We start from the raw sequence: 71,738 nt of genomic DNA, 5'->3' as shown, positions 1-71,738 counted from the left end.
CACAATAGCAGGAAACCGGAAAGCACTTCCTGCTTGGCCAGGTTGTCGTGGAAACAGATAAGGAAGTGCGGCGGAAACTGGGCTTGAAAGATTGAGTCGAAACCTGTAGAGGGAACTGGAGAGAAAGAGAAAAAAAAAGATTTGATGTAGCATTGCTTAGCTGTAGTTTTTAGTTGTGGTTTGGAGTGTGACTGACAATGAAACCACTCTGCTGCACAATGAAAATGCCATGTTGCATTGCAACAGGAGCAGATACTGATTTGTTTCTTTTGTTTTCATACTAGATGAAAACTGTGAGACTCTGCTGGCCCCCTGCAACTCCAGACCCTGTAAGAAAAGAGGAGTTTGTAAGGAGTCTGAAGACTACCAAAGCTTCTCCTGCATTTGCCCCGAAGGATGGCAAGGTATCCATTCATCCATCCCACCATCCATAAATCTTTTCAGCCATCCATTCATCCTCCCGTTCTTCAATCTGCACAGTTATTTAAAGGCTAATGTAACTCACTGTACTTCCCTTATATCTGTCTCTACCTTAAGGTCAGACATGCGAGATAGATATCAACGAATGTGTGAAGAGCCCGTGCCTTAATGGTGCCACTTGCAATAACACTGTGGGCAGCTACCAGTGCAAGTGCCAGCCAGGCTACACAGGCCAGAAGTGTGAGACAAACGTCGATGACTGCAAGCCAAGTAAGGGGAAGATCTGCGTTCATTTCTTTTACTGACTTTGTTTAACTTTGATTCACTGTCTACATGAATGTATCTCCCTTCCTTTTTGTGTTTCAGACCCTTGCAGTAATGGCGGTCTGTGCCGGGATGGCGTCGACAGTTTTGTGTGTACTTGCCTGCCGGGTTTCCGTGGGGTCAGGTGTGAGCAAGACATCAACGAGTGTGAGAGTAACCCCTGTAAGAATGGGGCAAACTGCACCGACTGTGTTAACAGTTACACTTGCACGTGTACGCCGGGTTTCGGTGGCATCAACTGTGAGATCAACACCAACGATTGCACAGAGAGGTAATGATGCCTGTCAGGGCAGTGGTTAATGTAGAATATAGTGAGGCAGATAAATATTGATAATATTGTTACTGATCTTGTTATTGATATAATATTGTTATTGATATTGTTTTATTGTTTTGAATTAATAAATGGTTTGTGTCTCCTCAGCTCTTGCTTCAATGGAGGCACATGTGTGGATGGTATCAATGCCTTCACCTGCCTGTGCCTGCCTGGTTTCACTGGCAGCTACTGCCAGCATGATATCAACGAGTGTGACTCCAAACCATGCTTCAATGGAGGCACCTGCCTGGACAGCTACGGGACCTACAAGTGTACCTGTCCTCATGGCTACACAGGAGTAAACTGCCAGGTAATTATTTTTATTGCCAATAGTGGTCTAGTTACACAATGTGGCTTGCTGGCCACAATATTGATATTTGTCCACAATAAGAAAGTTTCATTCTCTGGAGTTTTATGAAACTTGTTGTTGTGTCAAAGAAGGGTGAATCAGTTCATCTGGATACAACGTTTATTGACAGATATGTTTCATCACTCAACTAATGGACATCTTCAGTCTAAACTGACTGCAGGTATTCCACCCCTTATAAACACTTCAGTTGCATAAAGACCGAAACCAACAACCAGTTCATATGCAAATACACTTGTGACCCATCAACTTGAGTTTCGATGGCCATGTGTACTATTCACAGAGGATTTGGGAAAATATGCATTCACAGCCTTGTACAATGGTGACAGATGCATAGCGACCGAAACCAACGACCAGTTTCATGTGCAAATATGGGTTTTGACCATTAACTAGGTCACAGTTTTAATGATCACACCCATATTTGCACATGAAACTGGTCGTTGGTTTCGGCCATTATACGTCTATCACTATCTTACAATGCTGTGATTGCAACCATTCCCAAATCCTATGTGACTACTTCACATGGCCATTGAAACTCTAGTTAATGGTCACACCCATATTTGCATATGAAACTGGCTGTTGGTTTTGGTCGTTATGCCGCTGTATTGTTTATAAGGGTGGGGATACCTGAAGTCAGTTTAGACTGAAGATGTCCCTTAGTTGACTGATGAAACATATCTGTCAATAAATGTTGTATTCAGATGAACTGATTCAGCCTTTTCTCAGCTGGATTATTGAGCATGCATCAAGAAGTCTGTTGTTGTGTCTTGCATGAGTTTAATTGGACAGCTCAGAAAATGTTTTCTTTGTAAACCACTGCAGAACCTCGTTCGTTGGTGTGACTCATCTCCATGTAAGAATGGAGGATCATGCTGGCAGCAGGGGGCGTCCTATACCTGCCAGTGTCAGACTGGTTGGACAGGCCTTTACTGTGACATCCCCAGTGTGTCCTGTGAGGTGGCAGCCAAACAGCAAGGTACAACACAACCAATGCACATTTTGATCTGAATGTTCTTTATTTTGAAAAAGGAGAACTTTTTTTTCCATTGTGTTTTACAAAATGTATCATCTCTCCATCAACTCTTAACTTAAATCTTTTTTTCTCAGGTGTGGAGGTTTCTCACCTGTGCAGGAATTCAGGACAGTGCCTGGATGCAGGAAACACACATTATTGCCGCTGCCAGGCTGGATATACAGGGAGTTACTGCCAAGAACAAGTGGATGAGTGCTCTCCTAATCCCTGCCAGAATGGAGCCACCTGTACTGACTATCTGGGAGGCTACACTTGTGAGGTATTGGCATTTAAATTTGATTTCATAGGGGCATCTGGGTAGTGTAGCGGTCTAGTCCGTTGCCTACCAACACGGGGATCGGCGGTTTGAATCCCCATGTTACCTATGGCTTGGTTGGGTGTCCATACAGACACAATTGGCTATGTCTGTCGGTGGGAAGCCGGCCGTGGGTATGTGTCTTGGTCACTGCACTAGCGCCTACTCTGGTCAGTCGAGGCACCTGTTCAGGGGGGAGGGGGAACTGGGGGGGGGGTAGCATGATCCTCCCACACGCTACGTCCCCCTGGCAAAACTCCTCACTGTCAGATAAAAAGAAATGACTGGCAACTCCACATGTCTCGGAGGAACCATGTGGTAGTGTGCAGCCCTCCCCAGCTCGGCAGAGGGGCTGGAGCAGCGACCGGGATGGCTCATAAGAGTGGAGTAATTTGCTGGATACAATTGAGAAAAAGAGGGGAAATTCCAATCAATCAATCAATCAATCAATCAACCAATAAATAAAAATTTTGGTTTCATTTCCGAGCAAATCTATTTAAGTCACTTGGCACGTTCTAAACATATATGGATAAATGGGCTTTACAGAGCCATAATTTTGGAAGGTGCTTCCAAAATAATGAGATTGTTCATTTGCTAAGAATGGCAAAGACAGTATGATTGGCTGATATTGGCATAGTGTTTAGTTTGAAGAATTTGTCTTTGTTGTCTGCTATTTTCGGGATAATATATTCATTGATAATCTTAAAAAAAACAAACACTAATACACCGATGGACAATGAATGCACTCTGGACTAACACTGTTCTCTTTACCAGTGTGTCCCAGGCTACCATGGGGTGAACTGCTCTAAAGAGATCAATGAATGTCAGTCTCAGCCCTGCCAGAATGGGGGTACCTGCATTGACCTTATCAACACCTACAAATGCTCCTGCCCCAGAGGAACACAAGGTCTGTGCATGTGCCAAAAGTGCACACAAAAGATCACATGTACAAAAACATGGGATTAAAAATGCAAAAATCAGATCAACACCAAACCCCTCCTCATTTTGTGACTTTCAATCTCTTTTTTGTTACTCAGGGGTTCACTGTGAGATCAACCTCGATGACTGCAACCCTTCCACTGACCCACTGACCAATGAGCCCAAGTGCTTCAACAATGGCAAATGTTTGGACCGCATCGGAGGCTACCAATGCATGTGTCCTCCAGGTTATGTCGGGGAACGGTGTGAGGGTGACGTCAATGAGTGTCTGTCAGATCCTTGTGATCCCCGAGGGTCCTACAACTGTATTCAGCTCACCAACAGCTACCGCTGCGAGTGCCGTACTGGATATACAGGTACTGGATACACCAGAGCAACATAATGTGTCTGCAAGCTTATTATGAGAAATATAATACCATGTATTATTGCTCCCCAGGTCAGCGTTGTGACAAGGTGTTTGATGGCTGTAAAGGCAGGCCATGTCAAAATGGAGGAACGTGTGCTGTTGCCAGTAACACGCCTCATGGTTTCATCTGTAAATGCCCACCAGTAAGTAGAATATTAACTGTATGAAGAGTTCAAACCCTTGACCTTTTATGAAAGCATTTCATGGTGACATGAATAATAGCTGGAGTGCTTGACCGTAACCACTGTTTTCGTTTCTTTATCCAGGGATTCACCGGCTCTTCTTGCGAATATGACTCGCGCTCCTGTGGCAATCTGAACTGTAGGAACGGTGGTACCTGTGTGTCAGGACACTTAAGCCCGCGCTGCCTTTGTCCTGCAGACTTCACTGGACCTGACTGCCAGACCCCCACCGACAGCCCCTGCAACTCCAACCCCTGTTACAATGGGGGCACCTGTCAAATCATCCCAGATGCCCCTTTCTTCCACTGCAGTTGTCCCAGCAATTTCAATGGCCTTCTCTGCCATATCTTGGACTACTCCTTTCCTGGGGGGTTTGGCCGTGACATCACACCTCCTCCAGAAGTGGAGGTGAGCTGCGAGATTCCTCAGTGTGACGAGTGGGCAGGGAATCACATCTGTGACTCATTATGCAACAACCATGCCTGTGGCTGGGATGGGAGAGACTGCTCCCTCAATTTTGATGACCCATGGCAAAACTGCTCTGCAGCTTTGCAGTGCTGGCGATACTTCAATGACGGGAAATGTGATGAGCAGTGTAACAGCCCAGGGTGTCTCTATGATGGCTTTGACTGCCAGGGACAAGAGGGGCAGTGCAAGTAAGTTTTTGAAATACTTCTCAAAATGCAAATGAAAAAGTACAGCACAATTGTAATATGTGTATTGGCTGAGATGTTATTAATAATATTGATTAAAAAAAAACCTCCTTGCTTTGTCTCCCCAGCCCCCTGTATGACCAGTATTGTAAGGACCACTATGCAGATGGCCATTGTGACCAGGGCTGTAACAATGCAGAATGTGAGTGGGACGGTCTGGACTGTGCTAACAATATGCCCGAGAAGCTGGCAGAAGGACACCTAGTTCTGGTAGTCCACATACCACCAGAACAGCTTAAAAATGGTTCTTCGGCCTTCCTGCGAGAACTCAGCAGTGTTCTCCATACAAATGTGGTGTTTCGCCGCGATGCCAAAGGGGAACCCATGATCTTTCCATACTATGGCAGTGAACAGGAACTGGCCAAACACAATGTGAAGCGTTCTGCAGATGGCTGGCCCGAGTGGGCCGGCCAGGTGAAAGAGAGTGTGTCTGCCATGATCAGCCCACGAAGACGAAGAGAGTTGGACCCCCTGCAGATTAAAGGGTAGGTTCCACTTTGGATGCACCTGTGAAATGCCTTAATTTTCCCCATTTATGTTTCAAGTCAAGTCAGTTTTTACTGGCCAAGTATGCTCACATACAAGCAATTTGACTTGGTACGTTGCTCTCGATTACACGTGGCATATATAGTACATGTATATATGCCATGTGTAGTACATGTATATATGCGAGATAAGTGTAGATGATATTTAGTACATGTATATATATGCAAGATAAGTGTAGATGATATTTAAAGTTAGACATTAAAAGCTGAATATAATTATAAAACATAAATGTAGTCAGTTCAGAAGTAAAAATATAAGTATAAAAGTTGAAATATAAATATCAAAGTATGAGTGTAGATCCAAGTATGAGCAATATCAGAAGTGTGACAAAATAGGGGTGTGCTATTATTTAGGCTATGATAAGACCAGTTGTTTTTAGGCATGAAGCATGTTCTGTAGTTTTGCCCAGTAGTAAATAATATTGTGTTGGTCCTGTAAATAAAATTGCACAGATCATGTTTGTTACATAGATTATTTTTTTTACAAAGAAACATGGCTGTATAGCCCAGATATCCTAGAATCAGTTCATCTGGACACAAGGTTCAGTGGGAGAAACGTTTCATCACTCATCTAAGTGACTTCATCAGCCTCAGCTGTCTACAGGTACCCCCAACCTTATTAACATTACGGTTGCATAACGACTGAAACCGGCAATCGGTTTCATATCCACATGCCGTGACCATTAAGTAGAATTACGATGACCATGTATACTATTCACAGAGGATTGGGGAATAGCTGCAATCACAGCATTGTAAAATGGTGAAACATTGCTCCCACTACACTTTGTGTCCAGATGAACTGTTTCAACTTCCTAAGATTTCCTTACCCCGAATTATTGAGCATGCATCAAGACATGACTGTATAGCCAACTTTAAAATGAAGTCAACCTGTATTTGGAGTGCAGAGGTCTGAATTGAGGACTGACGTTTCCTCCCATCTTGGGCTTGCAGGTCTGTTGTGTATCTGGAGATTGACAACCGGCAGTGTTACCAGCAGTCCACCGAATGCTTTCAGAGTGCCACAGATGTAGCTGCATTTCTGGGAGCTCTGGCATCCAGTGGAAACCTCAATGTTCCCTATATAGAAGCAGTCACCTGTAAGTAACCTAGCTTCATCCCTGTCAATCATGTATTCTACCTGTAATATATCAACTGATTAATCAGCACAGCATGTTTGGCGTGGCGGCCAACTTATGCGACTCTATTGCTACTGTGACATATGAGTACAAAATGCATCTGATAAATAGTGGTACAGACTCTGGTGTCTGCTAAATGAGTGAGTAAATGTCCTGTGTAACCCATTCTGATTTTTCCCCATCTCCCCAGGTGTGAAACCCCCTCCCAACCCTCCAGACCTTTATCCCATGTATGTGGTGTTCCTGGGCTTGGCTGCTTTGGGCTTTGTCTGCCTCGGTGTCCTGGTGTCACGTAAACGGCGCCGTGAGCATGGCCAGCTCTGGTTTCCTGAGGGGTTCAAAGTGTCTGAGCCCAGCAAAAAGAAACGCAGAGAGCCTGTTGGAGAAGACTCTGTAGGACTGAAGTAAGTGTCAGATATTCTGGTTTATTTATATGTAAGCTGTCAGAGAATGAGTATAGCTACAAAGTTTTCCCCCATAAGAATTATGATTGTGTTTACACTAGTCTTGTGTGCAACCGATAGGAGGTATCTTAGTTATCCAAGTGTGTTATTTCTTGTTTTACCGGGACTTTGGTGTCTGATCCAACTTGTGTCGTGATTCATCAGGCCTATGAAAAACTCGGACATCAATCTTATGGATGACAATCAGAATGAATGGGGTGAGGAAGACCCAGACTCCAGACGCTTTAGGGTAAGACAAACTTTACGAGTTTCCTCTTTGCTGAATATCCTGTGCTTTACACAAGCAGCGATCCTTAACACATGCTTATGCTGGTGTTGAGTTTGGTATACAGAGGATGAAATAGGATATAATTTTGTTTTTATTTTTCAGTTTGAGGAGCAGGCTATGTTGGACTTGAGTGACCATACTGACCACAGGAAGTGGACACAGCAGCACCTGGATGCAGCTGACCTACGTATACCCTCCATTGCCCCTACCCCTCCTCAGGGGGAGATCGAGAATGACTGCATGGATGTCAATGTTAGAGGACCTGGTGTGTAAAACTCAATCTTTTCAATCACACATTTGCAGAAGAAAAGCTGTTGTTCTCTCCTGAAAGCAGCCTTCTCTCACTTGTATACATCCACTTTTGAAATATTGATCATGCATTAAAAGCCACAGCAGTGCAAAAAAATAAAAAAAATAAAAACAAAAACAAACAAACAGCTGTTCTTTTATGGTCGGACTAAATATTACAGAATTTTTCTAAATTAAATGTCAAGTATAAAATAAATAGTTTTAAAATTCACAGGTATCAGGGCATCAGAGTATAATCAATTACTACAGGAACCCACGAAAATTTTCCACCACTTTTGAAATTTGGACTTGAGGGGTGTCCGGGTGGCGTGGTGGTCTATTCTGTTGCTTACCAACACGGGGATCGCTGGTTCAAATCCCCATGTTACCTCCGGCTTGGTCGAGCATCCCTACAGATATTGGGTGGGGAGCCGGATGTGGGTATGTGTCCTGGTCGCTGAACTAGCGCCTCCTCTGTTTGGTCGAGGTGCCTGTTCGGAGGGGAGGGGGAACTGGGGGAATAGCGTGATCCTCCCACATGCTACGTCCCCCTGGCGAAACCCCTCACTGTCAGGTGAAAAGAAGCGGCTGGCGACTCCGCATGTATCGGAGGAGGCATGTGGTAGTCTGCAGCCCTCCCCGGATCGGCAGAGGGGGTGGAGCAGTGACCGGGACGGCTCGGAAGAGTAGGGTAATTGGCCAAGTACAATTGGGGAGAAAAAGGGGGGGACCCCCCCCCCTTGGACCCCCCCCTTGGAGTTGAACAGGCAATATCTTTCCCCTTCCTTTACGTTCAGTCAACTGTCAAATATGCTGTGGTGAACTCACGTGTGTGAACAATCAGTAGTTTGTGTTAAACATTAAATGCTGAATTAGTATAATGAGTATTTTTTTCAAGCAACTATGTTGCTACTGAGAAGAGGGTAAAGGTCATTTCACCATCTGAGTCATTCCTGTTATCACCCCCAGAATAAATTAACAAATCTATGTCACAGATTTCAAACAATGAAATGTTATCACTGTGTTTCATCAACACCGCCTGTATGGAGTTTGTCTTTATCAGTCATGACCCAGTGAACAACAGCCAACACACGAGTAGAAAGTCAGAGTGGTCTGACTTCTCTCTGTTTCTTTCAGATGGTTTTACTCCCTTGATGATTGCCTCCTGCAGTGGTGGAGGACTGGACACTGGCAACAGCGAAGAGGAGGAGGATCCCTCAGCAGAGATCATTTCCGACTTTATTTACCAGGGGGCCAACCTCCACAACCAGACAGACCGCACAGGCGAGACTGCCCTCCACCTGGCCGCCCGCTATGCTCGCTCCGATGCTGCCAAACGCCTTCTAGAGTCTAGCGCAGATGCTAATGTTCAGGACAACATGGGCCGTACCCCGCTTCATGCTGCCGTGGCTGCTGATGCACAGGGAGTGTTCCAGGTAATTACTAAAGGGATTTACTGCTACAGTCAACATCTGGAAAAATCTTTTAAAGGTAGTATTGAATCCACTTAGACATCACTGGTGTGTTGTATGTGAACCAAGGAACAAACGTCTGAGCTACCAACCTGTCAAATCTGTGATCTTGCAGATTTTGATTCGAAACCGTGCAACTGATCTTGATGCCCGCATGCATGATGGAACAACACCTCTTATTCTGGCTGCCAGACTGGCTGTCGAGGGCATGGTAGAAGAGCTTATCAACTGCCATGCTGATGCCAATGCTGTCGATGATTCTGGTAGGTTGGAGTTTTGACTTAACTTTGTCCGACCATATCATTCCCACAGACCATGCAAATTTTTTGCACGTAGAAATACCTCAAGCTCAAGAATGCGTTTGATGCAAATATTAACCCACCCCTCCTCACACTACTTTTCTCAATCTCCAGGTAAATCTGCTCTTCACTGGGCAGCAGCTGTCAACAATGTGGAGGCTGCTTTAGTGTTGTTGAAGAATGGTGCAAACAAAGACATGCAAAACAACAAGGTGCATAGAACGGTTGTCATACGAGTGCTGCTAGATCAGTATTTTCATCTTTTGATTCACATTAGTATGTTTAGCATAATAATAATTGCAAATTGTTTCAATTGGTTCTTTAGGAAGAGACGCCACTGTTCCTGGCAGCCCGAGAAGGAAGCTATGAGACAGCCAAAGTGCTGTTGGAGCATTTTGCCAACCGTGAGATCACCGACCATCTAGACCAGTTGCCCAGAGACATAGCCCAGGAGCGCATGCACCATGACATTGTACGCCTGCTGGATGAATACAATCTGGTGAGGAGTCCAGGGCTCCACAGTGCCCCCCTGAGCACCACCAGTCTCTCCCCTCCTCTCTGCTCCCCAAATGGCTATCTGGGCAGCCTGAAGCCTATGCTGTCTGTAAAGAAGGTTCGCAAACTCAGCTCGGGTGGAAAAGGGGGGAAGGATGGCAGCAAAGAGATAAGAGTGAAGAAGAAAAAGTCTCTCGATGGGAAGGGGAACCTGCTGGACACCTCAGCTGTCCTCTCCCCCGTTGATTCCCTGGAGTCGCCCCATGGCTACCTGTCTGATGTGTCCTCTCCTCCCATGACCTCACCTTTCCAACAGTCCCCACCCATGTCTCTCAATCACCTGCAGGGCAAGGGAGACTCTCATATGGGCCAGATTATGAATAAGGGCCAGGATATGGTCTGTATGTCTTTTGACCTTAATCCACCTCGTCTCTCCCACTTACCTGTGTCCAGCTCCAGCAGTCAAGGCACAACATCCATAGGTGGAACCGTGGCCCGGGGAGGCCAGTGTGATTGGGTGTCTAGGATGCACTCGGGTGTTGGACAGCAGGGAAGCTTCAGCCAGGGCCCGCCTATATCCCATAACATGATGGGCACTCTACATGGCGTCCCCACTGCAACCCTGTCCCAGATCATGGGCTACCAGAGTTTGCAGACCAGCCACCTTGGCACATCTCCACACATGATGCAGCAGCAAGGTCACACCCGGCAGCTCCAGCACCAGAACTCCAGCTCCACCACAGCCGGACAGCCTCTCAACCAGAGTCTCCTTAGCATGGAGTTGAGTGGGTCAGATATGCAGCAAAACAACGGCTCTGGTCGCACAATGACCATTCACACCATCATGCCCCAGGAGACGCAGATCCTTGGTGGCCAGTTTCTTACCCCTCCCTCGCAGCACAGCTATTCTGGCCCTATGGACAACACACCCAATCACCAGCTGCAGGTGCCTGACCACCCATTTCTTACTCCTTCCCCCGGCTCCCCTGACCAATGGTCTAGCTCGTCCCCACATTCCAACATGTCTGATTGGTCAGAGGGTATCTCCAGCCCACCCACAAGTATTCATTCTCAGATGAATCTCATCCCAGAGCAGTTTAAGTAAAGACACATGGATGGACCTACAGAAAAAAGATATACAAACTTTTCTACAAGACAAAGAGTAGCAAATGTGACTGAAGACTGAAGATAATCCTTTTTTTTAAGAGCAGTTTTTATACTAACGACAAGAACAGTTTTAGTTATTATGTATTTATTTATGTGCTTTTTGACATGGAATATAAAGAAGATGCTTTTATATTTATGGTTTTTATCTTTTTTGTGTATGGGGGAAGATTAGAAGCTGATCAACAGGGGTGTATATTAAAATGAGCCTCTTAGATGTGTAAACACTGGCTATTTATTTGTCTTTTGTTGCTGTATTCGTTGTAATTTCTATTTTTCAGAGGGGTTGCACCAGTCTTCATAAGTTTGAATATGGGAATACTTTATTTGTATTATGTTTGTACAAAGATTTTTTTTTCATCTTTTATAGATCGTTGTTAAAGTTTCAGTATTCATGGATTAGATTTGAACTTCCTTGGCCTTTTTCAATTGAAGCAGGTTGTGTTACTGATCTTCAACAAGTCTTATCACAAAGTCTATATATGAGGATGGATGATGAACTAGACGTTTGAAAGTATAGTGCATTCCCAGTGTTTTATATTCACAAAAATATTTGATGCCCCTTCCTCTCATTTGAATGGAAATGGGGCAAAGGAACAGAGGCTGAATTGGTTTTAGGTATTCACCACAGAGTTGGGACCAGATCACACACTCTTTCAATAAAGAGAATAAGACAAAATAAATAAAACCACAAAACAAACGTCCTGAGACACAATATGGCTTGATTTACAACTGCATTTACATTTAAGTGTCGCAGTGGTCAAGAAGTTGAAATTGTTACATATTCCAGAGTTTACAGTCATGCCTGCGTAATTTTGTTCTTCCTAAGACTAAAGCTGTAATTGAGATTTTCTGTAAAAGTGTCCTCTCGGTGGAGAAATCTGTTTTTGTGGGTCACATGGAGAAATCATTTAGTTTGATAAATGATATCACCTGCACTTGTGAGGGCTGCAGCAGGAGTCTATATGTCACGTTTTTCAACTAATCTACAGATTAAGAAAATGTGTTAAAACAAATGATGTAATTTAAAATTGATGTTCATACAAAGTTGTAGTTTGTAAAAGCATTTCTTGTTTTAAAATGCTTTGTAAAAAGTCCTCTTGATTCAATAAAAGGCAGTGTTAAACCTTTAGCCATTGGTTTCTGATACATTCGATATGTCTTCATTTTACTCCTGAGGGTTTTGCCCGTGCACCTGCTGCAGTTACGTCAAAGGCAAACGCAAAGTGGAAGGCGACACCTGGCGGTCGTTTCCCGGAAGTGATAAAAATGGGAACTTGTCTTTGTATCCCATTAATTTAAAATGAAATTATGTAATCTTAAACTGTTCACTGAGTGGCTCCTTATAGAGGCAAGCTGGATCACAGTGGAAGTTAAGTGGATGTTTTGATAAAGAAATCAGAATGGTGTCCATTCAGATCAGGCTCACCTACAATAGAAAGGTTAAGAGTGGAGATGATTTTGCTCATTTGACTGAAGACGACACAGTCAGCTAAAGTTTACGTAAAGATAGACAGATGGATATATTGTTTTATCAGCCACACGACCAAGGCCGGTGGAATTTGTTTTTGGTACACTTTAAACTGCAGCACAATACATACATGGACAACAACACACACTCCACATACTATCACGGACGATACAGTTACACGATCACAGAAATACACATATCAGGCATAACAGGTGAATGGTGGTATTTATGCCAATGGTGTGTGAGGAGGGGACTATATATTTCCCCCCCCCCTAGCTATTCAGAGTCCTGATAGCTAGGGGGAAAAACTGTTTGCGAAGCGTTTAAGTCTTAGTGCACAGTAACCTGTAGCGCCTCCCTGAGGGAACGAGCTGGAAGAGGTGATGAGCAGGATGTGAGGGGTCGGAGATGATCCTCTTTGCTCGCTTTACAGTCCGGTTAGTATGTAGAGATTCAACTGAGGGGAATGGGTTGCCTATAATTTTGTATGCCTTGTTGACAATCCGCTGCAGCTTTTCTGTGTACTCGGTCATGGCTGAGTAAAATAGAACGAGCAGTTGATGTTTGATCTGGTATTTTTTAAGCTGCCTAAGAAAGTAAAGTCTTTGTTGAGCTTTTGCAGTGATATGTTCAGTGATAATTTTCCATTTCAGGTTATTGCTGATGTATGTTCCAAGGAATTTAAAAGAGTCGGTGGTGGTGATGGGGTCTCCGTTCATTTGTATGGTTGTTTTAGGATTCGTCATGCATCGGAAGTCAATAAAGAGTTCTTGGGTTTTGGCTGTATTAAGCAGAAGATTGTTGTTTGTGCACCAAGTGACAGCTTGGTCTACTTCAGTACGGTACTGGGTTTCATCATTGTTGGCGATGAGGCCTACAATGGTTGTGTCGTCTGCGTATTTTATTATTTTCACAGCGCTATCCATGGATGTAAAGTGGGTGGCGTAAAGTGAGAAGAACCGGGGGAGAGAACACAGCACTGACGAGCACCTGTACTGAGGGTAAGAGGTGTGAGGTGTGAGGTTAGGTTATTAACCTTCACCCTCTGTGGCCTGTTCCACAGGAAGCTCCGAATCCAGTGGCATATGGCTGAGGGAGCTTGGTCTGCTGTGTCCATTGGGCCCAAGGACCACGGCCCTGACCGGATCTCCGCCGGAAGAGGAAACACTGAGGGCCATCTGACAGGATGCCGAAGAGGGGTAGGCTAAGCTAACTGCTAGCCCATGCAGACTGGCAGTTCAGACAGTCATCCTGGCTAGCGTTCGTTGTCCTGGACAATAATTTGATTTTTTTTTAGTTAGTTATGTGTTAGTTTGGATATATGTGTTCTTGTAGTTTTTGTCTTTGTGTTGCACTGCTGTGGGCAGGGAAAAACGATGTTTTGTTTCATCTCATGTACGCAAGTGCATGAAATGAAATGACAAAGGGTTTCTGATTTCTAAAATGTTTCGAGGGTGTCTCCCCGCCTGCCGCCCAATGACTGCTGGGATAGGCTCCAGCATCCCCGCGACCCTGGATAAGGATAAACGGTTTGGATAATGGATGGATGGATGGATGGATGGACTGCCCATACATTAAGATCAGTGAAGGCACATATACGCTAAGGAAATCTCATCCGTACTTTCGGCAGATCCAGGGTCAGCTGTTAATTTCTGGCTTTGAATGGTGTGATTTTGTTGTCTACACACAGGAAGACATGTTCATTCAGAGGATTCCCAGAGACAAAGAAATCGCAGCCACAATCAACGAAAAAAAAAAAGACTATGTCCTTTTTTATTTTTACCTCTATGCTTCCCTGCAATAGAGAACTGCTCTGCACGCTGCCTTACTCGGCTCAGTTTGTTACAGGGATAGTCAGTGGTAGTGTGTATAATGTAATACTGTGTGTTTAAATGTGTATCTGTAATTTTCTGTAGTGCACTAATATTTGTGGTTAAAGTGTACTGAAACGGCAGATCATAAGTTTGAATTAAAAAAAGTTATAAATGCAGTTGCAAGAGCAATACTTTCCTCATATTTTCAGATGTCTGATTAGAAAGACAACTATTTTAACTTTAATTATAACTATTCTAATTATCTGTTAACTCCCTCTGCTTCTTCATCTGTTTTGTTCTGTGGGTGTCTCGTTTTTCTCTCTGTATTGAGTGTTTTGGCAGTGATTGTTGTCATTTGGAGTGCTTTAACTCAGTGTAATACAGATAAAGGATTAGCACTGGAATGTTGTGTCTTGTATTGACTACAGTAATTGTTATAGAAAGGTAAATGGGCAGAACTGACAGGTGGGTGACCACAAAAAAATCTGAGTACCAGTTAAATTGAACAAAGTGAATGTATCTCAGTAAACCGACATTCAATAACTTGAACAATATAAAACAGATTTCATGTTGTGTATATACAAATATTTGCCATTTACAAGATTCACATTTCATCCTCAAGATAGTATACGACTTATTTCATCATCATTAAACAAAGTGAAATGGTTTCAATAAACCAATATCAAACGACTTTTACTATTACTCTTCCCATATCTTCATGCTGTGGCTGGTCACAAATATCCCTTTGTTCATTTAATGTTTTTAAGTTGTTGCCACCTCACAGCAGGGGCATCAATATTTGGCATCACAGAGGCTAGTCAGCCATGTAATCAACACAATGTTTTATCCTTATCTGTACAACAGGTTGGCTAGCCCTTGGGTGGACAAGGGAATCCTGGGTAACATGTGCTGCCTAGTTGCTTGTGGTATCAAGTGTCTCTGGATGATCCTTAACCTCAACTCATAGGACCGTGTGCCCAGCACTACACCTCAGAAGGGGATGGACCGGGATAATCCTGGTCTCCACCCTGATCTGACCTGTCGACCTGCTCTCTTCCTGGAGATGCTGTAAGCTAGCACATCACATAGCATGCGAGGGCTAAGGGCCAGATAGTTAAAAATGGTGATATGAGAACTTACGATTTCTCGTGGCTGGAAATTGAATAACAAATTAGTATCGTGTTGAACTACATGTTACTATAACATTCTCTTGATAGGCCAGTGAATTGATCATGTAAAATCAAACAACCTTGTATGGCTACTACAGGTGAGCCAAAAAACATATATTGACAAAGAATAATCTTATTATCACATGGAAAAAAATAACTTAATTCAATGTAGCTCAAAATGCAGGAAAGTCCAAATTCATGACATGCATATGGACAACACTTTGCTTGGAGCTCAACCAACACACAGAATGTAGCCAAAGGTATTACTACTACTTTACTACTACTTTTTTTTTATTAATCCCCGTGGGGCATTTCTTGCTCTGCATTTAATCCATCATAACTGTGTAGCTAGGAGCGGTGGGCAGATGCCGTGCAGCACCCGGGGAACAACTCCAGTTCTTCTTTCCATTGCCTCAGTCAGGGGCACAGACATGGGTATTAACCCTAACATGCATGTCTTTTTGATGGTGGGGGAAACCGGAGCACCCAGGGAAAAACCACCGCAGACACAGGGAGAACATGCAAACTCCACACAGAGGATGACCCCCAAGGTTGGACAACCCCTGGGGTTCGAACCCAGGACCTTCTTGCTATGAGGCAACAGCACTAACCACTGGGCCACTGTGCCCAGCGGTTACTAACGCAGGTCTAAGCGACCTGGTTCAAATCCTTATAGCCAGTTGCATTCATTTACTAACAGATATTCCACTTATTCCACAATTCCTCCTCTCCCTGATAGGACTTGCATGGAGACCACCAAGACCCTCAAGACAGCAGCAGGTAGTGGGAGGCAGTCTGTAACAGTATGGACAAGTGGACTATCAGAGCTGGGTGTCTTCTCTGGTGTCTGTGCTGGATTCATGTCTGCCCTTCAAACAGCTGCTCTGGACAGAAAACTCCTCAGGGACATGTGCTAAGGGGTCTGACCGGATCAAGTACCTGAGAGAGAAAGTAGACAGGTGAAGAACCAAGGACCAGACTTCAAAAAACAGGCATACACATCAGGCATATGTCAATTACCAGGTTTGTATTTTAGTTCTGGTGGTTCGTTACATCGGTTGCTTTTTATAAATGTGCCCTCTCCATATATGATCATCACTTAAATGACAGTGAATCTTGTTGATGCATATATGATGAAAACAAGATACTGGGCTGAGATATAATTCCTTCACCAGAGGACCCCTAACCATCGTCTCTGTCTCAAAGGTCACAGTAAACCACATTAAACTGCAAGTGATGGCGTGTGAGCTCTTACAAGTACTTGAAAAGAGTAATTAACAGAGTGTTTTCTGAGTAGCTTGGTAACTTTCATTGAAACTGCTGTAGGTAGCTTTAACATCACTTTGTCATATTTTGTGAAGATGCAATGTGAGGTGGTTCAGGTATCTGATTAGGATGCCTCCTGGGCGCCTCCTTGTGGAGGTGTTCCCGAGCATGTTTGATGGGGGAAGAGACTGGGGCAGATCCACAACTGATCACAACTGGTCTGGAAACACCTGGGGATCCCCCGGAGGACCAAATGGCCATGGCCTGGGGCAAGGGAAGTCTGTGCTACCTTCCTCAGCCTGCTACCACCACCATCCGGACCCAGATTTCCGCCAGAGAATGGATGAATGGATGGATTTATTATTCAGTCCACCAACACATTCAATTTCTACATTTTCTGTGTTATCATTGGCTGTCACATGTAGAGTTTACTATGCTATTCATTTAATAATTGATGTATGTATTCACCTGATCTCATTTAGGCTGTGTTTATAAATTAATTACTCCAATGACAAAGTGATAACTCGTGAATTAGTCGGTTTGGACTGATACAGAATTTGAGAATCCCTGAACAGAAGACTTTGCGTAGCCTTTAAGATTGTGAGATTGATGTGAATGTGAATGTGAATGAATGAGACATTTCATTCAGTCAGTGCCCCTCAGGTAAACTAAATTCAATGATAAATTCATTTTCCTCTAAAATTGAGTAATAAGAGTATTCTTAGTTTAGTTGTTTCATTCACACTTATAATATGGGTAACTCAACATGTTAATTTGCACATTAATATGGGGGCCAGAATGCTTTGAATTACCAGGCTTCAATTGTTATTAGCTTCGGGTGCAGGGACAACTTCCACTCTTAGATTATAAGGTTTTTATAGTTTGATATGTTCAGTGACATATGATTAGGTTTTATTCACATTGTCACCAATACATCACCAGTGATAAATTACTTAATTTTTGTACCCAGTAATAGTAAAAGCAAAGCTTAGCGCACATATCACGGCCACAAAATGTCCTCTAGTACAGTGTTTCTCAACCGGGGGTCCGCGGACCCCCAGTGGTCCGTGGTGTAATTGCAAGGGGTCCGTGAAAATAAAATATCTTTTAAAAAAAAGATCCCATGACATTTATAGAAATAGGATTATTTTACTCAAATGTGACTGAGACCTTTATCTACCTAAACTATAAAGGGTAACTGGACTTTTTTCTCTAATTACATCTGTTTCACAAGTGTAATTTATTGTATTTTAATAAGAGATCTCGCTCCAGTTTGCATTGTTAAAAGTTACTGCATAAAAATTCTGCTGTTACATATATCTGGAAGTTACTGAATACATATTCTGTTTTGTTACATATATCTGAAAGTTACTGCATAAGAATTCTGTTTTGTTAACTATATCTAAGTTACAACTGAAAGCTCTTATTTTTGCCCCAAAGAGTGAATAAATGCTATAATGCAATTTAAAATGCAGTTTCTACTGTTTCTATCAAATTGCAACCCCCCTCCCCCAAGATCAGGTGGAGGGGTCCTCAGGGTAGATCAAAAATACGCAGGGGGTCCAGGACCCCAAAAAGGTTGAGACCCACTGCTCTAGTATGTACATATTACTTATTACTAATTTTAAAAAAAACACACACACACTCTCACACACACACACACACACACACACACACACACACACACACACACACACACAATTTAAAGGACTTAAAGTGCATACACAATGTCATTGAGCTCCAGCCTGGTGTCAGGAGACGGGTTGATCAGGACGTAGGACAGGGTGTTTTGGTGGTCGTTCAGCTCATCTAAAACAAGGTGCATCAAGGTACATGGTCTCACTAAACAGGAAAAGTAATCCTATATACTTGACAATGCCATATTATCATTAATAAGTCTCCCTTGCATGCATTTATAAGAGAGGAAATTACCTTGTAAATATCCCAAGTTGACTCTGTTCATCACATCACTGGCTGTAAGATTAGCCACTTCCTCTTCGGAGAGAGAGACAGTTAACTTGTCATGAGCTACTTATCTCAACAGCATGTAAACTGTTAGCCACTATATGCTGTCAAATGAGTAGATTAAGATGATTGCATTAAAAAAAGTGATTTAGCAGAGGTCAAACTCTGACTAAAGTGTAACCTTTTTGGCCTACTACTACTACTACTACTACTACTACGTTCAGCTGCTCCCGTTAGGGGTCGCCACAGCAGATCACCTGTTTCCATCGCTTCCTGTCCTCTGCATCTTCCTCTGTCACCCCAGCATGTCCTCCCTCACCACATCCATAAACCTCCTCTTTGGCCTTCCTCATTTCCTCTTCCCTGGCAGCTCCATATTCAGCATCCTTCTCCCAATATACCCAGCATCTCTCCTCCACACATGTCCAAACCACCTCAATCTTGCCTCTCTTGCCTTGTCTGCAAATCGTCCAACCTGAGCTGTCCCTCTAAACACTCGTTCCTAATCCTGTCCTCCTTTGTTACTCCCAGTGAAAATCTTAGCATCTTCAACTCTGCTGCCTCCAGCTCCACCTCCTGTCTTTTCATCATTGCCACCATCTCCAAATCATACAACATAACTGGTCACACTATCATCTTGTAAACCTTCCCTTCTGACACTCTTCTCCACCCACTCCAACCTGCCTGTACTCTCTTCTTCTCCTTTCTTTTGCACTTCCCGTTACTTTGAACAGTTGACTCCAATTATTTAAACTCATATGCCTTCGTCACCTCTACTCCTTGCATCATTATCATCATTCCACTGTCCTCCCTCTCATTCATGCATATGTATTCCATCTTGCTCCTACTGACTTTCATTCTTCTTCTCTCCAGTGCATACCTCCACCTCTCCAGGCTCTCCTCAACCTGCACCCTACTCTCACTACAGATCACAACGTCATCCGTGAACATCATAGTCCACGGAGACTCCTGCCTGATCTTGTCCATCAACCTGTCCATCACCATTGCAAACAAGAAAAGGCTCAGAGCTAATCCTTGATATAATCTCACCTCCACCTTGAACCCATCCATCACTCCTACCGCACACCTCACTGCTGTCACACTGCCCTCATACATATCCTGGACCATGCTTTCATACTTCTCTGCCACTCCCGACTTCATCATACAATACCACACCTCCTCTCTCAGCACCTTGTCATATGCTTTCTCTAAATCTACAAAGAAACAATGCAACTCTTTCTGGCCTTCTCTATACTTTTCAATCAACATTCTCAAAGCAAACATCACATCTGTGGTGCTCTTTCCTGTTATGAAACCATACTGCTGCTCACTAATCGTCACCTCTCCTCTTAACCTAGCTTCTATTACTCTTTCCCATATCTTCATGCTGTGGCTGATCAACTTTATACCGCTGTAATTGCTTCAGCTCTGCACATAGCCGTTATTCTGAAAATCGGCACCAGTATGCTTCTTCTCCACTCCTAAGACATCCTCTCACTTTCCAAGATTGTGTTAAACAGCCTAGTTAAAAACTCCACTGCTATTTCTCCTAAACACCTCCATGCATCAACAGTGTCATCTGGACCAACTGCCCTTCCACTCTTCATCCTCTTCATAGCTGCCCTCACTTCCTCCTTGCTAATCCACCACATTTCCTGATTCACTGTCCCTACATCATCCAACCTTCTCTCTCTCATTTTCTTCATTCATCAGCCCCTCTAAGTACTCCTTCCACCTTCTCAACACTGACTATCCCACTTCTTCTTTGCCAACCTCCTTCTCTGTATATTTTGCTGTACTTCCTCATTCCATCACCAAGTCTCCTTGTCTTCCTCTGTCCAGATGACACACCAAGTACCCTCCTAGCTGTCTCCGCTCACTATATCTAAAGTAGTTTCCCAGCCATCCAGCAACTCTTCACTACCACCCAGTGCCTGTCTTAACTCCTCCCTGAACTCCACACAACAATCTTCCTTCTTCAACTTCCACCATTTGATCCTTGGCGCTGCCTTCACTCTCTTCCTCTTCTTGATCTCCAAATTCATCCTATAGACCACCATCTGATGCTACCTAGCTACGTTCTCCCCTGTCGCCACCTTACAGTCTCCAATCCCTTTTAGATTGCGCTTCCTGCAAAAGATAACTGTGTTCCTGCCTCTTGTTGAAATATGTATTCACCACAGCCATTTCCACCCTTTTCGCAAAATCCACCACCATCTGTCCTTCCACATTTCTCTCCTTGACACCATACCTACCCATCACCTCCTCATCACCTCTGTTCCTTTCACCACCATGTCCATTGAAGTCTGGACATGCCTTCCCCCTTTCCTTCTCCTTTGCCCAACAATAGCTTAGTTTCCACCGGCACCCTGCCAGCCAACCGTACTGGTGGCAGTCGTTTGTAACCTGGGCCTTGACCGATCCAACATGGAAATCTGATTTATGATTTGCATATTTTATTTGGCAAAGGTTTTATGCCGGATGCCCTTCCTGAAGCTACCCCCCCCCGCCCCCATTTATCCGGGCTTGGGACCGGCACTAAAAATGCTCTGGCTTGTGCATCCTCACTGGCTGGGTTGTGACCTCTGCTGCCTAAGGCTGTTAAATAAGAAAAAACTGAATTGATATTTCCATTCTGACCGATGTAACCTTATTTTCCTCCCCTGAACATTAAAAATTAGCCAGTAAATACGTCCATCCTCACCATACCCAGACGTGGGGAGGCCAAGATGCTTCATACGGTTACGGACCAGTTCAGATAGCTCCTCTCTTTCCGACCGTCGGTGAAGGCTAAGGCGCTGCTGGGCCATACGCTGGGCGTGGTTCCTGCTGGGGTCCTGGCTCCTACCCTGCCACTTCCCACTCTTTTTACTCAGATGATGAGCCCACTGCATGCTCTTCTTCCTCAGCAACGGATGATCTGATTGGTCGTTGCTCTGAGACTCTTCAACCCTGTCCTTGGCCTCCTCACTGTCCTCCACACTGACTGACACCTGGGACTTAATGGCAGTGAGACAGGCAGTCACCATTACAGTCTAATTGTTTTTTTTTTATTTATTATTTTAAAAAAAGTACCGATCCAATATGGATAGTAATTTATTTTATCTCATATGATGTTTTAACTTCTAAAGCAGGAGTCTGAAAGCCCCAGAAACAGGACCCTTTGTACTGAAGAGGTTCCTGTCAACAGTGAAGGAACTTTTTCCTAACAAGCCTTTTCATCCCTGAATTCTCACCTCAGAAGTGGAAAAAATGTGGGATTCAGTCCGGTAGATCCCTATGGGAATTTCTGCATTGGAAGAGCAGAGTTTCTGAAAGAGCCTGCCATAAGTCCTGATCCACAGATCTTCCTCGGTTATTTTCATCTGGAAGAATAGAGGCATGAGCCAGTACAGGCACAGACATGTACAGTAAATACACTATAGCTTTGTGTTGCTTTGTATTTTGTTACTGGCTCAGGTTAATCCTTTTCCCTCACACCCAAAGCAGTAACTCACAACACAGAGGTATCCTGATCCTGGAGTGGTGTCCAGTCCCAGCAGTAGTCTGGCAATAAGGATCATGTAATCCTTCACAAAAGACTGACATGGGAACACAGCGCAAGAATGCCACCAACATGTGATACACCCCAACAATGTCAATTGTTGTAGGAGTTTCATACAATCAAAAGTATGAGACTTCACCAAACGCTGTGTGTATAAATTAACACAAGGGGGCACTGTTACATAATTTCAACTCTGTGCCGTTGCTTCTGTTACAACACCCACACATTCCTTCCTTTCAATACAAGACTAATATTGAAAATAGACATGTAAGTGCTTAGCTTTGAGGCAAGGACCAACCTGGTACAGCAGGGTGTCCAGCATGCTGATACTGAATACCCTCCCTGCAGCAAACGGCAGGCGGAACATGAACGCCAGGTTCGAGCCCTTGTCGCGCTCTTTCTGTCGGGGAATCAAGAAAAAAGCTTTAACACCAAACTCTTTCTGACCACAGAGATATAGAAAGTCAGCACAACACTGATCCTCATGAAGACTGCTAGTTTGGCCCTTTAGTATGTCTTCTTTATCGCCCTACCTTCTCCAGCCTGGAGAGAGCCAGGGAATAGCAGTCTTTGGCCCTGAACTGCATGAATCTCATGTTAGACGGATGGGTGAGCTCTGTGATGATGCTCAGGCTGGGGAACAACCTGGGGTGAGACAGGGAGGCGCTATGCTGTTGAACACGAAATAGAGGGTGAACAGCACATGCCACGTGGGTCACAAAGAGAGTCAAATGATCCGCAATAACAAAACACCTTCAATGTGATCGGAGGATCCTACAAAATCCCCAAAACTATTCCATGGCATTCTTGCCAATATAGCTTCAAATACTGTTTAGTTGTTGCATGATAAATAAAGACGGTGATTTTCTTTTTTAAAGATCGTGAAATTTAAATGGAAACACACAAATATTATCAATACATTTTGGCACAAAGGACGTGTTTCTAACCTGAACATAGTCTGTACGTTGACTATTGTTTTGGCATCAGCCATGTAGTCCTCCTCCGCACTCATTGTGCTCTCCTTATCCACAACAACCAGGTTTTCAGCATAGATGATCCCACACTGCAGCAAACTGTCCAGACTGAAGCACATATAAAAAAAAAATTAAACATTACTTTTTATGCACATACACACACACGCACGCACACAAATGCAAAATGGCATTTATTGTAAAACTGGAATTATATTCACCCGTTTACAGTAACTTGAAAAAACCCAAAGCAACACATGATAGAAAAAAGTTTTACTTGTCTATGGTCCCCGCCATGTAGTAGACCATAGGGAACCAGCAGATGGCCTCCAGGAAGTGGTTATCTGGTCTACAGGAAACAGAAACACATACTATAGGTGCAATAATTAATGAGGTTGATTGTAAACTTTTTGACAGTTAGGGTTTACTGACAAGTCAATCTACTACTACTACTACTTTTGGCTGTTCTCATTAGGGGTCGCCACAGCGGATCATCCATTTCCATCGCTTCCTGTCCTCTGTATCTTCCTCTGTCACACCAGCCACCTGCATGTCCTCCCTCACCACATCCATAAACCTTTTCTCTTTGGCCTTGCTCTTTTCCTCTTCCCTGGCAGCTCCATATTCAGCATCCTTCTCCCAATATACCCAGCATCTCTCCTCCACACATGTCCAAACCATCCCAATCATGCCTCTCTTGGTTTGTCTCCAAACCGTCCAACCTGAGCGATCCCTCTGATATAATCTGATATAAAGTGCCATTGTCTCCAAATCATACAACGTAGCTGGTCTCACTACCATCTTGTGCTCAGTCCAGCCCTCCTCGCCCTTTTCACCCACGATTGTACCCCCATTCCCTCCTCCAACACTATAGTGAAGTTTGCTGATGACACCACTATAGTGGGACTCATAACCAACAACGAGGAGACACACTACAGAGAGGAGGTCCAACATCTGGCTGGGTGGTGTTCAGACAATAACCTGGTCCTGAATACCAGTAAAACAAAGGAGATCATTGTGGACTTTAGGAGATCCAGGAAGACCCCCCACCCCCCACCCCCACTGTGCATAAACGGTGAAGAGGTGCATATTGTGGATAACATCAAATTCCTGGGAATCCACATAAGCAAAGAACTCACATGGTCACTCAACACCTCCCACCTGGTGAAGAAAGCACAACAGAGGCTTTTCTTCCTCAGGAAACTTTAAACAAGCCGGTCTCCCCTCTCAGCTGCTGGTCAACTTTTATAGAAGCACAATAGAAAGCATCCTCTGTCAATGTGTCACAGTGTGGTATGCCAGCTGTACAGCAGAGAACAGGAAGGCCTTGGCCCGGATGGTAAAGACAGCACAGAGGATTGTGGGAGCTGTGCTCCCGCACCTGGATGCTGTGTATGCTGGCCGCCTACAGAGGAAAGCCAGCAACATCAGCAAAGACCCAAAACACCCAGGTCACCGTCTGTTTGTTCCCTTGCCATCGGGGAAAAGATACCGCACCATCAAAACCCAGACTAACAGGCTGAGGAACAGCTTCTTCCCCAGAGCTGTAGTCTCCATCACCCCCCCCCCCACACACACACACACACACACCTGCCTATAGCTGCTGAGGACTAACTGGTACTAAAGCCCCTGCAATATGGACAACTATGTGCAATAATCCCATGCACTATTTTGAGCTTTAAAAGCCGCTGCTATCTTTTATTGTCTCATTATCATTTTTGCAACCACACTTATTTTTACTACTTCACTTATTGATACTAAATGTTGTTTGTTCTTGTTTTTATCTTGTTTTTTTTTTTAATCATTTACCTTGTCTAGTGTTGCTGGTCTGAGAGTCACCAAACGAAAGTTCTTATCTTATCTTATATTATCTTATCTTTAACTCTTGCTGGTACCCTTCTGTCACAAATCCCTCCTGACACTCTTCTCCACCCACTCCACCCTGCCTGCACTCTCTTCTTCACCTCTCTTCTGAACTCCCTGTTACTTTGGACAGCTGGCCTCAAGTATTTGAACTCATACGCCTTCGTCACCTCTACTCTTTGCATCCTCACCGTTCCACTGTCCTCCCTCTCATTCATGCATAGGTATTCCATCTTGCTCCTACTGACTTTCATTCCTCTTCTCTCCAGTGCATACCTCCCCCTCTCCAGGCTCTCCTCAACCTGCACCCTACTCTCGCTACAGATCACAATGTCATCCGCAAACATCATAGTCCATGGAGACTCCTGCCTAATCTCATCCGTCAACCTGTTCATCACCATTAAAAACAAGAAAGGGCTCAGAGGAGGTGGGATTCCTTGATGTAATCCCACCTCCACCCTGAACCCATCCGACATTCCAGCTGCACACACAAGTCAATATTTCACTGAATTTTATTTGTATGCTATCAGATAAGAACACAGAGAACCAGCTGGTAACACATTTTAGAGACTGCCTGTAGGTTTCTAAATGGATGTGCATAGTATATAGGATATGGCTAGTGTGTAAGCAGTAATTGTCAGGCCTTAGGTGCATTTGTGTGTTTTCATCTCATCATTTAGTGTCTGTGGGCTGAGGGAGGACTCTACCAGGTGCTCTGAACACAGTCAAAGAGATTTAATATCTTTATCACCGCCTGTTCTCCAGCTGCCAGCACTGAACAACAGACGTAGATGCTTTGTGCATCTGCACAGCGATGATGAGTAGAAGTCCAAGGCTGCAAGGCTGTTTTAAGTACATGAATGGTTATGTGTGAGGGAAAGACAGGAGAAAAGAGATGCATGAATACGTAGAGGAAGAGATAGAGAAAGAGGAAGAGAGGCAAAGAAAGACAGACGGTATATGTGTATGAGTGTGTGTGTGTGGGGGGGGGGGGGGTGCATTAGGGAAGTGATGGGATGGGGAGGGGTGAGGTTGAGGTTAACTTACGGGTTATCCAGAAGCAGGACAATGGGGTTGAGCTCTCTCCTGGGTCTGTAATATGCTCTAAGAGGCACAATAAAGTTGTACAAGCCATTTCCTGCGGTCTCGGCAGACACAATGATGAGCTTGTTTTTAAAACCATATGCCTTTGCATCTTCGAAGCTGTTGTGCCTGCAACCCTGCGTAGGAAGCATAAGGAGAAAATACATTTCGATTAATTTTTTTTTTTTGGACTTTCACTCCTTTTTTCTTTCCAGTTGTACCTCAGCCAATTACCCCACTCTTCCGAACCATCCCGGTTTCTGCTCCGCCCCCTCTGCCAATCCGGGGAGGGCTGCAGACTACCACAAGGCTACTCCGATACATGTGGAGTCACCAGCCGCTTCTTTTCACCTGACAGGGAGGAGTTTCGCCAGGAGGACGTAGCGCATGGGGGGATCACGCTATTCCTCCCAGTTCCCACTCCCCCCGAACAGGCGCCCCGACTGACCAGAGGAGGCGCTAGTGCAGCGACCAGGACACATACCCACATCCGGCTTCCCACCCGCAGACACGGCCAATCGTGCCTGTAGGGATGCCGACCAAGCCGGAGAACATGGGGATTCGACCCAGCGATCGCCGTGCCACCCGGACGCCCGATTAAATGTATGTTTTCATTTGCGAAAGGAGGGCAGGATGGAGGCAGGCGAGAGGGTGGTTGGAGGTAGCAAGTCATAATGATGGGTAAGTCGGTGAATGAATGACTCTCAATAGTGAGTAAGCGCTAACCTGATCCAGTCGTAGGCAACAAAAGGGAGCTTTGTCCGCCAAAAGATGGCACAAGGTGGGAGAGCGACCAATGTAGGGAGAATTAGGGGGATAACCTTTCACATACCTGGCAACAAACAAACAAAAAAGCAAGCAAAAAGACAACAATAACTTAGGACATAACAAATATGTGCATTTAAATTCAAACAGTCCACCTAACAGAAACCAGGTTGTGTTCATATCGTAGTACATTGTGTTGGCAATGGCTTGAAAACTACCCAGTTGCTTCTAATGTTTACTTTACTTACTCTCTTTACTTTTCTAAAGAAGATGGCAATACAAAAAAGACAGCTGTTTTTATTTGAATAGAGTCAAAATAACATGGTAACTTACTGGGATCATTGTGTTTTATCTAAATTTCTAGTGAAAACAACATAAATGGACATGGACTCTGAGTACAGTTTCCCTGTTGATTTCAGACAGAATGTTGAGTGTTTAGCGAATGTGTAGTATACTACAACAACAGTGTACTACCATTCACACATCCACGGGAAAATGGCTACAATTAGTTTTGGTCTGATTTTTTTAAGATTATTATTATTATAATTATCTTTTTCTTTTTTTGTGGCATTTTCCACCTTTATTCAATAGTCGAGAGAGACAGGAAAGACAGGGTAGAGAGGGGATGACATGCAGCAAAGCGCCTAGGCCGGAACTGAACCCAGGCCGCTGCGGTAAGGACTCAGCCTTATGTGGTATGCGCTCTACCAGGTGAGCCCCCAGTTTTGGTCTGTTTTAAGTCCAAATTTCATCTTGAATAACTTTTTTACTCTTGTTATGCTTTGACTACAAGGTAGTCAAAGCATAACTTTGACTACACACACACACACACACAAACACACACACACACACACCTACACACACACACACACACACACACACACACACACACACACACACACACACACACACACACAGACACACGGTTGCAATTCTCACTCAGTAGAAGAGTGGCCTTTCCCATCTAAGAAGGCAGCGTCATCTTCTGATTGCTCACTCAGAAGGTCACATGGTAGGATTGAGGAGGAGTCGGTGATCTCCAGGACAGGAGCAATGCTCGGCCGGCGGTTCCCTGCTCCGTTCGCTGAGGGTGGGACCAGCTTACCACCTGAGATGTCGGGTGGGCTGGTGTGCTGAAGATCCATCGCAACAGTACCTATGAAAAATATTTGTTTGAGTCTGAGCTTTCTCATCAAAAACAGCAGCGTATGATGCTCCCTCTCCTTCTCACCCATACTTGCAATGATACTGTGTACAGGAAGCTGCGAGGGTCTGTCGTAGAGCCCCTCAGCAACGCGCCCCTTCCTTCCCTCCTGGTTGAATATGAAGGCTGAGTTCTCTTCCTTGGTGATATTGATGTAGTAGCAGGTGTCTGCAGCAGCCATGATATGCCGCAGGCCAGGGTTAAGCAGGATGCTCTTGTTGTTTTCCCTCTTTACACCAATCAGACATACACCATACCTTGACAAAACATAATTACTGTTATATATTAGTGGCAAGTACCTTATAATGAAAGTGAGGGATGCTTGTTATGATAATTTGAGGTACAGAAGAAGTGGCAATTATGAACAAATGCTTAGATGTGACAAGGTTTTATAAATCAGAATGGGGATTCGGAAAACGTGTTTATGTATGCAAGACAAGCCCTACTAATTTTCAGAAATTATAATGTGAATTTGTGTTTTTTACAGTATATACATTATATACAAAATTAACAATGTACATTGAAAAGCTTACTATATTGCAACACCAAGCTAATTATGGACCTAGTTGGGCTATTGCCTAAAATTAGAAGCCAACAGCTGCTCTTTCTGAATTGTATTTATCTTTTCTTTTTCTTTTTTTTTAGAAAACTGGTTAGAATAATACAGTTAACATAAAGAAAGAAAAGAATGATTTAGCTCTTTCTTAGTTATTTAACTTTAACTGTATATTTGTGTCAGCAGATCTAACAAATAAATATATGTACATATTTGTGGCCATTCTTCTTTGCAGTTGAAAGCTGTTTGGGAATGGGGTTTCTTTGCTTTACTTTTTTTTTTTTTTTTTTGGTCATCATCTGAAAGGGATGCTTCAGTTTACATGTCAACTCACTTCTTGTGAGCGTGAAAGGAGGCATATGTAAAGCTCTTGCCGTCGTACTCTCCGAAGAACTTGCTGTCAGCCAGGCGGATATGGTAGACCTCGTTTCCAGAGCAACATCCATACATCCTTTGCCAGTGCTCTGGAGACTGTTGTCCTTCTCTGGGTTAATCCCACACAAGCACAGCCAAAATGATCCTCCATAAGCAACCCAATACACTTTGAAATAATAAGAATTAATATCTAAATGTGGTTTTAAAAGAAATCAAGTCACCCTGCAAAATGACTGTGCATGCCAACACACTCACAGTCATGATAAGATCATCACTCTCCTTTGACAGTCAAACCAAACACACTATTAAAGATCAGCACTCAATCTCACTAAGAGAGATTAATGGACTACAAAAGAGGAACCAAACAACCTCAAGATGACAAACAAGTTATGGCTAATTACATAAGATAACTAATAAAACTTGATTAAAAACGGAAAAAGTGGGCATCTGGGTAGCGTGGCGGTTTATTCCATTGCCTACCAGCATGGGGAACGCCGGTTCGAATCCCCGTGTTACCACCGGCTTGGTCGGGCGTCCCTACAGACACAATTGGCCGTGTCTGTGGGTGGGAAGCCGGTTGTGGGTATGTGTCCTGGTCGCTGCACTAGCAACGCCTCTGGTCGGTCAGGGCGCCTGTCCAGGGGGGAGGGGGAACTAGGGGGAATCCTCCCACGCGCTACGCCCCCCCCAGTGAAACTCCTCACTGTCAGGTGAAAAGAAGCGGCTGGTGACTCCACATGTATCAGAGGAGGCATGTGGTAGTCTGCAGCCCTCCCCGGCTCAGCAGAGGGGGTGGAGCAGCGACAGGACAGCAGGACAGCTCGGAAGAGTGGGGTAGTTGGCCAAAATTCAACTGGGGAGCAAAAGGGGGAAAAATGTAAAAAGGAAAAAGAAAAGAAAAGAAAGAAAACTGTACACCGCTGTACTGAAGTTTTTCACAGTATTGTCATTGAGAAAAAAATTGAAATGCCCCGCTGACTTCCTCTTGAGGGGGGTTTCTCTGTGCTAATGTCATTAGTTGTAAAGAGTGACTGGTGATGTTGCTGTGAGACATCATTTTCAATAGGAGAACTTTTCACAGTTCTGAATCCGAAAAAAATTCTTAAAAAAAAAAAGCCAAAGTCTTCGTACAAGTCCACCTGTTCTCTGTTCTCTACTAATGCACTCACTCCCTTTGCTTCCTGGTGGTTTCAATTTTGGTCTTTACTTGACCTTATTCACACCTCCATGCCAGGTCTATGGTCCATTTTATGTAGAACAGGAGACTTATGAACGAACCCAGAGAGGTCAGGAGATTTAAACTTGGTGAGAGAAATAGAAAATAAAGAAATAAATATGCTAACAACGCCTCTGAGGTTATAGGATTACTCACTGTCCGCGTGAGGTGTGGACAAGGAGCGTGATGAGGGTGGAGGTGGCTGGACATACACAGTTGAGTGCCAACATGGCATACTTGAACTCCTCTTCACATACAACATGATCTGGAGACCAGAATAAGGGGGGGGGGGAGGTTTAGTTGGGAGAGTATTGCAGAAAGGTTGTCTGTGGGTCTGAAATCTTCTTCTGATGGGGTTACAGTGCACACAATTGTGCATCACAAGTGGAAAACAAATAGGATGGGGCCATTTCTTGCAAATTAGATGTTTTACTGAAAGCTTATAAAGCGTCACCTGCAAATTTAACATGGAACTTATTTTCAGGTTTGAGTATTTGCACGTAGAGAGGGCAGTTTGGAGCAAAGTCCTTTACTGCCCACGCTCTCAAGATGGTCTGGTGGTCCTGGAGGGAAAAATCAAAGGATTCTTCATTTTCCTCATCTTTCATCAGCCTTCGCTAATTAATCACAATTTATTACTCTCTGACAGACAGAATAATTATGATGTTATTTATCAAATATTTTGAAAGACCATTCATTGGTTGTGGTAAACCTTACTGCGGCCATGCGGTCCACCTCATTGCGGCTGCTTAGGATAAAGCAGGCCTCAGCATCATCCATCCTGAACCATCGAGAAACAACAGTCAGACACAGAAAATGGGTGAGTTGTGTAACTATAGAAAGGCTGAAATAGCATACAGCCAATCACGAAATAGCCAACAATCTCTTGCATCCCATTGTCAGAAACCACTAAACAGGACATTTGATCCATGATAAGAAGCATTAATTGATTCAAGCGGAGCAGCTCAATTTAAAATAGTCAGCAAACCAGACAAAGATCCCCCTGAAAACCTGTAAAATACTGAGTGCAGAGCTCTGTGTATTTGTATAGCATGAAAACAATCACAAGAGTGAAGACAGAGAAAAGAGTGCATGGGAGGTTTGAAACAGGGCCAAGGAAAGGATGTTATTTCAACACACACCCACTCAGCTTCTCTCCACTTTTGAAAGGCAACTGCAAATGTATGAAATGAAGTTGGTCAGGCTGTTTGCTTCGCAGCAATGGTATTCCCGCGGTATTCCACCAGGTAGAATGATAATGAAAACAGGGACATTTTGAAGGATATATTTCTACGTTAAATTCTTTTGACAGCATGAGTAGAAGCCAAGCTGGTGGAGGCAGTGGGATGCTCTGGGCAATGTTCTGCTGGGAAACCTTGGGTCCTGGCATTCATGTGGATGTTACTTTGACACGTACCACCTACCCAAACATTGCTGCAAACCAAGTGCACCCCATCATGGCAACGGTATTCCTTGATGGCAAGCATCTCTTTCAGCAGGATAATGTTTCCTGTCACACTGCAAAAGTTGTTCAGGAATGGTTTGAGGAACATGACAAAGAGTTCAGCGTGTTGCCTTGGCCTCCAAGTTCCCCAGATCTCAATCTGATCTAGAATCAGTGGGATGTGCTGCAAAAACAAGTCCGATCCAGGGAGGCCCCACCTTGCAACTTATAGGACTTAAAGGATCTACTGCTAATGTCTTGGTGCCAGATACCGGTGGACACCTTGAGATGTCTTGTGGAGTCCATGCCTCGATGTGTCAGAGTTGTTTTGGTCGCAGGAGGGGGACCTACACAATATTAGGCAAGTGGTTTTAATGTTTTGACCTACTGGTGTCACGTCAGTGATGTATCTTGTGGCTGAGAGAGCTCTGAGTCTGATTAGTGGCTTTTTCTCAAGTGCTGTAAATATGACACACTTTCTGAGTCCAGTAGCTGTGTGATCTTTCACTTACTTGGCTCTCATCAAGTCCAAGTCTTTGAGAACAGATCCCTGCAGATATATGACCCTTTGGGACCAGAGAGGGATCTGTAGCACTCTCCTCACCTGGATATCCATTTCCGTAGGGCACAGGATCACCACATAGTAATCCTAATAGATCACACAACAACTACATCAGCATCTACAGTGGGTAAAAATACATGCAATCCATTAACCTTGAGAAAGCCAAAGCTCTAGTCAGTGTCACAACAGCCTTTATTGTTTACTGTCTTGTGTCAGCAAGCTCGAGTGAAAACAGCATGTTGTGTGTGCGTAAATACATGTCTCCGCATCTGTGTGTGTGTTTGTACTATGTTAGTGAGTACCTGCAGCCTCGGGTGGGCATAGAATTCATTGAGGAAATCCATGATCAAGTCTATTTTGAGCCCGCTGACACACAGCACTACATGCTTCTCTGTCTGGGCCCTGTGTCGGCTGTAATTCCCTCCTGACTTCTGCCTCTCCATCCACAAATAGACCAGTTCCTCAAACTGACATGCACAATAAATAAACTTTATTTAAAAAAAACATAATACTGATTCCAAAAATTAAAATTATGCAAAGAATGATTACGAGCCTAGTCAGCTCTCACTATCCGAACATGACATCCACAAAACGCCCAAAGCAGCATGTTACATTTACTCCACAACACTGGTGTATACATTCATTTATATTTTCCTACCTGCCAAGGCAGTACCACCAGAGCCACACAGATCATGATGACCACCAGTAGTTGTGAGGGCCATATGCGAGGAGTGACGTCTCCAAAGCCAACAGTGGAAAAGGTGACGATACAGAAGTAGAAGGCATTGAAGAGAGAGAGGTTTTTCCCTGCCCGCTCCAGGTGCTGGATTCCACATGTCCTGCACATGTGCATTATGGGAAAAGTAAATTTGCCAATATAGAAAGGAACCAGGGTTGTAGCATATCTGTTTATCTTGTCTTCATTCCCTTAGGGATGTGATATCTGTCACATAGTCCTGCTTGTTCAATAATACCCACTGAGAAACTGATCAGCTTTATCTAAACAATAAAGGATTAACTTAAATAGAAACAAACTATTCTATAAACCTGAAATGTATGAAATTGGTTGGCGTTTAATGCCTCACCCAGTAAAGACGAGGCAAAGCAGGGTGCAGATGAGAATAAGGACCTGGTTGAACATTGCTGAGTTGGTCCTCTGGATGGCTCTGTGAACATCATTCTATGAAAGAACAAACAGCATAATCACATAGGTGAGATACACAAAGAAAATCCGGTTTACAAATGGGAATAAGAAACGTGAATGCTGGACCATAAAAAACGTTTTTCACTACTTACTATCATGTTTTCCAACGCACATTTGGCCAGCCAACAGTTGAGAAATACAGGGATGAAGATGTTCCTTATTGGGGGCCAGAATATCTGAAGAGAATGTGAATTGGTTTAGTTCATTGGACCATTAATAAGACAGAAGCCAGGTCATTACCCCTGTTTTCAACCACACATTAAAATCTCAGCGTGCCTGGGGGAAACCCATGCCTTGGATTTTTCACTTTTGGACGTATCCCAAACCTGTTTTGGTTCGGCTGTTTCCGGATAAGCTTTTGAAATTAATTGGGAACTATCTAAAATGTGTATCGTTCGCTTTCTTTTGACTCAGGTAACCTGTGGTGACATCTTTTTCATGGCTCCCTTACAGTATAAACTACCATTTTTGCATACAAGGAGAGTACACAACGGCTAGAGTAAATACATTATTGTAACATGGGGTGTGCTTTGGGCAAGGGGTCTAGAGATAAGAGTGACTTAGCAGTGGCTCATCTGGGCAACAAAAAGTACCTATTTGTGCTTCATCAAGCAAGGAGAGGAAGCCTGGAAATGTTGACACTTTTATCTTTATACTTTTACTTTTTTCTGATTGTTTTCCCCACAGCTGACACAGACTGGACTTATTCAGTTGTGGTGCGAATAACAAAAAAAGGCAGTCTCTACTTCTTTGACATAAGATAAAAACTCACTGGTAGGTGTCTTTATGCATGCTCAATAATCCAGGTAAGAAAATCACAGGAAGTTGAATCAGTTCACCTGGACATCTTTATTATCTCAATAAAAATTGTGTCCAGATGAACTGATTCAACTTTCTGTGACTCAATGGTATGTGTTTATCTTTTTTTTGTTTTGTTTCCATGGTAGAACATAGCCTATAATTACTAAAGCTCTACTACTACTACTACTTTCAGCTGCTGCCGTTAGGGGTTGCCACAGCGGATCATCCGTTTCCATTTCTTCCTGTCTTCTGCGTCTTCCTCTGTCACACCAGCCACCTGCATGTCCTCCCTCACCACATCCATAAACCTCCTCTTTGGCCTTCTTCTTTTCCTTTTCCCTGGCAGCTCCATATTCAGCATCCTTCTCCCAATATACCCAGCATCTCTCCTCCACACATGTCCAAACCATCTCAATCTTGCCTCTCTTACTTTGTCTCCAAACCGTCCAACCTGAGCGGTCCCTCTAATATAATCATTCCTAATCCTGTCCTTCTTCATCACTCCTAGTGAAAATCTTAGCATCTTCAACGCTGCCACCTCCAGCTCTGCCTCCTGTCTTTTCGTCAGTGCCACTGTCTCCAAACCATATAACATAGCTGGTCTCACAACCATCTTGTAAACCTTCTCTTTAACTCTTGCTGGTACCCTTTTGTCGCAAATCACTCCTGACACTCTTCTCCACCCACTCCACCCTGCCTGCACTCTCTTCTTCACCTCTCTTCTGCACTCCCCGTTAGTTTGGACAGTTGATCCCAAGTATGTCCTATAATTACTTAAGATGCTGTGTGTGTAATATCGCCGTTCTCCTGAACTACCAAATTTTAATGTAACAACCAGCACCCCTAGCTGTGGTACTGAGCCCAAATATATGGGTAACAACCAGAGGAGGCGCTAGTGCAGCGAACAGGACCGGCTTCCCACCCGCAGACACAGCCAATTGTGTCAGTAGGGACGCTCGACCAAGCCGGAGGTAACAAGGGGATTCGAACGGGCGACCCCCGTGTTGGTAGGCAACGTAATAGACCGCTACGCTACCCGGATGCCTCTTTGACTTCGCTTTTGCCACTGCTTTTGCACTTGTCTGCTTTTCTGACTGACTCTTTTTTATCGACCCTGCCTGTAGATCTGGGCCACATTTTTTTGGGGGTTTTTTTGTCTGCTGTTTTTGGATGCTCGCGTGTCATTAAACTTTGGCATTTTTATTCCTGTCTGCAAGTTCCCCAACAGTAAGCGTGACAAGAGGTTGCAAATAAACAGTACCGACATGGTGTAAGTTTTACCGTGATGATGAAGGGCACCGTGTTTATCATTTCCAGAAGAAAGGACACCTGGAACATCTGCTCCCATATGTTACCCTGTGATGGACCATACACACACGTGCACGTACACACACACATACACACACCCATACACATTCATTCATAGGCACTGGCCAGCTCAGAATTGACACTGCTGTGTGAGTCACCGCAGTAAAACACCTCTCCTAGATAACTTGTCACTTCCAACAAGAGCACACCACTTAATCTGTCAACTCAGTCAGACACTTCAATTATCATCCTATCTAGATCCTTCGTGTAGTATCTGTGACCTATGACTTACACTCATTATGCCACTTACACCCACGGTCTGACATGCTTGAGGGTTTTGCTTTTTAGTGTGTGTGTGTGTGTGAGGGGGGGAGGGGTCACCTTGTAGCTCAGATACATCAGTAACATTGCCTCCAGGAAGCTGATGGTGGCCACAATCACCTAGGGGAACAGAAAAAAACAGAATGTATAGGAAAATGGCTTAAAACTGCAATAACCATTGCTGGTAATACTTTATAATACTGTACACAAAATCTCGAGTAGTTACCAAGGAACTAGTAGTGAATTAATCAGAAACGAACCGTTAATTAACAAATGGTTACCAATTAATTCCCGAATAACTGAATCAAGTAGCAGTGTTTCTCAACCGGGGGTCCGCGGACCCCTAGTGGTCCGTGGTATAATTGCAAGGGGTCCGTGAAAATAAAATATCTTTGAAAAAAAGATCCTATGACATTTATAGAAATAGGATTATTTTACTCAAATGTGACTGAGACCTTTATCTACCTAAACTATAAAGGGTAACTGGACTTTTTCTCTAATTACATCTGTTTCACAAGTGTAATTTATTGTATTTTAATAAGAGATCTCACTCCCGTTTGCATTGTTAAAAGTTACTGCATAAAAATTCTGTTGTTACATGTATCTGGAAGTTACTGAATACATGTTCTGTTTTGTTACATATATCTGAAAGTTACTGAATACATATTCTGTTTTGTTACATATATCTGGAAGTTACTGAATACATATTCTGTTTTGTTACATATATCTGAAAGTTACTGCATAAGAATTCTGTTTTGTTAACTATATCTAAGTTACAACTGAAAGCTCTTATTTTTGCCCCAAAGAGTGAATAAATGCTATAATGCAATTTAAAATGCAGTTTCTACTGTTTCTACAAATTGCAACCCCCCTCCCCCAAGATCAGGTGGAGGGGTCCTCAGGGTAGATCAAAAATACGCAGGGGGTCCAGGACCCCAAAAAGGTTGAGAACCACTGAAGTACTGCATAGATAATGATAATCTACTTATGACCAAACTGCTAATTACCATTAATAGAGTAGAACAAGCTCGGATCTTGAACATAGGAGATTCAAGTCCGTGGGTGATTTGAAACTCGTTTTGAGTTTTGATTCGGATTTAGGCCGTTATCGGACTTTGTTGGGCTGAGCACTGGCTAGTTTCACTCTCTTGAGTTCAATAGGTGGGTCAGCTGACGTGGGTCACGCCCTCTATTGGTTCCGTTGTTGTGAAAATCAGAAGGGGGGGGATTTTCACTAAGTGCTTATAAGAGAGATTGAAATAAACCCAGCAGAACAAGCTCAGATCTTCAACAGAGGAGATTGCAGTCAGTTGGTAAGTGATTTGAAACTTGTTTTGAGTTTTGATTCAGATTTAGGCTGTTATCAGGCTTTGTTGGGCTGAGCACTGGCTAGTTTCACTCTCTTGAGTTCAATAGGTGGGTCAGCTGACGTGGGTCACACCCTGTATTGGTTCCTTTGTTGTGAAAATCAGACGGGGGTGGGTTCAGCTGTGGTACTTCCTGGTATTTAAACACACAGCTGCGCTGGAGCGTCAGCCCTTGTGTGTCAAGACCGAATTGGGTAAAGTCCTGCGAATCTACCTGTGTGAGTCCACCGAGCAAGGACACTGACTGGTTGTTCCCTTTTCAACTATTTTCTCTCTTTGCCTGCCTCACCCACCATGTGCTACAAAGACATCCCTGTCATTCAAGGTTATAGAAAAAAAATCACACCTGTTGAAGTCAATGCAACCATGAGAACCTCTATTCACCCAGTAAAGCCTCCTCTACTCACTCCTCCTTTACTTTTGGCTTATGGAATTGCCAATCGGCTGTAAATAAAACAGAATTTATCCAAGCACTTGCTAACCTGTCAGACATTCAGGTACTACCCCCGACCGAAACCTATATACATCCAGAAAACACTGCCACACTGGCCGCACTTTCTGTTGACTCTGCTTTCTCACACACACCCCATTCTGCTGGGTGTGGAGGCAGTGCGGGTGTCCTCATTTCCAAAGCCTGGAAATTCACTAAGCTTTCTCCACTAAGCAACAACTCCTTCTTTTAATACTTTGCAATCATGTTTACTGTTCCTATTAAGCTATTTGTTGTTGTCATATACTGCCCACCAAGGTGTCAGCTGGGGAAATTTGTAGTCGAACTAGACATGTTACTCCCAGCCATTCCTGATGATGACACACCACTGATTGTCATGGGAGACATGAATATCCATACTGACAAAACCCCAGTGACTGACTTCCCGTCGCTTCTCTCCTCTTTTGACCACAGACAGGTCCCCACCCCTCCCACACACAAAGCGGGCACTACTCTTGATCTGGTTTTGACTCGGAACTGCTCCACAGCAAATCTGACTGTCACCCCTTTATTCAATTCATGGCCTCCTTACTGGAACATTCTCAAGTTCCTCCACAAATGGTCTCCTTCCACCAAAATATCCGGTCACAGGATGAATCATCTAATTTTTTCTTTGGATTATTATTCTTAACCACAACTAAGTACATCTAATTGCTGTTATTCATATATTTTTAAATAGTTGTTGAATAGTTGATTTTCAACAAATGAAATCATTTCATTTTTTTTAAAAAATTAACCAAATTTTCTGGTGACTCACCTGTATCGCCCAGACAGTGACCTTTCTATCCACCCAGAAGATCAACTCCCTGACAAAATGAGTATAGACCAGAGGAATGTAAACTGAGTTAAAGTTTAGGCACAAATTATAATGAAAAACTAGTCCATAAATATCCTCTATAATTCTGTATCAGAAATGCATCGTTGTTTTCATCAGATTCAGTAACAGCAGTGAGAGATGAATCCTGTCCCCCGAATTGCATCTGATTTCCTTATCGTGGCTCTAGTGTAGCTATGTCCCCATTGTTCTATTTTTTTAGCTTTTCGTTCTCTTGATTGCATCCTATCATCAGTTGCCTAAATGATACAACAACCCCCAGTGATCATTAAATCTTAACTAATGTGGTATTCATGATGCTGTCTTAACAGATAGGACAATTAATAAAACTTTCTTAACAGATGACACAATTTGTCAAATTGACATTATCCAGTCGAAAAGTATTAATCGGATATTAAGCCCAGTAATAAATGGTAGTGAGAGAAGTTAGGAAGGTGATCAACCAACAAACAAGAAACAAAAAGTACTGCCCTCAGAGGATAAGCACACATTCCTGATGAGGACAGCCGCTATTTCTTCCTATAGGCTTACATCACACCACTCCTCACCAGTTAATCTCACTGTCATGCACTGAGCCATTCAGCTGGCAGTTCACACTAGAGGAGGAACACAAAAATGAAAAGACTATGCAGGTGTGGAAAAGAGGGAAACACAGATGTGACAGATCACAATTGTCTAAATTGCTCTGTGCAGAAAAAAATCTCATCATCTTGATATAAAATACATAAACAGTTGACACATTTTACATATCATTGTGTGTGAATTTGTCAATACCTACTACGGCAATTTCAACAGATGGTTTTCATGGGCATCCAGCCTTTGACAAGTATGTGCCAAGTATGAACAAACCATTTGTTGATGGTGCTGGCCCCTGCTGGATCTCCTGGTATGTGGCTGGTGCCAGCTCCTTGGCCCGGGTTGTCTGTCATCACTCTGATGATGTACATCAGACAGGTCAGCAGCTTCAGGGAGAAGTTGAACACACGGATCCTCAGGCCTGAGGAGGAGAGTAACGGGCTCATCCATTAATCACACTCACATTTTCACTGCATAGTATAGTGTTAGTATGTATTATGCCCTTATATATATATAAAGATAGATGAAGGAAAACAACTTTAATACGTAGAAAAAAACACATTGGCAGCTGACGAGTTCATGATGCACAAAACAAGCTTGTTCTGCTATGTATATACAGTTTTTTTTCTTATATCTATCTTAATATTTCGCTCCTCATTTGTTGAACACTTTTATCAACACCATTGGTTGAAGAAGTACAGCAAGCTGTCCATAAGTGAGGCCTAAACAAAGGTTCACAGTTCTGGCTGCCAGGCTGAAGAGATACACTGAAGAGATACACTGGAGAAGTAAAAGCCAAAAGACTAAATAGCCTGTTCCTCAAAGAACCATCCAAAGTGTACTCCCAGTTGCAGAGTAACAAGGGAAAGACATCAGACCCACCCAGAGCAGAGACTGAGTGATAGCGAAAGGATATATGGGAAACGGATGGATCACACAACACTAATGCCCAGTGGCTGGTGGGCCTAAGAGCAGACCACAGCAATCATCACAGTGGCCGACATAGAACGACGAGTCTCAAACCTGAAGAGCTGGACTGCACCAGGCCCTGACATGATTCCCGCCTACTGGTTGAAGAAGCTAATGGCACTCCACGAATGCCTGGCGACACAGATTAACCAGCTGTTAACATCAGGGTCTCACCTTGACTGGCTAACACAGGGGAGAACAATACTGATCATGAAGGATCTCCACAAGGGTGCAACACTTTCAAACTACTGGCTTATAACCTGCCTCTCCACAACATGGAAGGTCCTTTCAGGCATCATTTCAGCTAAGATGAATGGGCATATTAGTCAATGCATGAGCAAAACTCAGAAAGGAATTGGGAACAACACCAGAGGGTCAAAGCATCAGCTACTGGTTTATAGAGCAGTCCCCCAAGACTCTAAGACCAGAGAGACCAACCTGAGCACAGCCTGGATAGACTACAAGAAAGCCTACGATTCAGTGCCCCACATCTGGTTACTGGAGTGCTTGGCACTATATAAAGCCAACAGGACACTAATAGCCTTCATCAAGAACTCAGTGCGGCAGTGGAAAACAACACCAGAGGCCAACTCAAAGACAATCACACAGGTAACCATCAAATCATCAAATATACCAAAATGATGCCATTCCACATAGGCCTTACCAGTCAAATCATCACAAAGAGTGGATATGGATAAAAGTTCAGAAGTGGAGTTACCATCAGCCACCTCCTATACATGGATGAAATCAAGCTATATACCAGGAATGAGCAAGACATTGACTCGCTGATCCACCTCACCAGGATCTACAGCGATGACATCGGGATGGCATTTGGACTAGACAAGTGGATTCGAATGGTGGCAGAAAGAGGAAAGGTGGTGAGCACTGAAGGGGTTGAATTACCAGATGGCAGGATAATGGACATCCAGGACAGTTGCAAGTACCTGGGTATTCCACAGGCAAATGGAAACCATGAGGAGGCAGCAAGGAGGTCAGCTAAAGCCAAATACCTCCAGAGAGTGAGGCAGGTCCTGAGGAGCCAGCTCAGTGGGAAGAATAAGATCCAAGACATCAACACATATGCTATACCAGTCATCAGATACCCAGCTGGAATAATAATCAGAAATCAGAATCAGAAATACTTTATTCATCCCGGAGGGGAAATTGGATAACTGGCCAAAGGAGGAGATAAAGGCCACAGATACCAGGACACAGAAACTCCTCACAACGCACGGAGGGTTCCACCCGAAGTCCAGTAGCCTGAGACTGTATGATAAGCGAAAAGATGTGGGCTGAGGGTTAGTGAGTGTCAGGGTCACTATCCAGGATGAAACAAGGAACATCCATGAGGGTCCACATCAGAAAGAGGGCCCCCCAGGACGAACTGCTGAGTAAGTACCTCAGGCAGCAGAAGACAGAGAGTGCGGAGGAAGAAGAAGAGGAAGTATCATGGAAGATCAAGCCCCTTCATGGGATGTACCATCGACAGATAGAAGACGTAGCTAATATTGAGAAATCCTTCCAGTGGCTAGAAAAGGCTAGACTGAAGGACAGCACAGAGACTCTGATCATAGCAGCACAAGAACAGGTACCCAGGACCAGATTGGTTGAAGCAGGGGTCTACCACACCAAACAAGACCGAAGATGCAGGATGTGCAAAGACGCCCCTGAGACAGTCCAGCACTTAGTAGCAGAGTGTAAAATGCTAGCTGAGAAAGCGTACACCAAAAGACATAATCAAGTGGCTGGGATAGTGTACAGGAATATCTGTACTGAATACAGACTGGAAGTCCCCAAGTCCATATGGGAGACAATGCCAAAGGGATTGAGATTGGCAGAGCTAAGATCCTGTGGGACTTCAAGTTCCAGACTGACAAGCAGGTACTGGCTAACCAACCAGACATCGGTGGTCGACAAGGAACAGAAGACCACAGTAGTGATGTGGGATGTGGAAGGTGAAATCCACAGCAGTCCCAGTGGTAATAGGATCACTATGGGCTGTAACCCCCAAACGGCTCCAGCAAATTCTAGGGACAACATCTGAGGTCTCTGTCCAGAAGAGTGCGGTCCTAGGAACAGCTAAGATACTGCACAGAACCCGCAAACTCCCAAGTCTCTGGTAGAGGACCCGAGCTTACGTCTCATTAGGCTAAATTTACTGACAGATGTTTTTACTGACTAGTTGTATGATTGAGGTAATAGACCTCCAGATTATACAAGAGCAAGCTGGGCAACAGCCAATATCCAGTGACTTACTTGATCTTTGGTTTTTGATGAAGAAAAGCTTCAGGCGCTCCTTGAAGGTATTTTCATTCACATAAAACTCTATCTGCACCCTGACAAGTGAGACAGGAAGGCAGAAATTACCACACATAAATCAGAAGCTCAGAAAGACATCGGAGCTAATAAAATAAGGATATACCGCTTTTTTGTAAAACACTATTTGAAGCTCAAACTTGACACGGGGTAAGTTCATATTCATATTATTGGTATTTATTGATCTGAGGTCAGTGAGTTGGATATCGGTCTCTGCACGTCTCTCTTCATTTGACATGTAGAACATACAGCTAAGACCAAACTACAGGGTGAAAAGTGGTCTGGGACCCTAAAATGATCAGAATTTGTAAAATTTATATATGTGGGTGTTGGTGTGTGTGTATCTCAAGCTACTAGCAAGAGAGATGCAGGCAGAATGAAATACCAATACTTGGTAGTAAGTTAAACACCTTCCGTTCATCAAAACTCTGGAGACAGAATCCATTGTCCTCAGGTTTACTGATTAGAAATAGGGTGAAATTGAGAACAGAAAAAAACCATAAACAAAACTATGCTTACTGTAAATACCCCATAAAGACACCACAAACACATTTCTATCAAGAATTACATAACCCCTTTTCAACTCTTACATGTTTGCATTGCATATTTAATAAACTATCAATCAATGACCCATAACAGTCTTATTTTAATATGGTGTCAACCGTTGTATTTTACTCTGACTCCTAGTGACTACAGCATTGGTTATAACACGGAATCATCCTGAAATAGCTTGGTAGCCCTTTTACATCAAACTAAACAAAACACCGTTGTTTTTTTATACCAAATAATTAATTACAATTGTAGATAATGATAAACGATCACATTACATACCAACGATGCTAGGAATGGTATAAGATGTGTGCAGATGTTTGCTGATGGAAAAAGATATCCTGAAAAATAGCTATCCTATCCTAAAAAGAGGGAACGACCATGGGGGGGGGGGGGGGCTAAGAGTACATCTGTCGCCATTTTACAATGCTGTAATTGCAAACATTCCCAAATCATATGTGAGTAGTACACATGGCCATTGTCACTCTAGTTAATGCTCACAGCAATTTGCGAATATGAAACCGATCGTTTTCCGTCGTCATGCCACTGTATTGTTTATAAGGGTGGGGATACCTGCAGTCAGCTGACAGATGAGTGATGAACCGTTTCTCTCTCAATAAACGGTGTGTCCAGAGATGAACTGATTCACTTTCTGTGATACAATTGTCTCATCAGAGAGGTTTGTGTAGAGCTCGGGTGGCTGGTGCAAGAGATATAATGCTCTCAGAGAATAATTATGTTCGCCAAACAACTGATTACGAAAGGACAAGAATAGCAACTCCCTTTAAATGCTTTTAATTTCATTTTATAACCCCCCCCCCCCCAGGGAGACAGGTTAGTCTTCATCAAGTGCAGAAAGTAACTCACAAGAAAGCGTGGTTCGTTAAATATGTTTTGCTATGCTAATTTTTTATTTTTGGTCTGCAAATAATGTTTTTCTTCTTTCTTCTTTACTCGGTTTGTTCCCTGTTTCTCAGGTGTCGCCCTGTGAAGTTTTAAAATAATAACTCAAATACCATGAAGCTGCGTTTGGGAATCTTTAGTGAACGTGTATAACGACAACGGTACATCCGCTGGTGTATCCGCTAGCCATGGCATACTAACGCACCTCCCTTACTCCCCTACTTCCGGGCTTAACACTTACTTTAGAGCGCCCCCTAGAGCGCCCCCTTGTGACCACAATAAAAATCACAACCAACACCAGAAACATTACTAAACATGTTACAAAACATGGATGTTACACGCCCCAGCGGATTTTATAGTTTCCACCAGTACCCTTTGCGGGCACAACACTAATGGAGGCCGTTGTTAACCCGGGCCTTGAGCGATCCAGTAGTGAGTCACGACCAATCCGATATGGTCTTGTCAATCCTCATACTCTTCATCTTCTTTCAGTTTGTTCCCTGTTTCTCAGGGGTCACCACAACGGATTTTAGAGTTTCCGTCTGTACCCTGTGAGGGTACAGCACTCATGGTGGTCATTGTTAACCCAGGCCTCGACTGATCCAGTATGGAGTCATACGGTACGGTCAGTCCTCATGATGATTTGGCAAAATTTCACGTCGGATGCCCTTCCTGACAAAACCACTAACCCTATGGATGGGGGGCAAAGGTAAAGCACTGGATGCCATCCCAGTATTCGTGAACTTGCACCCCATGCCTCTCACCAATTTGGTCTGCAAATAATGGCTTTAAAAAATACACCAGAATTTAGCAGTAAAAGCATTTTGCCTTACTTATCAAAGTTTTTTATAGAGCTAGGTGGCTATCATGAAATCCCGCCTTTGCCGTTGCAGAACAAGCACCAAAAAGCCAGAGGTAAACAACTTCATCGATACCTCGGTAATGTATCACAACTGCTATTTGTGTTGTGGATACAGAGATCACAGATCCATGATATCGTGCTCCTCCACCCCTCTCTTGCGCTGCGTAAATACACCAAAAGCGCGCTACCTTACGCACCAACTTGGAGAGCAGTTGTTTTGTTTTGTTCTGTTTTTGTGTTTTTAGATGTATGCCGACGTGCTCCCTGTCTGGAGATAGCCTACCTCTGCCCAGCATCACTGGCAAAAGAATCCATCCTCCAAGTGCCCAAGGGTGGATTCACCCACGTGGGGATGACAGTCTTCTGATCCATTGTCCGGTTTGTTTTAACGTCTTTCTGCCTTCGGTGGACGAGAGACACCCGTGGCTGCCACAAGCCTGACGAAACGATGCTTGGTGTGCGCACGTTTACCCTACTGCAAAGATTGTTGTTGGGCACTGCGCCTCCACACTGCTCTAAAAATAAACAATACGTACAAGTGTGTGTGTCTGTCCTGAACCGGTTTGTTGTGCAAATCCCAAATCTGAAAACATTCCCCACATTTTTCTTCTTTCCAGAATAAAGAAAAAACAGAAGCACGGAAGGGTGATATATGAGGGGGGAAAAATATCTTAATTTCAAATTCACGATTTCACTCCCAGAGATGTTAAATGTCAAGTCGGTATGAGTCAAAGCTGTGCTTGCACAAATACACTCGGAGACACAAATCATATGTGTAACATTTAAAACACTCTTCCCTATGCAGTCCCCAGCAACTCTCTCTCTCTCTCTCTCTCTCACTCACTCTCTCTCTCTCTCTCTCTCTCTCTCTCTCTCTCTCTCTCTCTCTCTCTCTCTCTCTCTCTCTCTCTCTCTCTCTCTCTCTCCTCTGTCTACCTGACTAGTTCATGGTTCTGTTGCCACAGCAACATTACTACGACAAGAATAACCCAAACTGAAGCGTGGTCCTCGTTAACCTCCCCAGCAGCACGGGTGCTTCTGAAGATCCGGTAACATTCTCAGAGGGGCAGGGAGTCTCATTTTAATTGGAGTCATTTAAATCTCCAAAGACCCCCATGCTTGGACAGACTTCATTAAACATCAGTCTAGAAACACAAGCATCCATACAAACATCTGCACCATACACAGTAAAAAACTGAGTGTTAATTTAACTCTGAGAGTTAATTTACTGTGTACAATACTGTTTTGTTTTGTGTTTTTTTTCAACATTAGAAAACTGTCTTGGGGGCGTCCGGGTAGTGTAGTGGTCGTTGCCTACCAACACGGGGATCTCCGGTTCGAATCCCCGTGTTACCTCCGGCTTGGTCGGGCGCCCCTACAGACACAATTGGCCATGTCTGCGGGTGGGTGTTGTAATATTTGCTAGTAATATTTGATTTGCTAATGTCCCTTACGGCTTTCCGTAGCGCCACAACAAAGTCACGTGATGTACGTAACAACGTCAGTCGGAATCCGGTCGGTGAATAAACACCCAGCACGAGAGAAGTCGTCCTTGCTTCATTAATGTTATAAGTTAACATAGCCAGAGGGCACAGATCATTACATGGTGTCAGAGTAGCGGAGTTTAAATACCCAATATGGATTCGTACGGCGTTCCAGCTCCACGGATGGACTGGGAATCGGCGAACTTACCTGAAGCATGGAGACGATTTCGACAAACAACGGAGCTAATGTTCACGGGCCCCCTGCGCGGGAAGAACGAAGAGGAGAAATGCAGCTACCTCCTGCTCTGGATAGGGGAAAAAGGGCGAGATGTGCACAACACTTGGACACTCAGCGGAGAACAAGCCAAGAAGCTAGAAACGTACTACGATAAGTACACTGAGTACATCACCCCCAAAGCAAACCCGATTTATGCCAGATATAAATTTCATGAAAAGATGCAGGGAGAGAGTGAATCCTTCGAACGATTTGTAACTGAGCTAAAGCTCCTAGTCAAAGACTGTGGCTACCCAAATGCCGACGAGATGGTCAGGGACCGCATCGTGTTTGCCACCAACTCACCCAGAGTGAGAGAAAAGCTACTTAGCCAGGGAGCTGAGCTAACGCTAGAAAAAGCCATAGATGTAGCCCGCTCACACGAGCTAGCAAAGCAACAGCTAACGTTTATGGGCCAGGGCAGCACACATGAAACGGTGCACGCATTAGGCAGAAAGACTTACAAACCGAACGCACCCAAAGCAGCTAACGCTAACTTCAGACAAAGGGACGTTAGCACCGCCGCTAAGGCGTGTAGCTATTGTGGAGGGCTACACGGCGCTAAAGCCACTTGCCCAGCTAAGGGTAAACAATGCATTAAATGCAAGAAGCTCAATCATTTTGCTAAAGTATGCAAGTCTAGCTCCCAGGGACAGACAAAGTACTACCGCGGCACAGTACATGCCGTCGGAGAGAACCCAGAAGAGTGCACCACTGACAGAGAACAGGAAGAACTGTACTTCGACAACATTACAGTGGAGAGCACCGCTGTGGGAGAACAGACAGAGCTGTACATAGACTGCATCTCAATAGAGAACAACGGAAAAAGCAACGAGCAGGCTTACGTAGAGGTTGGAATTGGCACACCTCCACAGAAGGTAAAGTTTAAACTAGACACTGGGGCACAGGCCAATACTATTCCCACCAACCTGTTCCAGGCGCTGTTCAAAAATGTGACACTGAAACCAGCAATACACAGACTCACTGAATATGGAGGAGGCGCGCTGAGCGTGAAAGGCACATGCAAACTCAAATGTAAGTACAGAGACAATGCAATGATGCTGGACTTTTACGTCATTGACACAAACGCCCCACCAGTCATGGCAATGAAAACATGCCGTGACCTAAACTTGGTAAAAATAGTGATGGCTGTGAGCGAGGAAAACAATGTCACATCACAGAGCATAATGGATGAGTATGCAGATGTTTTCCAGGGAATAGGAGAGTTCCCAGGCGAGTGCACCTTCCGCGTCACACCAGATGCAACGCCGGTCGTCTGCCCGCCACGCAGAATCCCCATCGCCCTACGCAGCAAACTGAGGGACGAGCTTGACAGCATGGAGAAAGGCGGCATAATCTGTAAGGTAACAGAACCCACAGAATGGGTGAACGCACTCGTCATTGTTGAGAAGCCAAAGACAGGCAAACTTAGAGTGTGTTTAGACCCCAGAGCTCTTAACAAAGTGATACAACGACCTCACTACCCCCTCCCCACGCTGGAGGACGCCACCACAAAGCTTGCTGGAGCTGAGTACTTTAGCGTGTTAGACGCGCGGTCAGGCTATTGGGCCATCAAACTGAGCACTGAATCCTCAATGTTGACGACATTTAACACAGTGTTTGGCAGGTATCGTTTCCTCAGACTGCCATTCGGAATCGTGTCCGCTCAAGACGAGTTCCAGAGACGCGTGGATGAAACATATGAAGGATTGGACGGTGTGACGGCCATAGTGGACGATATACTAGTGTTCGGCAAGACTAAAGAGGAACATGACCAGCGTCTCAGAGCGATGCTGAAGCGCACAAGGGAGCGAGGGGTGCGGCTCAACCCCGACAAGTGTCACATATGCGTGTCCGAGGTAAGCTACTTCGGCCACACGCTCTCACACGAAGGCATCAAACCAGACCCACACAAGGTGAAGGCGGTCAAGGACATGCAACCCCCACAGAACAAAGCAGAGCTGGAGACAGTCCTCGGCATGATCAACTACCTCGCCAGATTTGCTCCACACCTCTCACAGATAAACTCACCCCTCAGACAGCTTCTGAAACAGGACAGTGAGTTTGTGTGGGATGCAGTCCACGACAAGGCGTTCCAAGAGATGAAGAATCTCATTACACAGCACCCAGGTCCAGTACTCTCATATTTCGACCCGCAGAAAGAGCTGCGACTCCAAGTGGATGCATCCAAAAGTGGCCTTGGGGCTGTCATGCTCCAAGATGGCAAACCAATTGCCTATGCGTCCAAGTCACTCAACAGCACTGAAGAAAACTACGCACAGATAGAGAAGGAGCTCTACGCTGTGGTCTTCGGCTGCAAGAGGTTCCACGAGTACATGTATGGACGAAAAGTGATTGTGGAGTCAGACCACAAGCCTCTGGAGGCAATACTAAAAAAGCCACTGGCAGCAGCACCACCCCGGCTGCAACGGATGATCCTGGCGCTCCAAAAATACGACATCCAAATCATCCACCGCCCCGGTAAGGACATACCGGTGGCCGACACACTGTCACGCAAGTCAATAGAACACCACGACAGTGACCTACAGGAAGGGATGGAGGCCCAAGTGCACACAGTCCTCAGCAACATCCCTGTGAGCGACACAAGACTCACAGAAATCAAGCAGGAAACAGCGCAAGATCCACAGCTCACCGCACTCAGACGAGCCACACTCACTGGCTGGCCAGACACAAAGAAAAAGTGCCCGCCCAGCATCCAGGAATACTGGAACCACAGAGCAGAAATCTCAGAAATGGACGGTATCCTGTTCAAAGGTGAGAGAATCATTGTCCCCCAAAAGCTTCGCAAGGACATGATACAGCGCATCCATGCCAGCCACCTTGGCGTGGAAAAAAGCAAATGCCGAGCAAGAGACTTACTGTTCTGGCCTGGCATGGGGAAACAGATCGAGGATGCGGTAGCAGACTGCAGCATATGCCAAGAACGGCGCAGCGCAAATGCAAAGGAACCAATGATGTCACACGCCATACCCGAGCGGCCGTGGCAAGTGATAGGCACAGACCTATTCACATGGAACTCACAGGACTTCATAGTCACTGTGGACTACTACTCCAGATTCTTCGAGCTAGAGAGACTTTACAGCTGCACCTCATCTGCCGTCATCATGAAGCTGAAAGCAGCAATGGCTCGACACGGAATCCCCGAGACTATCATCAGCGACAACGGTCCGTGCTACAGCTCTGGTGAGTTCCGCAACTTCTCACAGACATGGGGTTTCTCACACACCACCACAAGCCCCCACTACCCACAGAGCAACGGCCTCTCCGAGAAGACTGTCCAGACGGCCAAACGCATCCTGGACAAAGCCAAAGCTGAGAACAAAGACCCCTACATGAGCTTACTGGAGTATCGCAACACACCGGTGGACAACCTGAAATCACCGGCACAGCTACTGATGAGTCGGAGGCTGCGGTCCATTCTCCCATCAACAGCAAAACACCTGCAGCCACAGATCGCCAGTCAGGAGGATGTTCACAAAAGGAGAGAGGTATGTCAACAGCGCCAGCAGGCATACTACAACCGAACAGCCAAACCTCTGCCCCACCTGCCCGCAGGCACACCAATCCGCTTCCGGCAGGAGGATGGATCCTGGAGACCTGCAACTGTGGAAAGACCAGCGAACACAGAGAGGAGCTACCACATCCAAACCAAAGAAGGTCAGATCTACCAACGCAACCGTCAACACCTGCGACAAAGCAGAGTGAACACTCACACTACGCACACACACACTTCACAGCAGACTGTTACCAGCGCTAACAACAACACACAAGCCCATCAGCAAGAGCATGCTGAACCTCCAGACACGAACAATCAGCGACAACCAGACACACAGCCTGGTTACACCACGAGGTCAGGTCGCACGGTCAAACCAAGACAAATCCTTGACTTATGAATGTAAAAAAAAAAAAAAAAAAAAAAGATGAAATGTTATTACGGTGTCACATTTAGACAGGGAAGGAAATGTTTTACACTACTTTGTTGCAGTCCAGTTATATAAGAGTTCCATTTTCATATTCTTTCTTATTAAGATTGTATTCGTTTATAAACGTGCTCAACGTGGTCTGTATCTCTGCAGAGAAAGCAGCACTTTTCAGAAAAAGGGAGATGTAATATTTGCTAGTAATATTTGATTTGCTAATGTCCCTTACGGCTTTCCGTAGCGCCACAACAAAGTCACGTGATGTACGTAACAACGTCAGTCGGAATCCGGTCGGTGAATAAACACCCAGCACGAGAGAAGTCGTCCTTGCTTCATTAATGTTATAAGTTAACATAGCCAGAGGGCACAGATCATTACAGGTGTGTGTCCTGGTCGCTGTAGTAGCGCCTCCTCTGCTCAGTCGGGGCGTCTGTTCGGGGGAGGGGGGGGGGCTGGGGGGAATAGTGTGATCATCCCACGCGCTACGTCCCCCTGGTGAAACTCCTCACTGTCAGGTGAAAAGAAGCGGCTGGTGACTCCACGTGTATGGGAGGAGGCATGTGGTAGTCTGCAGCCCTCCCCGGATCGGCAGAGGGGGTGGAGCAGCGACCGGGACAACTCGGAAGAGTGGGGTAATTGGCCGGGTACAATTGGGGAGAAAAGGGGAAAAGAAAGAAAAAAACTCTTGTAGCTTTGTTTTTGTTTGGTTTGGTTTTGTTGTTTTTTTTAGGGGGGTATTGGTGGTAGATGTTGGTATAGCAACATCAGTTGCATCTAGGGGTTAGGGTCAAACATCACTCAAACTGGTTCATACTCAGTCTTGTGTGTCTGGGCAAAGCAAGATGGAAGAATGAAAGACAGACGGCGAGGGAGGGGGAGTGTGTTTCTGAGCCTTGGAATTAAATAGCAAAACGTAGTCAAAAAAAGCAGGAGTGTGGGAGGCACTGCTCCATCCACCCACCCCCTTTCCCCGCTCCCCATCCTTCACTTTCCTCTGTTCAGTGTCCCTACCTTTTCTCTTCTGCTAAGGTTGTTTTTTTGTTTTGTTTTGTTTTTTTAGTTTGAAAGAGTAACTTATAGCTGACCTCTCCCATGAGTCATTGCTTCTGAGGGGATGCCAGAAGAGCCTATTCAACTTATACCCTTCATCCACACTGGCACGAGTCCTTTGTCTCTGATGCTCGATCTGGCTCCTGAGTGAAGTCTAGGGACCCTATACACCGCAGCTCTGGCCTTTTAAACCTGTTTCCTATTCAAACTCTTATACATTTAATTTTAAGTACATTAAAATGTACTAAATTACTTTTGGTGGAAGGAACTGGTAAGAGGAATTGGTGCACCCAGCGAGAGGGATAGAAAATGTAGTGGAAAGAAAGACACTACTTCTTTTTTTCTGTCAGTGAATGTGTTGGTATGTATGTTTACAGATGTTCAAGTTGTTAGGTCCTCCGCTGAAACCACGCGTCCTCCCACTGGCCTCCAGTCTGATCTCAGCAGAGCTTTTTCTGCCTTCCCTTACAAAGTCTTCCTCGGTGCTTTCCCGCCGTTTAGACTAACACTCTAAAAGGTAAACACACTGCCCACTTCTTTTTAAGAAACAAAATGCTGATCAGTTTATTTGGTCACTGGTCATGGCCCTACCTACACAGCCTGGAGCAGATATGAGGAATATAATTGGTCCTGTGAAGGGGGGGGGGTATATACAGGTGGATGAGAGGCCAAGAGAGATAGATAACACTCCCCAGGTGCTAGCATTGATAGTATTCACTTTGTATATGTAACGACCACGGATGTGTAGACTCGCTAGCCCTTGGCTAACAGGTCGGACCCTTTAGTCGACTGGTCAACGTTGGCGCTTACGGAGCGGGAGATCTGTGTTCGAGTCCTGGCTGCGGCGGTTCCCGGCTGCCCCCGGTTGTGTGTTCGTATCTGTTTATGGAAGCCTGCTTTTGTGAGACGCCATTATTGCAGAATGATAGCTGAGGATGATCCTTTGCGCACTGTGACCAATGGTATGTGCTGAATATAGCAGCAGCTGGTGCACAAAGACCTGAGGGCAGACCGAAAAATAACACATTTGCAGGCACAGTCATTGCCAAACGCCAACGTCTGCCAGGAGCAGCAAACGGGTGCAGACGCGGGGTAGAATGCTGTGCAGAAAGACGTCAACATATAGATATTATCATCAGTGAGAAAGTAGCGATTGTCGTAAGAACAACCGAGCAAAGCTTATCTTCAGTTGAATATTGTAGCGAATTCGGAGGGCAGTCCGGAAGACCGTCTTCACAGCCGGGACGCGAACCCGTGTCTCCCGCTCCGCAAGCGCCAACGTTAACCAGTCGACTAAAGGGTCCGACCCGGTAGTCAAGCGTCTACTTATCCACGCACGTTACACGCTACAATATACTGGCAGATTTAGCATTTCTTTGGTTAAAAAAAAGTAAATTATAAAAACGTTTTTGCACTAAGTTTTGAAAATGTAGTGACTGATCGTGACACAGTGATTCTCAGTGTGACCCAAACTCAGCTGTGAGATTTAGGGATGCATTCTTGGCAAAATTCAACGTAGCTTTATGAGAAAACACGCGCGCGCGCACACACACACACACACGCACACACGTGCGCCTTAGAGATAACGATGAAGAAACGCAACATTTTTTTAGCACCACGGACAGCGCCGACACTCTCCGCAGTTGTACGGATAATCCTACATATTCAGTCTCAACAATGCACATTCTTGGTATGAAGTGTATTCACAGCACTTTCACAACTTTACAGCCAACGCATTTCTGTCCACAATGCACAAACAGGGCATGCTGTTGACTATAACAGTTTTCTACACTGACACTTAGGTATTCAAACTCCGAATCTGATATATCAATGATTATGAATCTATGATCATTCAGTATCTTCTATACTGGGTTATGCCTGCACTGTATTTTAGTTTATTTTTTTAAACGCCTTGTCCATGATGCCTCCCACCTGTCGTCATGCTGGTAGCTCCGGTCCCCCAGCAGCACATCTCTGAAGCGGAGGCGGTGTGGCAGGGGCAGCGCCTCGCTCTCCACCTGCTCCATTTTAAGGGTGGATATGTCCAGGATGACCCCTCTGTTGTTACTGTTGGTCTGAATGGGAGCTGGAGATGAGCTGAGAGACAAACAGGGGCAAGAAAGAAAGACAAAGAAAAACAAAGCAAGAAAGAAAGAAAGAAAAACAAAGAAAGAAGGAAAGAAAGAAAAACAAAGAAAGAAGGAAAGAAAGAAAAACAAACAAACAATAAAAGAAACAATGAAAGAAAAAAGAAACAAAGAAAGAAACAAAGGTAAATAAACTGAGGAGGAGAGAAATGGAGGGGTTAAAGGAAAGGTAGTATGGGGAGTAAGAGGGAATAAACGGAGGATGAGCAAGAAATGCAAACTGGAAAGCACAACGGCAAGTGGAGGACAGTGACAGAGAGAGGTGGATCAAGGTCAAGGAGATGTGAAGAAGAATAACATGGGCATGGAACAACGTTAGGGTGACAGAGAATAGGAGGAGTGCATGAAAGTAAAAAAAAAAAAAAAGAGGAGCAGAGAGATAAGCCTTGCCCAGACTTGGACCAGAGGTTGTTGTGTTTTTCAGTGTTGTGTACTGACTGCAGTTAGCCTTTATACAGCTAACATGGGGATCTGTCTGTCATTTGTGCTGTAATTTGAGCTGTTCAAACAATATGTGCAAACAACGCCTCAGAGTCATACGGGCAATGTGAAAGGAGGTCCAGTCAACATACTGAGGAGTCATGCATGCTAGCTGATTCAATATCCTGTTGCAGACCCAAGCACACATATTGCCCATTTTACCACTGACATAACTGTTCGTGCTTGTGACTGGTTGACATGTTCTGGTGTGAAGGAAATACTGCAATTACTGAATTAAAAAAACGATGAAATGCTATGTTCCTCTATAGCAGGGGTCTCAAACTACCGGCTCGCGGGCCACGTACGGCCCACCCTGCCTGCACTCTCTTCTTCACCTCTCTTCCGCACGCCACGTTACTTTGAACAGTTAAACTCATACACATTCGTCACCTCTACATGCATCCTCACCATTTAGAAGTTTTCATTACTACTCGGTACAGCAACACAGGGGTGACATTTAATTTAGTTTAAATACTTGGGGTCAACTGTTCAAAGTAACAGGGAATGTGGAACAGAGGTGAAGAAGAGTGCAGGCAGGGTGGAGTGGGTGGAGAAGTGTCAGGAGTGATCTGTGACAGAAGGGTATCAGCAAGAGTTAAAGGGAAGGTTTACAAGATGGTAGTGAGACCAGCTATGTTATATGGTTTGGAGACAGTGGCACTGATGAAAAGACAGGAGGCAGAGCTGGAGGTGTCAAGAGTTGAAGATGCTAAGATTTTCATTGGGAGTGACGAAGAAGGACAGGATTAGGAACGAGTATATTAGAGGGACAGCTCAGGTTGGACAGGTTGGAGACAAAGCAAGAGAGGCAAGAAGGAGATGGTTTGGACATGTGTGGAGGAGAGATGCTGGGCATATTGGGAGAAGGAGGCTGAATATGGAGCTGCCAGGGAAGAGGAGAAGAGGAAGGCCAAAGAGGAGGTTTATGGGTGTGGCGAGGGAGGACATGCAGGTGACTGGTGTGACAGAGAAAGATGCAGAGGACAGGAAGAGATGGAAACGGACGATCTGTTGTGGCGACCCCTAACGGGAGCAGCCAAAAGTAGTAGTAGTAGCAGTAGTAGTAGTAGCAGTAGTAGTAATAGTAGATTACATTGCTGCTTCTCATTGAATGTACCTGATCAGTATTAGTTTATAATCAGTGTTGATTAGCATTTGTTGATTTCCTCTTCTGCTTGATTGTTGTAATAAATTGTTGTCACTGAAGTAAGTTGTCCCGTCTGTTTTTTTGACAGTATTTACTGGAGCCATCCTCTGCCTAGTAAAGTACTGTAATTGGTGCAACATTTGAATGGTTCAATTATAAATATTGGACAACCAAAAGTAATTATTAATAAATTTATGAGACTGATTTGATAACCCCGTTGCATCTACAAATGAAAACACATACAAGATTTCTTGTTGATATAAAAAAAACTAGTTGAGTGCATTAAAGTCAGCATTCAAATTAAATAGTTTGTGGAACCTGTGTATTAACATTTCTTTTGCAGATTTGGTCTGGACAATAAATCAATATTACAGTAAAACAGCATGGGCAGCATTCAATAGTTGGCTGTAGGTAGAAGAGAAACAGAAATGCTGCAACTTTTATTCTTGACTACAAAAAAGGCGTAGCAGCCATTGAGGCTTGAGTGCCGTCAGCTCACCAGTAAATAGTCTCCACCCTTGTTAAAATGTGACCCTTGGACCAGCGCGAATGCAGATGGTCTAAACTTCATCAAACTACATTGCCACATTGTTCTAGTTATATTAATCTCGCCACACTGGAGTCAAGTTTCAACTGTTTTCCTACTGGAGTTGTTTCCAACATGTGTTTGCACCAGTGTTCGTCCTACCCAGTCAAAAAAATTCAACAGCGGTATACTGAGACCGGAGAGTGTGTATAACCATGATAAATATACCAATTACATAACCTGACTGCATGGTCTAGACTGGTAGAATAAAAAATTTTAATGTTTGAAATGTTACAAATTGAAGCTAAACCAATATTTATTCACTTCTTAGATATGGGAAGCCATTACAATGTCACAATTTTATTTAGCAGATGCTTCTATCCAAAGCGACATACATCTGAGTTAATACAACACAAGCAAGGATCTGGTCAGGAGGCAACAATGCAAATAAATGCCAAAAAACTAGGTTCAATTCCAATAGGACATACGTAGGTGTCAACGGGCAGCACAAAGGCAATGCATAGGGTGCATAGAAACGTTTTTGTTTTTATTATCAATACCATCAGGTGTGGAGGTGTTCGTCAAAGAGCTGGGTCTTTAGCTTCTTCTTAAAGATGGAGAGGGACACAGTAGACTGAATGGAGTTTGGTAACTTGTTCCACCACTGGGGAACTACAGAAGAGAAGAGTCTGGCTGGTGACTTAGGACCCCGTTGTGGCGGAAGTGGCAGGCGCCTTTCATTGGCAGAGCATAGTGAGCAGGACTGAGTGTAGACCTGAATGAGGGAGTTTAGGTAGGCGGGAGCCGTTTTAGTTGCTGTTTTGTAAGCGAGCATCAAGGTTTCGAATTTGATGGGGTCAGCTAGCGGGAGTCAGTTGAGGGATATGAACAGCGGAGTGACATGTGCTGTTTTGGGTTGATTGAAGACCAGATACGCCACCGCATTCTTGATCATTTGAAGAGGTTTGAAAGTCCGTGCAGGGAGACCTGCCAGTAAGGAGCTGCAGTATTCAAGAGCCTGTACCAGGAGTTGTGCTGCATGCTCAGACAGGTAGGGTCCAATTTTCCATTACTTAAGCATTAATGGAAGAGCCACAAATTATTAATTTAAATTTCCCTTGAATCAGTCGGCGCCTTCTGTGCTGACTGAAGCCACAGCTGAAACATAGTATGGTCCTTCTCTGATATAAGTCTTCAGACTCAGGTAATTCTGACTTCCCATGATGTCTGCTGCTGTTGATGAAGTCACAAGTGCCCCCACTAGTTCAAATTTGGCATCCTTGGCTTCCTTGCTTTTGCTTGTTGAGCGGTCCACAATGAACTCCATTAAGCCTGGGGTGCTGATCATCAACTTCTGTCCCCATGGCTGTGGAGCAATGGCCTGGAACATCACACACACACACACACACACACACACACACACACACACACACACACACACACACGTTTTTGAAAAGGAAAGACCTATTATCACTGTAATATTGACTATATGACTGTTGACTATATGATGTGACACTTTGGTATAAATCTACTCCTAAACTGAAGTTACTAACATTTACATTAAAAACTGACTTAGGGCAAGTGATTAATGCAAAGTGTCTGTCAGTGGCCAGTAACTGTAAGTTATGCTCCAAACCAATTACAAAGAATAAATGTCTCTATGACATAAATGAAACCATTACTTTAGGATTTGTAATTTACACTTCAAATAAACAATCGGGTCAGAATGTCAGGCCACAGGGCTCCATCTTTTAATAAAAAAATTGGAAAGGCAATAACGAAATTTTCTTTCTTGACATGATAAAAGACTTAATCATTCATTCATTATCCAAGCCACTTATCCCAACCGGGGTCGAGGGGATGCCGGCGCCTATCCCAGCAGTCATTGGGCGGCAGGCAGGGAGACACCTTGTACAGGCCGCCGGTCCATCACAGGGCCAACACACACATTCATAATTAGGGACAATTTTGTATGGCTGATTCACCTGAGCTACATCTCTTTGGACTGTGAGAGGAAACCGCAGTACCCAGAGGAAACCCACGCAGACACGGGGAGAACATGCAAACTCCACACAGAGGATGACCCGGGATGACCCCTAAGGTTGGACTACTCCGGGGCTCCCCAGGACCTTCTTGCTGTGAGGCGACTGCACTGCACTAACCACCGTGCCACTGTGCTGCCCACTTAATTATTGAGCCTCTACACTTCTAAGTACAACAACACAGAGATGACATAGGAACAATGAGATTGAATGTTTGAGGCAGCTAAGTACTCACAGTAAATATGCCCAGAGCCCCACAGTGTAGCTCAGGGAAAGGCTGTGTGCTGATGTTTCGGATCATGTCCATGGGCTGGACAGACACGATGTGGAACCATGACTCAGTCAAGGCCAAAAGGGCCTCTGTTTGCTGCTCTGTCTGCAAAGTAACATGGTTACTGTAGATGCATCTTTGTCATTATAAATTCACACTGTCAAGGGCCTTGCAACTCCATAGCCCTCTATAGTTTACAGGGGTATAGATATAGATATATGAAACATAACTTTAGGAAATCATGTCTTTATGCATGCTCAATAATCCAGGTAAGAAAACCAAAGAAAGTTGAATCAGTTCATCTGGATACAATGTTTACTGACAGAAATGTTTCATCTTATAAACAATACAGCTGCATAACGACCGAAACCGATATTGCACATGAAACCAGTTGTTGTTTTCTGTCGTTATGTAACTATTGTTTATAAGGGTGGGGAATTCTGCAGTCAGTTCAGACTGAAGAGGTCATTTAGATGAGTGATGAAACGTTTCTGTCAATAAATGTTGTATCCAGATGAACTGATTCAACTTTCTTTAAGAAATCATCCACACACTGCTTCTGCAAAACACCAACAGAGTTAAGTCTGCAAACAGCGGTTGAACTGGTTTTGCAGAAGCAGTGTGCCTTTTATTCACTACAAATACACAAAATGATTTAGTATAACAATACTACTACTTTCAGCTGCATTTAGCCCATTTAAATTGGCTGGATTTAGTATAACACTAATAAAGTATAATACCATTAGAGTATATATGTAAATTCAGCCGTAATCAAGTATGACATTAGGCACACAGATGGCATTCAAATAAAAAGTACTATTAGTTGTTTGTCCAGGTACCCACTTGGAGCGTGAGCAGGTTTGAGATTGCATCTAAGCTGCGCACTCTCATCTCTGTGGCTCCAGAATTGGCCAGTTGGCTCATTCTCACCAGTACTGCCTTAAACTTTTCTCCTGAGCCAACACAGAATGAAACAGTAAGATTGGATATCCCAAAATATCCCAAACCAGGTCTAGCTTTAATGTCAAACAACATAAACCACAAAATAAACATGAATTTTACACATTTTTATGATTTGTGGGACAGAGCTTACATTTATAGCATTTTTCCAATGAAAGTGAAAACAAGTAAACATTTTCAAGGCAAAAAATGAAGTCATTCACACACTTTCATTCATCTTTCGTATTTTTCCTCATCCTTTAAATGCTTTGCGACTCCTCTCGTATGTCACTATAAGTAAAGGTTACTTTTATTTACAAGACAGAAATAAGACACAAATAAACACCAACCGGTTTTCTGCAGGACCTGTTTTCCCTCCACAGTGGCTCCAAGAAGCCCTAAAGTGTCAAGGGCTACCACAGTCAGTGCAGGGTCTGGGTCCAGAGCCATCTCAAACACCTTATTCTGGAAGGCTGGGTAGGTCTCACAAACTTGCTGTGGGCTTTCCATGATGGCCAGCTTCCCAAAGAATCTGATTAAACCTATAGGGGTAATATTTTACAGTTAGAACCTTGTTAGACATTTAAATTTACAGTTGCAGTTCGGCTACTGCTCTGACTAATGGCAGTATTCTTCCCATAAGCATGCAACTTATTACAACGTAATAGTAATTTTATTTATATACCACTTTTCTAAAACAATGTTATAAAGTGCTTTACAAAGAAAATAAAACCAGACAAGGCAAAAATAAGTAAGCATAAAAATAAAAACACTGTGAATGAATAAAAACAAATATCAAACATTTGTAAAAGCTTTCATATAAAGAAAAGTTTTAAGACGGGATTTAAAAGAAGCTAGAGACTTGGTTTGTCTTAGTTCAGTAGGAAGAGAATTCCGTAGTGTGGGGGCTCTAACTGGAAAAGCCCGATCACTCTTCGTAACAAACCCGAGACCTGGGAATAACCAGCAGGGCTCCATCTGCAGATCTTAATGGTCGAGGGGACGTATACCAGGTCAATAAATCAGAAATGTATGTAGGAGCATGAATAATGACGAAACACAAACTTTTCCCTACAAAGTAGGGGCAAGATGATACATTTAGTTCAGCTGATTTTAAATGTATATTGTTTATCTGTATGGACCAAACTAATCAAACTTTTCAGCCAACAGTACTGGCAAATTGTACTTGAAATTTGAAGTCAGCTTAGCTTAAACTGGAAATTATTTTAAGGGAGCAGGGCAAGTTAAAGGGAAAAATTATCATTAGTTTACACCTAAAATGCTCTGACAATGAGAAAATAGCACTACATTACATCCAAGGAAAGACCCTTTCATGGATCAAGTATATTCTTTTTCAACTTACAGGTGATGTTTGATAGTACATTAGACTTGTCCTTCTATTTATCAGACTTTTGACTATTCAAAGTCTGGTATAGATTTTTATATTACAATTTTTATATTTTACATTATTATTATATTTTTATATTACAATTTTATATTGCAATTGTTAATAGTATGTAATTAAGGTTATTTTTGATAAATTAGTGAAACGTTTTCCATTAACTAACTGCGTGGAAGCAGACAAAACCAAAACAGGAACATAATGGGAAAACGTGGATTTTAGCGGTCAATGCATATCCATAGTGAGACTGATGTGAATACAAGGTAAATATGTAATATTGATATGATAAAAAGTTTATTTCTCCATTGAGCATATTAGGATGCTCAATGGACTTAGGATGCTTCTGAAATTGTGTTACCAGTAACCCATAATTGCAATGGTTCACCTGGAAGGTAGAGGGAGGAAAATGGGTCAGTGTCTGTTGCTATGATCATGTTGGAGACCTTATCCATTATGCCCTGCTGGGCCAGGTACTGTCGGCCATGCTGACTGTGGGCCAGAGTGGTCACCATCTCAATGGCAGTGGCCCTGTTGAAAGCAGAAATGATCAGTTAACAGCAGGTAAACAGATAAAGACAGATATTTACAGTTAATCACTCTTTTTCCAGCTCCCTTTATGTGTATCAGTGCGTAAGTGTGTGCGTACGTGAGTGAGTGCGTGCGTGCGTGTACAATTAAACGTATAACCTGATGAGTACATCCTCTCCTGTCAGTTCAGCTAGCAGTTGAGAAATGAAGCTGCTGTTGGCACAGTAACTGAGAGAAACGGCAGACACAGATGAGATGTCCACAATTAGCTGCAAGCAGAAAGAAGAATCAGACTTTTGGGCAATCTTTTGGGTTATGAATGTAAAAAGTTGTTTTACTCAAAGAATTAACAAAACTGGGCACATTCTAGTGGCTCAACCAGATAAATGTGCCTACTTGATGATTTCAGACCTAATGGCACTTTCATGGGTTTGACTCCCATCCCTTCTCTCTACAAGAAATTTTAAGCTGCAGAATGAAACATTATGTGAAAGATGGAATTTGGTAGTTGGTGTACCCACATGATACACTCATTTAAAGAACATGTCAGTGTAGAGGGGCAGCCAGAACAGGATTGCTGGTGAAAATAGGTATTAAGTGTACTGGTCATTAAACCTGTGCCCTTATAAAACCCAAGGAGCCTTTCTGCAGCAAACAACTGTACCATACCCATTGTACGGACAATATACCAAAATCTGTTTTCAGAAAAAATTTATAACATAACACAAAGCAATACCTGCACTATCTAACTGAACTTCTGTTTCAATGGGCTGGTCTCCAATTTTGGCATTTTGGCTGTGAAATAACAGGTCTGAAGGAATTAAAACTTTAATGTGAGCTCAGGAACTTTCTTATACAGGTGACAAATGAAATTTTGGAAAGTGGACTGGCAATTTTGTTATTATAATAAAAATAATCATGATTTTTATCTTACCATCTATTTAGCATTTGTAAGTAAAATTATACTCTGTAGATATTTTGGAGCTGGTTTAGGCAAATACAGTCTAGAAATGTCAATAACCATTCTATGAAACATTAACATTTATCAGGAAGTAAGAACAGGCCTGACTAAAAAACTCTCCCTTGAAAATATAGCAGACTGATAGTGAGAGTGTGGTCCACTTGTTAGCGATCTCCTAGCACTGAAAGATTACAAAGTGATAAGTTAGCTACTATATCAATACCTATATGGTCTAAACAGACAATAAGAAACAACAAGACTGAACCCCACTTGGTTCATCTTTTTAAGCCTCTTTATATACAACTGACACCTAAAAGCCCAATATCAATATCTCAACTATGTCCCTTGGTATGAAAAAAATTAAAAAGAATAAAAAAATAAAGTAACATCAGTGAGCCTGAATCCTTTCACACCAGGCTGTCAAAAGTGCAACACTAACCAGCCAAATATCTCATCTTTAGACTATTTTGAAGTGTTGCATTTGATAAATAGGAGGTGAAAGAATAAATGTAATTGTTTTAGGTTTCATAATTTGCATAATTATAATATGGCCTATTACAGCTATAAATACCATGAAACTTGTTTCCCTATACAGCCAAATCAACCAGAGTCTTTCATTACTTTGGTGACATTCACATTAAATAAAAGTGTTTCAGTGTTTATTTAACAACATCAATGCATCTAAGAATGTACCTCATATATCCTGTATCTGACAATGTCGCTTGTAGCCATCAGATCCTTCATGTCTTTCTGCAGGTTGCTTCGAAACAGTGTGTCTAACCCAGGCTTGGAATGGCCCAGTTTGTACAGAGAGCGAGTGGCCTAACAAAAGATGATACAGAGATATTCGGTAAAACAGCTTCAGCATAGAAAAATTCCTGATTTGGCAAGGTACAGCCATTACCTCTTTTCCCACAGCAATCTTCTCTTCTCCGATGCAACGGATGACCTCCCGAAGAATGCTGTGGTTTTTGAGGATTTCAGTGGTAGTCTCAAGGTGCTCCATCATTCTACCAATCTGATGTTACAGAAAAACAAATATGATACACTTCTTGCTAACTGTCAATGTTATGCATGCATCTTTGTGTCGTTGTTGCCTACCTGTGTTAAAGCTAATATCTTGACAGCTTCGTTAGGATGGGCAAGTCCCGTCTGTAGCTCTGCTCTGTAGCTCTGAGCCAGGTGAACAGGGCTGAGGGCCATCAGGACACGATTCAGGATGTCCACACATAGATCAATCTGTTCCCTGTGGACGTGGATTGCATTAGAAAAATTTAACTACTGTATCTGGGTTCCTGACAAGGTATTTTCATGTGGAGTTTTCCTAATCTGAATCGAGGGTCTAGGGAGAGCGGGGTGTCATACACTGGCATTTATTCTACTTATTCTCTGTAATGTGATTGTAAAGCCCTATGGGCATGAATAGTGATTTAAGCCTTTAAATAAATTTGACTTGACTTAACCGACTGAAGTGTTATTTGACTGTATACCGCCAGACTCGTTTGAATTAAATAGTTTAAACAATTTAGCGACCAGGCTAAGTAATGTTACCTAATTTACCAAAGAAATGCTGTGTTCCGTAGATATTTCAGCCAGTTTAGCGCACAGCCTGCCACAGCCAGCTAATCTCAACTGTTGTGACTGCTAACAATGTGGACGTCTGACTCAGCAGTTAGCTAACGTTAGCAAAATTGTGCAAAAAGCCAACCTTTTATTCGTGTTCAAAAGAGAGAAGATCACGCCAAGTCCATGGACGCCCACCGAGCCCCTCAGCGCACTAAATGGCACTGATAAAACAGCTGTTTTTAAATTGCGCAGTTCTTCAGCTGGATCTTCGCTGCTGGAGATTTCTTCCAGCAACTTCTCAATGGAGGAGGCCATAACGTTCTGTCGGGTTTTTGAGATTTCCGCGTTGTCAAACAAATAACATATCGCGAGATTTGGCATGTTCCACGCTCGTCAAACGATATCCGAGACAGCTGCCAGTTATATAATGACCGCCTGCTAAATGGTGGCTTATTAACTCATACAATTAACTTAAATAATGATCTTTCACCATGTGCTCCTTACATTGTCAAAATCATTGTAAACATATTTTTTATTGGATGTTAAAAAAAATCGCAGTTTTGAAAAAATTCTAATCTCATAATGTTTGCAAGGGACAGGGGCTCTGCCAATTTCTCATAACGCGTCTTTTTTCAAAAGATGTAAACAGAAGTAGTAAGATAGTTGAGATCCATTAAATATCAGGGTATGTAGAAAAAAATGTATTTTGGCAGTGAACTTCAAATAGACTAGGTCAGGTACCGCTTTCACAAGACAGATACTTTTTTGCGTGGTTTATTTCAAACGTTAAAAAATGTAAAATGTATAATAAAAGAAAACAAAAGAGGAAACAAAATCAAAACAAGCAAGCAATATCATCATCAAACATTTGTTTTAAATCTGGGCAATTCGAAAAGGAGTAGGCAGAAGTTTAAAAAAACTTTTCTAGTCCTATCCCCTTTTTCCATTTTAATATTTCAACAGTGAACTGTGTGATTTAAATGAAAACTCAATCATCTACCACCAGTGACCATGATACTTCTCAGAGAAGGATGATGCAACATCCACGCCATGGCTGTTGGCATAACGTCTTCAGTGTACAATGGCTGCACCATATATCATCTATACTTTCCATATTCAACATATTTTTACACCCTGGTACCTAAACTGAATTTATAGTATTATTTTGTCCTAAACATTGTTATTCCTCTTATCCTGATGTAAGTCCACTTTTTTTTTATCAATCAGTGTTGATAGACAATCATTCAGTGCTGACAGCTTGGCTATGTGGGTCAGGAGCCTGTTCTGAGCAATGCCAACCAGATGCCATGTAACAGTTGCGTTAAGTGTGCACTCAGCTCCACTATGAGGGCATGTCTTGCCTCTACGATCTTGGGCAAAGGCGGCAGTGGAATTATAGGCTGATGCCATTCTTGGCCCATTACATTTTCTAACTGAGACAATTAAATGTAAAATCCTGAATATGGTTAAATCTATATGTGTATCACAGAAAAATGTGTAAGACAGCAACAAATGCAATTTTCTTTGCACATAAACCACTTAGTCTATGTACAACTGATGATGTGTCCTGGTGGTGGCAATTTCACCTTGGCAGACATCTCCAGTTTAATCTCCACTGAATCTGTTGCAGTGCAAACACTAGGGATTTTAACAACCAGTCCTTTTTTTTTATCTTGTTTATGGTCTTTACCGTGATGAAAACAATTAAGTCCCCCACTCCTTCAAACATTTGCTTTGATAATAGGTAGTGTTGCTGGACATCTGTTAGCCTACAAATGTGTTTCAGTTTCATTTCTGTGTCCCCATTATGGTGCTACATTTTATTTCACCTTGGCCAGCTTCCATTGTTTAAACCCCTCTCCAGCCTGTCTCCCCACATCAGTCCAATGTACCAAGAGCATGTCAGCTCAGCATGAATATACATTCTGGCAAGTGACCAATCATTCCAACAATTTGACTGGCAAACCATCAGTGTGCACTGGGATCGCTCCCTAGGAATAATCTGGATTAATTAGAATCAACACCTTTTACCCCATTCCTCAGTACCATATGATCCTCAACCTCTCACCCCCCAAACTTTTGTCTTTGTTTTTGTAGTCCTACACAAGCATCATGCAGCTTTAGTGTTGGACCATTATCATATTATATTATGCCATTGTCATTGTCATATGCGCTTCTGCCTGCCACCAACACCCGTCTCTGGATGTGAGTGTGATCACTTCATTTTGTCACGTTTATGAGTCTTCCTCTCCTAAATGGCAACTTCATGATGCCGCATTTGACCTTCGATAGGGGAATTGCTGGAAAGAGTGGACCTTGATTATGTGAGTTACAGGGTGAGGCCATATGAGAGAGAGCTTCTCTCAGATGTTTTTTGGTGTCAATAATATGGACATTTTGCAGCAGTATGTAGTGGAGTCAGAAGATGTGGGAGATGTGGGAAGGACAACTGCAATGCAGAAAAATGTAAATTTGAGAAAGCGCAAACAAAGTGCCTGGACTGTAAAGGAAATCACGATACAGGGTCAGCACAGTGCCAAAAAGAATTAAGGAAGAGAAAGTGAATAAGATGAGCGCAGAAAGGAGATTGTCGTATGCTGAAACTGCTAAAAGAATAGAGAGAAACAACAAGAATGATATGAGACAAGAAGCTAAGGAGGCTAAGGAGGACAAGTCAGTCAGGAAGCATGCTGAGTTTTGCCTTTGTAAAGACCAGATGAAGTTTTTGGCCTTTTTGGCAATAGTAATTAACTGTACTGCTGGAGTAGAAAGAAAATCTGAGAGAATTGACAATTGCAGATGCAGCAAGGACATTTCTGGGTGTTGTGGGAGTTTCTGGAGAAGGTGTGCAGCAGCTGCTGACTGAGTCTGATTGGGTCTGAACAAGTCTGACTGCTTCTCCTCCTCCCATCCTCATCATCATAAAACAAATGGACACGCAAAAACACACATTCTCCTCCTCACACACACATTTTCTCCTTCCTCTTTCTCTCAGCACGCAAATACACACATTCCCTTCACAAATCTTGTAAATATATATTTATACACATGCACACGCACACACACACATATATATATATAGATGGAGGAAAAAACTTTTTAATACAATTTAATAGATTGGCAGCTGATGAGTGTGCGACTCATGAAACAAGTTTGTACTGCTATGTATTAAAAGTTTTTTTCCTACATCTATATTGATATTCCGCTCCTCATTTGTTGAGCACTTGACAGTTTCTGAGAAAAAAAACGCTATACATATATAGTAATGTGTATATAGTAATGGGCCTCACTACTAGTATCAATCCCCAGAGTCTCTGAAGTAACTTGGAGGCCTTCTCTGTCATTGTGGACACGCTGCTTGGGGAGGCTGGAGACAAGGGAACAGGGACTGAGGACTAAGCCACCGGACGGGGGGCCGGGCCCGGGTAAGAGGAGATGGGTGACAGTCACTGGCTGGTGGCTGCCGTACTGAGTCCAGGGACCAGTAATTATCAGATATGTATCACCTGAAGACGGTTTACCAAGTGAGAGATTTTTAACTTTCCTTGAGCTAAAAGACCACACAGGAGAAAGCAAGACTGACTTAGTGTTTAACTATCTCACTACTGAGCTTGAAATTGATTTTAGAAAATGCCAAGGGCAGTCTCACGACAATGCTGCCAACATAGCTGGTAGGTACAATGGTATGCAGCAACAAAAAAAAAATCCTCGAAAAAAGCAATTTTGCAAGATTTATTCCACGCGCTGGTCACTCTTTAAATTTGGTGGGCTGTTCGGCTTTTAATTGCTGCCTTGATGCAGTGAACTGTTTTGGCATTATCAATGAAAATTATACCTTCTTTTCATCCTCCACAAAGAGATGCGCAATTCTAAAATCATTTTTGCAACCTCAGTCAAAAGTGCCTAACTATTTGTCAGACACTAGGTGGGAGGCATATGCAAGAGCCACAAAAACTATGTTGGCTAGTTACAGTGGTATCACTGATGCCCTCAGTCATTCGTGCTCTGATGTTAATGGGAAGGGTGATAGTATGCTTCAAGCTGACAATCTTTTGCAGAAAATGGAAGAACTGGAATTTGTGTTTATGTTGCATTTTTGGACCCGTGTGCTATACGTCATTTTCACAAGGTCAGCAAAGCCATTCAGAAACCAGAACTGTTATTGAGTACTTGTGTAAGTTTGTACAGTTCACTTCAGGATATTTTAGCAAAATTAGAGAAGATTTTGATGAGCTTGAGCAACAAGCAAAAGCCACCTTGCCAAATGGTAACTACAGAATTATCACAAGGAGACAAAGAGTAAGGAAATGGCAAGGAAATGACAGAAGTGCACCTGGTCCTGATGCCTTAGATGAGCTCTCTTCAAGAGATAAGTTTAGGATAAAACCTTTATTCCTATACTAGATACACTTGAAGCCAGTTCAAGAAGAGCTACTGTGTACAGTGATGTTGCATAAATGTTTTCCTTTCTTGCCAATCTGCGAGCATCTAAGCAAGAAATTTAGCAAGGTGTTGAACTGTTGATGGAAGCATACCCAGAGATGTTGACCTGAAACTTATTGATGAACTTTGCACTTTCACTTGTATGTGAGACAAAGCCATAGGTCTACAGAAGAGCACTATTCTTTATCAAATTATATACAAGGGAAATTTTCAGATGGCCTTCCCTAATGTGGAAGCAATATCGCGGCTATTTCTTACTTGAATGGTCACTGACTGCACAGGAGAAAGCTCTTTTTCAAGACTCAAAAGAAATAAAAATGAATTAAGGGCCACAATTTCTCAAGAGAGGTTGTCCACACTGAGCATTCTGTGCACTGAAAGTGACAAACTTAGACGAACAAATTTTGTTGAACTTTTGGATGATTTTGCTACAAGGAAGGTTAGAAAAAAACTTTTTTAATCTTAGTGTATTTGATGATTGTAGTTTTTTTAAATTTCTTAATGCGTATTTTAAAACCGACTGTTTAATGACAACATAAAGCAGGATCTAAAAGTGTCACATTGTCACTGTCAGGTAGTCATGATCATCATCTCCCAGGCAATAAAATTTTAAGCTCAAGGTTTTTTTTAAAGAATATAATTTACAATTTCATTTTCCTACAAAAAAAATCCTGTTAATTCCACAAAATGACAAATTCGGTTATTGCAACAGTTTTTCACAGTGTTAATTTTTACATTTATGCATTTTTTTCAATAACTACGGTATTTAAAAATAACGTCTTATGTCCTCTAGAGGAGGAATTGTGAATTGCGGAATTTTAAACAGCCGTCATCATCCTCGGCTTTACACTCTTCCACCCTCCTCTAGTCGTGAGGGTGGGGGGTTGGGAGGGTCCTCGCAAGTGGAATAGCCTAGGCCCTAGGGCCTCCCTTCATCTAAATCCGGCACTGCATGTACTTCACACACGTACAATTGTCGCCATCTTACAATGCTGTTATTGTGTGACACACAAAATTCTGGTCATTTGTGTCAATGTCCTTTTTTGATTTCATTCATTATCCAACTGGGAATCAGCTCAGAATTTGGCTCAGAAAATGGCCAAACAAAATCTAGCTACCCACAGTAGGGGGCAGTGTCGGACTTTGGTTTTGCTCGGGGACTCTCTTTAATGTGCGTGCTAGTTCCGAGTTCTCGCGTTATCCAGGAGGATTTTGTGAAGAGCGGTTACAATTCCGTGCCTCATCACTTTCATCCTGTTTTCAGGTTAGAAGTGGGAATAAGAACGTAATATGTGCTACAAATAATTTAGTGATTTATATAATTCACTTGGTTTCGATCTGTGTTAAAAGATTTTGATGGTTTGTGTTTTATGTCTTGAAACGACGCATCGTCAGTAGAGTAGTTAGGAAAATGGCGGCGGCGGCGGTACATTCCTTTGATGTAGATTGTAATGATTATTAAGCGCCTTCACATTTTATTTTTCTAGAATGATGCTCAAAACTTTTGTGGGAATGTAAGGAAGTGAACAAGGTGTGTGTGTGTGTGTGTGTGTGTGTGTGTGTGTGTGTGTGTGTGTGTGTGTGTGTGTGTGTGTGTGTGTGTGTGTGTGTGTGTGCGTGTGTGTGTGTGTGTGTGTGAGGGATTTGTTTTGATGCATATATGTCCAGAAGCTAGCTATGCTATGATAGCTTTGGTTAGCCTGCTGTTAGTGTGTAAAGTCATTTACATGTGTTATTTAGTGTTATATTGTAAATATTTAGAAGGATAAGACAAAATGCTTTTAAAAATGATTAATAAAAATAGCATTATCTGGGAGGATTTTGTGAAGAGCAGTCACGTTTCCCTGCCTCATCATTTTCATGCTGTTTTCAGGAAAACTATTACCTGTTGCCTCGGTATCAACCCTGGTACCTGTAACAGATTCTTCAGGGCTCGATCGGCGCCACCTTCGGGCTGGGAGCGGATCCAGTGATCGATAACATCTGGAACCAGAGCTGAGCTGATGCTGAGATCCATGAAAGCTGTGGAAGAAGAGAGACTGATGTTAGTGGAGGCTGCCGGTGAACCAAAGCAGAGAGTGTCAATTTACTGGACTGTGTGACTGTATGTGAGGAAAGAGCTACATTGTCGGAAAGTGAGAGGAAGAGCCTAGTGTGGGACTTTAGGAAGGGCCTGCTCACCTTGTCAGTGGACGAACTCTTTCACATCGCCAAAACCATGGGTCCAGTGCCAGGCAAAGACCAGTCTATGCTAGAGGAGGGAGATCACAAGGGTTGCTTCAAACACATCAACGCCTTCCTGTACAGTAAGTCTCTTCTTGAGTCGGAGGAAAGAGGTATGGTGGAATTGTTGGCTTTGGAGGACGCTATTGATACTGTTATTCGGGCTCAGAATACAATGCTAGTTGACAAAACTGGTGATGCTGATGTTGATGTCAATGTCTATGTTGAACCACATGACACACTCACTACACTTCGACCCACTGACACTACTCATGCAGCTGCAACTAGTACAGCTAGGTCTACTCAGTTCAGTGATGCAGCCAACATAACTGCAGTAAATATAATCCATGCTGCTCCAGTAGTTGGGAACACCAGTGCTGCTATGATTAGTTCAGTTGGTACCACATCAAATAATGAGCTACAGAGAATGCTGTTAAGCTATGAAGATCTTGGTAAGAAACTTATAGAGTGTATTACCACACAGTCAATATCCCCACAGACCTCACTGACACCACCAGCTGCACAGAACAGAGACACATTACACAGTGGTGACCAGTCTGAACCCAATAAAAACTAAAGCTGAAAATAATTAAAACAAAAATAAACTAAAAATGCGGTCTTGACAGGCCGGAGAAAAATAAACTTAGATTTAAACTAAGTTTATTTTTCTTAGTCAACCAAGAGCCTGTCAACTAGTTGAATAATTGACTATGAGGGCTCAGCTCTACTGAAAAGCCTGTAAAAGGTGACCGTAATGGCTGTAAGGATGACAAGAGAGTAATCATCAGCTATCAGGTTTACCAATTATATCTTATGTGCTTATCTGTGTGTTTGTGTGTGTGAAGCTCATGCATGCATGCATCATCCATCAGCGACCCAGCTCATCTGTAAGCCTACAAGAAGTAACTAAGCTTATTTATCCAACAGTTGCCAAAGGTATGATAGTGTTTTGCTCACAATCTATCTGACTAGTTGCAGTATTGGTGCATGCTACAGAATGTGTACTAAATGACAGTATCAAGCCTGCACAATGACTGCACTGTACAAGTGGCTGTGTTCAGTTTTGCACAAAGGTCCCTTCCCCTGCTGTTGCATGATCTGTAAGACTGTCCACCCAACTCAGAGCTCTATATTGTAGTTGTAGCAATTACAATTGGGCAACACCTCTATCAATAATGTGACAATATTTTAAGGTAGACTTTTGATGCATTCATAAAATATTTACAAGACAATGGATGGATGGATGGAGGAATTTTTTTTCAGAAATTATCATTAGTAGTGTGGATATAATGACCAAGCAGGTAGAAAATTAATTGTTTATTTCACTCAGCTAAAACAGTCTAAAAAGTTCAGGAAAAATGTTAAACATTTTTTTAACTGTAATGCAGCCCTTAAAACCAGGAAAAGATTACTTCTCGTCTC

At 43.4% G+C, this 71,738-nt stretch overlaps 3 protein-coding genes across 3 annotated transcripts in view; 1 reads left to right on the top strand and 2 right to left on the bottom strand.

Moving 5' to 3' along the window:
* The window catches only part of LOC130121560 (neurogenic locus notch homolog protein 1-like), a 26,989-nt gene extending 14,741 nt beyond the window's left edge, over positions 1-12,248 (top strand). The window contains exons 15-33 of the mRNA XM_056290408.1: positions 285-404; positions 538-690; positions 787-1,015; positions 1,166-1,367; positions 2,247-2,400; positions 2,532-2,716; positions 3,527-3,659; positions 3,790-4,047; positions 4,128-4,240; positions 4,364-4,935; positions 5,061-5,477; positions 6,489-6,634; positions 6,864-7,077; positions 7,282-7,366; positions 7,508-7,670; positions 8,831-9,129; positions 9,281-9,428; positions 9,579-9,676; positions 9,790-12,248. Coding sequence (XP_056146383.1) covers positions 285-404; positions 538-690; positions 787-1,015; positions 1,166-1,367; positions 2,247-2,400; positions 2,532-2,716; positions 3,527-3,659; positions 3,790-4,047; positions 4,128-4,240; positions 4,364-4,935; positions 5,061-5,477; positions 6,489-6,634; positions 6,864-7,077; positions 7,282-7,366; positions 7,508-7,670; positions 8,831-9,129; positions 9,281-9,428; positions 9,579-9,676; positions 9,790-11,064 — 4,964 coding nt within the window. The 3' untranslated portion in view covers positions 11,065-12,248. The remainder of the gene's footprint in view (positions 1-284; positions 405-537; positions 691-786; positions 1,016-1,165; positions 1,368-2,246; positions 2,401-2,531; positions 2,717-3,526; positions 3,660-3,789; positions 4,048-4,127; positions 4,241-4,363; positions 4,936-5,060; positions 5,478-6,488; positions 6,635-6,863; positions 7,078-7,281; positions 7,367-7,507; positions 7,671-8,830; positions 9,130-9,280; positions 9,429-9,578; positions 9,677-9,789) is intronic.
* A 4,150-nt stretch (positions 12,249-16,398) lies between these two features.
* Positions 16,399-53,731, bottom strand: kcnt1a (potassium sodium-activated channel subfamily T member 1a). The gene is made up of 30 exons (XM_056290572.1): positions 53,574-53,731; positions 42,519-42,598; positions 39,567-39,714; positions 39,266-39,313; positions 38,640-38,688; positions 36,086-36,145; positions 35,678-35,752; positions 33,688-33,771; positions 33,477-33,571; positions 33,050-33,230; positions 32,694-32,858; positions 32,342-32,478; positions 31,103-31,166; positions 30,840-30,948; positions 30,542-30,650; positions 29,129-29,278; positions 28,266-28,495; positions 27,974-28,190; positions 26,996-27,101; positions 26,234-26,406; positions 23,601-23,672; positions 23,300-23,434; positions 22,886-22,997; positions 22,651-22,752; positions 22,306-22,389; positions 22,045-22,173; positions 21,513-21,807; positions 18,776-18,838; positions 18,568-18,652; positions 16,399-16,516 (listed from the first exon to the last, which is right to left on the bottom strand). Exons 1-30 carry the CDS (start codon positions 53,666-53,668, stop codon positions 16,399-16,401), a joined length of 3,570 nt encoding a protein of 1,189 aa, XP_056146547.1. The 5' UTR covers positions 53,669-53,731.
* Positions 53,732-55,621: 1,890 nt separating this feature from the next.
* On the bottom strand, positions 55,622-63,965 carry psmd5 (proteasome 26S subunit, non-ATPase 5). Its single transcript, XM_056290950.1, has 10 exons — positions 63,793-63,965; positions 63,186-63,330; positions 62,989-63,102; positions 62,778-62,906; positions 61,283-61,392; positions 60,981-61,123; positions 59,544-59,735; positions 59,098-59,207; positions 58,219-58,359; positions 55,622-57,322 (listed from the first exon to the last, which is right to left on the bottom strand). The coding sequence occupies exons 1-10, from the start codon at positions 63,963-63,965 to the stop codon at positions 57,065-57,067; spliced, it is 1,515 nt and encodes a 504-aa protein (XP_056146925.1). The 3' UTR covers positions 55,622-57,064.
* Between the last annotated feature and the right edge of the window lie 7,773 nt (positions 63,966-71,738).

This window comes from Lampris incognitus, chromosome 12 (genome assembly GCF_029633865.1).
Source record: "Lampris incognitus isolate fLamInc1 chromosome 12, fLamInc1.hap2, whole genome shotgun sequence".
Lineage (NCBI taxonomy): Eukaryota > Metazoa > Chordata > Actinopteri > Lampriformes > Lampridae > Lampris > Lampris incognitus.
The sequence above is the reverse complement of the archived record's forward strand: the minus strand, read 5'-3'. Positions and strand labels throughout refer to the sequence as shown.

Bases quoted from the DNA above. Each gene is read 5' to 3' on its own strand.
- psmd5 (XM_056290950.1), bottom strand. From the start codon at position 63,965: ATGGCCTCCTCCATTGAGAAGTTGCTGGAAGAAATCTCCAGCAGCGAA. The intron at 59,208-59,543 runs GTTGGTGTTTAT...GTGTTGGCTCAG, and splicing joins ACAGGTCCTGCAGAAAACCG to GAGAAAAGTTTAAGGCAGTA. The intron at 58,360-59,097 runs GTGGGTACCTGG...GTTACTTTGCAG, and splicing joins CAAACCTGCTCACGCTCCAA to ACAGAGCAGCAAACAGAGGC.
- kcnt1a (XM_056290572.1), bottom strand. From the start codon at position 53,668: ATGGAGCAGGTGGAGAGCGAGGCGCTGCCCCTGCCACACCGCCTCCGC. The intron at 22,753-22,885 runs GTAGGGCGATAA...ATTCCCCGACAG, and splicing joins CTCTCTCCAGGCTGGAGAAG to AAAGAGCGCGACAAGGGCTC. The intron at 21,808-22,044 runs GTGAGAATTCAG...ACTGCCATTAAG, and splicing joins ACATTTTTTCCACTTCTGAG to TCCCAGGTGTCAGTCAGTGT.